The 60,948-nt window shown below is 35.6% G+C and overlaps 1 protein-coding gene and 1 long non-coding RNA gene across 3 annotated transcripts in view; both read left to right on the forward strand.

Moving 5' to 3' along the window:
- The window catches only part of LOC129230004 (uncharacterized), a 5,554-nt gene extending 3,745 nt beyond the window's left edge, over window positions 1-1,809 (forward strand). The window contains exon 3 of one of the 2 annotated variants that reach the window (XR_008581138.1): window positions 858-1,809. This is a non-coding gene — a long non-coding RNA (uncharacterized LOC129230004). The remainder of the gene's footprint in view (window positions 1-857) is intronic. The other variant, XR_008581139.1, reaches the window with a different exon arrangement.
- A 14,783-nt stretch (window positions 1,810-16,592) lies between these two features.
- LOC129230653 (protein singles bar-like) lies at window positions 16,593-39,269 on the forward strand. Its single transcript, XM_054865069.1, has 4 exons — window positions 16,593-16,709; window positions 34,676-34,858; window positions 35,637-35,777; window positions 39,169-39,269. The coding sequence occupies exons 1-4, from the start codon at window positions 16,602-16,604 to the stop codon at window positions 39,244-39,246; spliced, it is 510 nt and encodes a 169-aa protein (XP_054721044.1). The 5' UTR covers window positions 16,593-16,601; the 3' UTR covers window positions 39,247-39,269.
- The last annotated feature ends 21,679 nt before the right edge of the window (window positions 39,270-60,948 follow it).

Raw genomic sequence — 60,948 nt, forward strand, 5'->3', positions numbered from 1 at the left:
AGTATGCACTCATATTTTTTCAATCACAATCACAAGTAAGGGCTTTGATGAGGTAGTAGCATTCACGTAAAAGTTTAAGACAGGAGTTCAATTTTTTTTCCCCGCAATCTTGACTAAAACCATTAAAAAAATTAATTCATAGTTTTCTGAAAAGTACTCAGGACTGCTAAAATAACACTTTCTGGAATAAAATTTGTTCAATATAACTGTACCATGTGATTTCATTATTGGATTTGTAGGACCATAGGAGCTATTTGTTGATCAAAAAATAAAATAAAAATATTAATATTATTCAAATAATTGGAACCCGTACAACATGTCCCTTTGTCCAACGTGCCCCACCTCCCTCTACAATTTTGTTGTGAATATTCCTAAGTGAGGTGCAGAAAAAACAAGCAAGTTTTATCACGGTTCCTAAAAAATTAAGAATCACGAACGTTCATTACTTATTTTAGTCATCATAAACTGATTTCTCTTCTTAAAGGCAAAGATGATGCACAGTAACAAATATGTACATAATTTTATATACATAATTAAATGAAAAACAATCTATGCTAGTCAAAAGAGACTGATGAATTATGTAAAATATTTCCCTATAATATGTGTTTTACTTTTTCAAGTGTTTTTAAAACACACAACATTATTTGAAATTAAATTTTACAACACACTTAATGCAAAGTAGTTGAAATACAGCTCTAGTTCAATTAAAGTGTGTTTATTTATTTTACAGTTATAATTTTATGAACTAGTTTAAAAAAACATTCCTGCCAATTTGTGTTCAGCCGTATTGATGATTTAGCACATTTGAAGAGTTTTACTTCTGCTTTTAAATTTATTTGCCCTTAATGTTTTTTAAGTTTCTTCCAGATATTCTGCAACTTGAAGAAAGCTCAACTACTAGCTGAACTATAGCCCTGATGCAGATGTTCTAGAAAACTCATGATAGTATTGTACTGTTCGCTTAAAGAATTGTATAATAGAATGATCTCCAATATTTAGTTTACAAGGATGTCCAGAAATCATTTTCCAAGTTTTCTTTGCATGACAGCTTTATCAAAACTAATGAAGTTGTTTAAAAAAAATAATGAACTTCCATACATAATATGCCATTCATGTTTGTTATGCTTCTTATTATGCTGATGACTTCAGGAAATTTGTTGCTAAAATGGTCTTTGGACTTTCAGCAATGACATGCAAACCAACAAAAATTCTGTGTTTAAATGCTGAATAGTGTAATTAAATGAAATTTTGATCTTCTTCATACAAACAGTGCTGTATTTCTGATTTGTCACGCTTATTATCATATTTATTATCATTCATTTGTATAATAATATTGAAATGTAAAGAGGTAAAACAAACAATAATTTTGCAACAGAAATTGAGAAATAGCTGGAATTCTGTTTTGAGTCTCTAAATTTAGAGTTTTGAATTTGTTTTGTAAAACAAATGCGTTAAGGTTTATGCTTGTTTGTCATGTAAAAATATTGTTTTCAATTTAGATTTTTAATAAATTTTTCGGTATTCAATGCAAGGCTAAAAAATTCAGGTATACATAAAATTATGAAAGATATATTTAGGTTTGTTTATTTCAGCATTAAATGAACAGTTCATTGATGCTTATTCTCTTTGTGTAGTTATCCAGAAATCCCCCCTCTCAAGAAGAGATTTTTCTCCCCACTTAAACTACAGGACAGGATTTGAATAACTGCAAATAACTCCAATTTTGGAAAGGATAGGTAGCAACTGTTATCTTAGTCCACTTCCGACTGTCAATGCACCTTCTCTGTTTCTGACTAAATTCTGGAAGCATTTTTCAGCATGTTGGAATATAGGTCATATTCATCCGTCCATGATACAGGGTAATGAATGGAATTGCAATCTATGTGAAAAAATCTGAACAAAAATTCAATTTATTTCAATCAAGGTTTTTTTTTTTTTTTTTCACAAACATTCACTTCACAAATAGTATAAAAGAAAATAAATTACAAGCATCAGTATATTTTGCCCTGTCTAATCGAAACTCCCTAATTGAGTAGATGGGAGTAAAACCTATAACAAAATTTCTTTTCTTTATTTTTCTATGCTTATAAACGACTGAAATTTTTGATTAAACTTGTGTTTTGTCCATAGTTATTAGTTTTAGGAAATGATACTTTGGAGTAAAGAATTTTTAAAAATTTGATAATAATAACCACATTTTGAACATGTGAATATTTTAAAGTTACGTTGCATTTCAGAAAACACAAAGATTAATCTTTGCTTATTTTGTTACTTAAGCAGTTATTGACAATAATAGTTTGCCCCAAAATCTATAAAAACTACAAATTCTGTTTTGGTACCCTGAATTTGATTTCAATTGCTTCATTGAGAAAAATGTCTCTGTTTTCTCTTTTTTGTGTGTGTGTGTGTGTGTGTGTGTGTGTGTGTGTGTAAAAATGTTAGAAATTCTATATTTGTAATAAAGTTTACAGATGTAACCACATCAAAAAATAAATTGAACATTAGAGACTTTTGTGTTAATCTTTATGTGGTAATGACCTGAACTGTTAGTATGGAATGAATGAGTTTTCTTCATGCTAAGTTGTATTTAAAATCTCTGTCAAAATTAAATGTCAACATTGCTTTTTCACAAACATTGAAAATAAGTACAAGTCCTCTACTGGTGCTGGGAATGATTTTTTTCTTTGTTTCATTAAGAAACTGTCTACTTTCTTTTCTTTATAATATTGTTTTGATTTGAAAATATTGTTCAAAATGTAAGTAATAGATGCATGATGTGATGCAGAGAAATAAATAAATAACAATAGATACATTTGTTTCTTATTCATATGAGTTGAAAATAAGTCATGTTTCAAATTACACCCCCTCAACTCCTCAATATATTTCTGAATATTTCTATCTACATCAAATTAAAGTAATAATTTTCAACTTTATTCAAATTAATATTTTAACCAAGAGTGCCTACTGAACCACTAAAATATTTAGAGGTTCTTGGTATTCTTTCTTTCTTTTTTTTGGGGGGGGGGAGGGGGAGCTGTTACCTCGTTTTGACCATCTACCTATTTCTAGTATTGAGCTTTCAAATTTTCCTTTGCATATTTTTCTTTCAAATTTTTAATTTAATGTTTAACTTAATCACATTTAAATCAGAAAATTGTACAGCGTAAACTTAAACATGCAATTTTAATTAGCATTTTTTTTAATAGCAAACCATTTTAATTAGTGATATTGCATTTTAGATGGTTACAGGAAATATTTTTAGATTTAAAACTCTTTACAACGTTTGCCTTTCCGAAACAAAAACAAGCAATTTCTAATGTGCATTATCTGTCATTCATTTATTTATTTTCATTTTCTTACCTTTTTTTATCTATTTATTTTGAATCAATTAAATTCTAACACATGGAGGTGAGAATTGACGTGCTGCGAACCAAAAAAAGAAATAAAAATTATTACAAAAAAAAAAAAAAACTGTCGGCAGATTTAAATGGATATATTTTTGCTGAAATTAAAAAATAATAAATTATTCCTTTGTTTTAACTGTAAAAGGCATGTGACAGCAAAGTTGCACTTTTTGAAGATTAGCCCATTAGTGACTGAAGTTTTTAATTCAACTAATGTTTTCTTTTTCGAATGAAAATGCTGAAAATTTTGTGTTAAATAAAGTTTATAGATACAATAACACCAAAAAGTAAATTGAACAACAGAGATCTATGTTGTTTACAACAACAACAAGATTACAACAATAAGATCATGCTATTGATCTGAAAACTTGCATGAAATAAATGAGTTTTCCTCATGCTAAATTGTTTTCAATTTTTAGTTTTTGCTTTGTCATAAAATTCAAAATAAGTACAAGTCCTTTTTTGGTGCTCTGAATTGTTTTAATTTTGTTTCATTAAAAAAATGTCTACTATCTAACTACCTTTCATTCTAGTATTGTTTTGGTATAAAAATATTGTTGAAAATTTTAAATAATAGATAGTGTACTTTCAAGAAATAAATATAGAATAATGGAGACATCTGTTTCTTATGCATATAAGAATGTTGAAAAAATATGTCAAAATACACCCCCCCCCCCTCCTTAACTTCCCAATTTATTTCTGAATATTTCTATCTGCATCTGGTTTCAAATAAAAATGACCACTGATTAATATAATTTCAGTTTTCAACTTTATACAAAATAATCTATTAACTAGGTGTGCCCACTAAACCATTAAAATATTCAGAGGTTCTTAATCTCTTTTTTTTTTTGGAGTGGGTTGGGGCGAGATAGGATCCCCGCAGTGTGGGGTGCCCCACGTCTTAAGGGGTCCAACGGCCTCTGAAATTAAAGAAAAAAATTGAAAAAACCTAGCACTAAGACTTATTTAACGTTACAAATATACACTGATGGCCTCTGGGGAGGGGCTATACAGATTTTGTTGCAGGAAGGCCTAAAATGTATAGATCCTGGCCTGGGTAGGATACCTTGTTTTAAGCTTCTACATATTTCTTTTATTACTCTTTCAAACTTTCCCTTGCATATACATGGGTGCCACACCCTTAACAGCACCCACCGCCCCCCCCCCCGTAGGTAGGCATCCTAGGCATATATTTCCTTTCGGAATTTTTAAGCTAATGATTTCTAAAAATTTCAGAAAAGTGTAAATTTTTCCTTTTATAGAAAAAAAAAAAAAAAAATAAGTAATGCTTTTGATATCAATACAAGAAATATTTCTATGTTCAAAAATCTTTATAAAGCTTAATTTAATGTAGCAAAAACAAGCAATTTTTTATGTTCATTATTTGTTGCTTATTTATTTATTTTAATTTTCTTAATCAGTGTTTATTCTTTCATTCATTTTGAATCAATTAAAATTATAATATAATTTTCGTTGTCTCGGAATCTTTTGATTAATTTAAAATTGATCGTATTAAGAGAATAAGGTTTAAGAAAAAAAATCTGCTCTTAATTTTGCTAACATAGGGCCATTTTGTCTTTTTTTAATGTTTGAATCAAAATCGAGCGTTTCATTTATTGACTGCATGCATTTTCGAATCCGCGTGCTTTTACATCCTTCAGAACTCGCTCCCGCTTGTGACTATTTTTTGTAACGAAACTCGAAAGCGAACAAGGAGCCAATCTTGCAGCTCGGCGGCAACCTATCTTCCCCCCTGTTACCGGTTGCGTTTTCCGAGCGTAGCTGTTGTCGCAACTCTGAAAACTACGTTTTCATATAGGGACTCTAGATGCAACCTGGAGACGGCTTTCGCTATAGGAGCAGCATCGTGAGGAGCCGGTCGACGGTGACAGGGTGCGGAGGGTGGCGGTGGGAAAATAAAAAGATAGGACATCAAAACAGTCAAATGAGAACAATAAGCAATCGTGATTGCTCAAAAAAATATACATGTGTTATGACTTAAAATGTAAACAAATATATTAGATACAATGCAAGAAGCAATGCAAGCAATGTAAGAAGAATTTTCTAAATCATAATTAACAATTTCTAAAAGCACTTTTTAATAATCTTGCAAGATATATGCAGCATTTAAATCTTTTATGTGCAATTATTACATGGATTTCAATTAAAAATTCAATGGAATTATAAAATTAGCATAATAAATTAAACAATACATTTCTCCCTCTAATTAAATAATCACTTCATTTTTAATACATTCTAAGACAGTTATTTTTCCTTTCTCTCTTAGAACCATTTTGTATGAGATAAAAGGAATATTGTTTTAAGTGTAAATTCTACTAGATGTAGGTTTCTAATTGATATCTATTATTTGAGAGTAGATAAGTTAAGAAAAAAAAAGAACTATTTTATCTTAGATGCACAGAAGGAAAGAATGGGATCCTCATATCATAGGATGCAAGAAACAACTTGCTAATTTTGTTCAAGGTTAACTGCTAATGATATTTGTGTGTGTACACCCTCGACTATGATTTCCAAAGACAATGAACACAAAATTAATTTGGTGACCTGTTCTGCTTATGCTAAAATAATAAAATGTTTTGATATTTATGTATTGATGCACCCAAATTAAATTTAGGATTATAGTACCTGTACCTCTGAGCTAGACTATCGTTAGTCCATTTTCGCTACTTTTCAAGAGAGAGAGCGAAAACGTTTGTCTGAGGCATAGAAAGGATGGAACTTGCGCTCTTTAAATGCAGCTAAATATTTGTGAAGGAATATCTTTCATAGAATTAGGATCTCATATGTTGACACAGAATGATATTCTACATTCAATGCAGTAATAAAGTGAGGATTCCAAATTTTTGGACTCATGTTAGTCAGGCTCTGAGGTGTAAAGTTACGATACAAGATATACGACATACAAGGCGACCAAAGAATATGGAAAAGCTTTGAAAAGGGTCAGAAGGGCATATATAACAGCATCACAGTCCAGATATGCGATATGAAAGAGGTAGCGGTGGACATTGTGTAGGACAGTTAAAACACGAAGGCTTTTTGTTGGTGGGGATTCATAGAGCATGCTGTACTAATAGTATAAACATCTCATTACTGTTCAATAGAATGCAATCTGCATCAGCATAAACAACATGTTCTGCATTTCTTTAGCAGTACTATAGTACTATGTGCTTAGTAAAATCTCGATGCAGACAGCTTCTCAGTATATTTCTTCGACTACCCAGCAAAGTACCCTCTACAACTTTCAGCCTGTCTCAGTACACCACAGAAAAATACAAGGGAGAGGTACATCCTCACTGGTAAATTTTTAATATTCAAAAAAGTTCAAGAAAGTCCTTTTTAGGCTATCTTTGATGCTAACAGGTCAAGATATGTAGTAAAGGATACGTAATGAAATCAATCGCCCTCCCTTGAAACATTTGTCCTTGCAATATGCTTTTTATTGTGCAGTGTTCTCAGTGCTCGTTTCAAGCGCCCCCTTTTTTCCCTTCACACTTCATTCAAAACTTCGAGATAAAAAAAATATTCGAGTAATAAGTTTCGAGTTATCGAGACTATATGATATTCTTACAGCCCATTTCTAACCTTGGTGATGATTTTCATTTTATTTACTGTCACTGTGTTTGGTCATTGTCCTATCGAAGTTACTCACAGTCGAGTCTCGATAATTCGCAGAGTTATTACTCGAATACACCAGGGGTGCCTACCTAGGCGGGGGGTGGGGGTAGTCGTGGCGCAGAGTGCGACATTAAAATTTTTAGGGGGTGGGGGCTGTTTTGAGGGGTATTTTTAACTTTTTTTGGGGGGGGGGGGGTCTTCCCGATATTTAGGGGGAGTGCGCCCTTGCTCTTAGGGGATAGGCACCCCTGAATATAACCTACACCTCAAACTTATCACTGGGTCCCAAAATCTTGAGAATACTGTAGGAACCTCTTATAATTTGAGCTACCAATAACTCGAAGCTTTCTACCGGTCCCTTGAGACTTCGATTTATCGAGATTTGACTTTACTTAAAAAATAGTAAAAAAAAAAGAGAAAGCAGTTAAAAATACAACTAAGGGTTTTAATTCAATCATTTGAGGCTGTTGCTGAAATGTATACGATATACATAACCAGTTGAGTACCTTTAAATACTAATGAAGTATGTCTATAAATTAGATTAAGATTTTCTTTTTTTTTTTTTTTGTTGACACCTCAAATATACTTCAATTGCTGAAAATTCTACTTTCAGTTGACACTTTAAACGTTTAAAATCACTACTTTTGATAACCAATCAAGAATTAGAAATTAAATTAATGAAATATCTCCAAATAATTATTTATTGCATACATGCAGTGTAAAACGTGGTTTTGAAGAATTAATTTCTAATGTTAAGCAATTTCCAGTTTAAAAACTGAAACATTCTTGATTTTCATCGCAACGGCAATCAAACCCAGAACTTTCCGATGCAAAGAAGAAATTCCCGGAAGAATATTACAATGTCAATAAAGATATGTCCGCAGGTCAAAAAAAAGCAAATGTTTGTAGCAAAATAACTCATTTTGACACCACATCCATTCAAACGTGGTTTTAAAGAATTTTAATTTCTAATGTTTTGTAATTTTCAGTAGAACAAATTGAAACATTCTTAAGTTTCATCTCAACGACAGTCCAACACAGAACTTTCACATGCAAAGAATAAATTCACAAAAGAATATTTCAGAAATACAATGTCAATAAAGTTTTGTTCGTAGGTTAAAAAACATCAAAGTTTGTAACAAAAAAAAACGATTTTGACATACACCCATACACCCATTCATATCACATAATCAACGAAATACCAGCAACAAAGGTATAAAAACAGACATCACATCATTGCGCACGCGCAAGTACCTCAAAAGCGAAATCGCTTTCTTGGCACATTTACGCGAGGAGTCGAACCGCGCCAAATGAAATTCGCTCGTAGCGCCATCTGTACGACCTGCGTACGCAGTCGTGTTTCTAAATTCGCGCCCCGGAACCTTATTTTTCTTGTCAGGACATCGAAAGTAATTCAATTTCAGAAGTTCAAATTTTGTAAAATTTCCGGGGGAGAGCCTTCGAATCCCCGTTTCTTTAAAATTATCGAAAATCATCTAAAATTGCGTTTGGGAGCTTCAATGTCAAAAAAATTCTTGAAGTCTTATCTTTCACCCCCTTCCCTTTGTATAGCATCCTAAAAACGCATTTATGCACCAGCGGCGTACGCAGACAAATCAGTTCGGGGGGGGGGCTGAGCTCGAAAGTCTTTGAGCTGGGGGGGGGGGGGATACTTATGAACTGTAGATAAGAAAAGTTCATGTCTCGCTTTTCTGATATCAATACGAATGTAAGATTTCAAAAATACATCATAAAAAAAACTTGTTCTTTATTATAATTTTTATAATTAATTTTGAAAATTTCGGGGGGGGGGCTGTAGCCCTATCAGCCCACCCCCTGGGTACGCCACTGTTATGCACCACTTTCAATGCTCTTAGGGCAACAGATGAGGGGGATTCGAACTTTGCTTCGAAATTTTCCTAAATCGAAGATTTAAAAAGGTAACTCAATGATGGCAAACTTAAACACTTCAATTCCAAAAAATTACAAAGAAGGTACCTAAAACTTTCCCTTTTTTAATATTGCTTTTTAGGAATTTTAATTTTGAAAATTCTGGGGCAGGGTCCGCAATTTATTCCTTTCTTCTAACGTTATCAAAGGTGGCCACAATTATATTTTAAGGAGTTCCAGAAAGAAAAATTTCTGGGGCATGGTCCCCCAATTTAATCCCATCTTCTAACGTCTTCAGAAATGACCTACAACTGCATTTTTAGAAGTTCCATCATTAAAAATTCCTTGGGCAGTGTCCCCGACACCGCTTCATTAAATCAACAAAGATTTGTCCAAAATTACATTTTTGGAACCACCCCATTGTAAAATGGGGTTGTTTCCTTCAGTAAAAGTTGTATTTTTTGTCACTGAAATTGATATAATAAGCAAAAAAATAACTGGACCTAGAAAATATTTTCATTTTCCCAACAGTTATTTTTTAATTAATTTTTTTTAATGTCCGCTCTTTCAAACAAAGCGTGGTCTTGATGACGTCACAAATGATGCTATTTGGCGCATCTTTCTTCCGCGTTTCCACGTTATGATAATCAAGAAGCGAATTAAAATTGTGCGCTCTACGCTTCCTATCAACCATACCGTTGCCAATACACGTGAGTGAAGATGCGAATTAAATATTTTACTCCGTGAATGGCAACACTGAATGGCATTTCATCATTTGTGATGTCATCAGACAGAAGCATAAACAATGAAAGCGCACCGACTTAATATTTTTTTTTTAATATTAAACTTAAACAAATTATTTAAAAAATGGTCAGATCCTATGTTTTTAAGCATGCTCTTTCAGAGAAAAATACTTTTAAAATTTTGAAACAACCCCATTACGCGGGTGTTTTTTTTTTTTTTTTTTCTTTTTTTTAATTTTTTCGAACAAGACCAGAAACATTCTCGGCTGTATTCAAAGAATTCCTGTTCGACTAAAGTTTTTGCGGTTGTAAATTTAGACGATATTTTATGTCAGTTCAGTAAGGTTAGGAATAAACTGTTAATAATCAAAGTTCTGGAAAATAAGAGTAATAGTACAGTAAAAATAGGGGTCGGACCCAAACATCAAAAAAAAAGCTAAACCTGGTGCAAATTGTTTATTACCCTCCCAATAAGAACAGGTAAACAGTCCCACCCCATTGTGCGTCGGGTTTTGGAATGGGGGGCATCTAAAAATTGCTGTTTTGGGTATTTTTCCGGAATTTTTAGAGTAAATTTAAAGTGAGAATATTATGTTTTACTGAATATAAAAGCATGACATTAAAGGTGTTTGACCCCCAAGAGGGATGACCTAACTCATCAATGCTACATAGCCCCCCTGTCCCCGTAAAACGAAGCAGTACCCCCGAATCCCCCTCCATACACTTCATATAGAAACATTATTTTATGCTAAGTTAAAGTTAGAAATCGAGTGTGTACATCTTCCAAGATCGATGGTGCACCTCCTCTCAAAGCTACAGCACCCCCCTCCGCCAAATAAAATAAATCCTCACCCCCCCCCCCCTTTATTTCAAGTAGAAGTATTATTTCATGCAAATCAAAAATGCATTAAATCAGGACTGTCCACCCCATAAGAACAGTAGCTCACCTCCCAAAACGAAATTATATACTAAAATATTATCCTTCCCCCCACCCCTCTTATGGTGCACATTTGATTAATTGGCCAGAAAAATTACGCTGAACTGTTTTTTGCTTTCAAATGATTTCTCCTAAGCTTATAACAAAAAGTCTTCGTTATTAAGATGTTTTTTGGAATCTAGATCTTCAGTAAAATCGTTATTCTTGCAGCTATGTCTAACACAGTTTGTGCATATAATTGAGCACTTCAGTCCACTTTCAGACTTTTCAAACATTCATTTTTCCAATAAACCCCTCAGAACAAGCACAAGATATGAGGCGAAGAAAGTCTTCTAGAGCGGAAGGCTTGGCTGTTGTAATAGGACGCAGATTATATTTCTGTGGTGCTTTTTTTGCACCCATCAAAAATGATACTAGTTTTCCCATACTTACAAATTACCTATACACTGCAATGCTGGCATATTTCCTTGAAGCTTACAGATCATTACCAAAAATATGATCAAGCAGGTATCTTCCATCTATTACATATGAGGCAGTGAGAAGCAAAGGGATGCAAGTGGCAATATTAAAAATTTGGAGATAACCAGTACAAATGGTTGGTGAACCTCTCCTCTATCTTGAGGCAAGAGATGGTACTAGTAGACCTGGTAGTTGCTTCTATACAGGATGATTTAGAAAAGAAAATCAATGAAAGCTTAACTAGGATCTTATCTTTAAACGCGTTTTATTCAAAACTTGAAAATGTCCACTTACATCCCTTTGCTTCTCACTGCCTCATATATGACACCAGCTGTTCGTTCTGTGATGGTGGATGAACATTTTGCTTCAGATAATAGTACTTTAACGATACAAGATTTCTTTCCTTCTGAAACCAGATTCATCGAATACTGATGGAAGATCAGCGCATAACTCGTACCTGAAGTTTTTAACAATTTGTTATTCCATCTTTACTATTCATACCATTCAGTGTAAAAGATGGTTTGGACTTACACATCTTTACAGATAGAACTACTCTCGTAACAGAAGCTAAAGACGTAACTGTTTACCTCCTTTACAAAGAAATGCCACAAAATTGTTTGCCTTCAATATCCTTTGATGTTACTACCCGAACGTTAAAGGTCTCATCGCAACTCACCTTATCATCAGCGAGCAATACCACTACCAACATGAGAGGGAAGAAACTTCTGGGGGCTTTAGAAACGGATTGTGATTTCCAAACTGGGAGACAAAAAGGTGTAAATATTTAGCATTCTATTGTTGTATTGCTCATTGCTCTCATCAAGACTTGTTCTATCGTTGAATCCCTACAGGTTCTAGACCACCTGAATTTGTCACTGCGTTAGATCGTTGGATAGCTGATGTTTTATCTGATGTTTGATGTGATCAAATTTTTTTTATCGCATAATGTACTCAAAAGTTTGAGATAGTGTTGCAAGTATATGTCTGCATATTTAGCATAATTCACATTGCGTAAAAGAGAGGTAGCTCGGTGTTTGCAAATGAGAACCCCCACCGACTTAGAGGGTGCAGAATTGCAGCATTGCCCGTCTCACTATTGGCAATTTCGGTTTGTCTCCCCTTACGGTGATGGCAAAATATTGTAGAATAGTTAAAGTTTGTTGATCAAAAAGTAGGGAAACTTTGGTCAATTTGGACTTTTTTTATGCTGCACAGGAATTTTGTTTTCCAGCGCTCTAAACAGTTTAATAACTCCAGTCACAAATAATCTGGTTACTGAGCTCGCTTAGATCTTTTAGAATTATCATTCTGAAATTACCATATCATTGTGTGGCATTTTGTACTTCGGAAAAGTTTAAATCAGGGAAATTTTTTCGTGAACTTCAATGCAATAGTTGATTTTAGAATATAAATTCAGGGACCCCCCCCCAAAAAAAAAAGCGATGGCGCACCCCTTAAGTGTGACGGAGTATCCATCCAGAATAAAAGCCCTCAAAAAAGAAATACGCCTTGAAAAAACTGCCTTAAATTTCCAATGACGCAAAGCTGCTCCATGAACCCTCCCCCCCCCCATTCCCCTCCCCCGCCTGTGCACCCCTGTTAATTAGAATTTTTTTCTGTGAGAGTTTATTATTTTACTATTATAGAGTGGTTTCTGCGTGGTTTGAAATTTTTTTTTAAGTAATAGAAATTATTTTTATTTAAATAGAGGATTATTTCGCCCCCCCCCCCCTTCCCCCCAAAACCCGACGCGCAAAGTGCTGGGACTTTTTACCCCTTCTTGCTGGAAGGGTAAGAAGTAATTTGCAACAGGTTTCACCTTTTTTTTTTGGATGTTTGGGTTTGGCCATTTTTTGGCCTAATTTTACTGTACTATAAATATAAGAGTAAGCATCTGTATCTCAGAGCAGAGGTTCTCCCACCCCCCAAAAACAAAGGCGCACCCACCTTCCAAATAACATAAAGACGCCCCCCCCCCCACACACAGCGAGGACCTTCAAAACAGAAAAATCCCCCTCAAAACAACCCCCCTTAACATTTCGATGGCGCAGTCTGCGCCTTGACCTCCCTAGATGGGCACCCCTGCCTCAGAGTCAGACTAACGCACAGAAGTGTAGAAATTATTAGAATAATTGTGAAATTGTAGTAAAATCTTGTTAGAGAATCGAAATAATACTTTATTTTGAAAATATTGATGCATTTAATAAGGAGAGTGCATCCTCTTGTTTTTTATTTAAGATTCAATACGTCTTGGCATAAGTTTTTGGCAATTAATTTGTATATTTCCCCGTCGTGTTTTTTTTTTTTTTTTTAATTTTCAACGACGGGTACAAAAGACAATACTGACATCCAAATAAAATTAACTTAACAAAGAAATAACATGTAAAAACAAAAGAATGGCAGTGGGAAAAGTCTATCGATCCATATTCGGTCTAATGCCTCCCAGTATCGTTCCTACTGGCTCTTTTGGAGCAGAGCAAGGGGCAGCGCTTCCGATGACAACAATCGCATAGGTTCCCGAAGGTTACAGAGCATGCAGTACGGGTCATTAAAAACATTGATGCAATGTGACTGGCGGTGCAGGTGCAACGTAGGTCCTGCTCCAACTCCTCCTCATAGTGCACCCTGGAAACGCTTAGCGGCTCAGTGATCTCCAGCTTTCTGGCATGCAGTGTCATGGTGACAAACTTAGATGAGTCCTTCTAAGTTCTGTCTGACAATTCTTGTTGTTTGTGCAGTTCTATTTCTTTACAATACTTACTTTTTTCTTTACAATAGTTCAAATATTCACTATTGGGCTCATATTTGAACTATTTCCATGCCGTGAAAGTGTTTTTACATTTTTTTCATTCAAAACTTTGGTTACAAATAAAGTTTCAAGACACAGAGCTCCATCATGCATGAATATGAAGTCTCCATTCGGAAATCAATCTTTTAATTGTGGGACTTTGCTCAAGCACTTTTTCATGCTGATACTGGGTCATTATGCCGTCTACGATGTAAATACAACACCCAGAGTAAAAATTACTCTCCAATCCAATGGGTAGCATGTTTATTTAACCGTTTTGTGCTATACAACTCGGGGAAAATACTTTACGGGAACTTCTCATAACTTGAGAATTACTTTAAGGATAAAATGATTTTGAAACCAACCCGAGGAAAGAAAAGAAAAACTAGCACAGTAAGCAGATAACTTTAAAATTTGTTTTTCATTCGAAAGTAAATCAAATACATTTTTACGCAATGCTAATTATTTCATTATTTTGGATCAAATGTTATTCTCTTTTAAAACTGTCAACATACAACAAAACAATGTCCTCAAGACTCTTTAAAGTAGTTACTCTAAAGGAGTGAAATATTGATTGGAACAACAAAACAAATTACTCTTCAAAAGTTATTGCAAGCATATATAGAATTATTCAAGGAAAACTGAAAAAAGTCAAATATTCTAATGATTTTATCACTTCTGTAAATCCAAAAATAGCGATTTTCCGTTTATTAGTGCATTGTGGGTAGAAGCCGATTCTGCATCGAGCCATGTGAACGTAATTCTGGAGAGAAAAAAATCATTTTCAGTTTTTTATCACGATTAAAAGAGCGCGAGTCCCATCCTTTGTAAGCACCAGACAAACGTCCGTCTGACTCTCAGGCACCGATATAACAGTTACAAAAAACTACTAATCTTTTTATTTTCCATATTTCACAAGATTTTCGCAAAATAATTCGTAAAAAAAATTTCTGCATAGCCACGAAACACGTAACAGAAATTTTTATTGCAATGAGTGCATTTAAAGTTGATTACGAACTTCAATGAATCTTTCAATCCTTGAGAGTATTGATTTTCTCTTCACGAAGTAGCCATAAAGTCACTCAATTGTCAATTCAAGGAATGCTGAAATCTTAACCACAGCGTTTCTCATCCTCTTTTGAATTTCAACAAGGTAAAAATTTGGGAAAACTTTCGCCAAACGATTGAGGTTTCCCTCTAACCACGAGGAGTAGTAACATAAACAATGAGTAACTGATCTTTCTGCTTTCAATATTTCGCGGATTTTCGGTCGGAAATCCTCATCTGGTAAAAAAATCCCCTCCTCCCAGTGGCGTAGCTACAGTTCTGCTGCTAAGGGCGCTTCCTCTATTTGCCACCCTTTCATTCAGACATAGCTTATACATTGAACCATCAAAAGTTATGGAACTTAAAAATGAAGATTTTATTTAAGGGAGAAAGGAAACTAATTTAATCCGTATTCTTCCTGCAAAGAAAAGAAAAAAGAAGAAGAAAAAAGAAAACGGGGGGGGGGCGGTATCAGGCCCCTACCCCGGAGAAATATACTAAATTTACATCAAAATCAAAGTTAAAAGTAACATTTAGGAGGAAGGAGGAAGGGGTGGGTTTTTTCCCGAATTTTCATGGAAATTGAAGTTATCAGTTTTAGCCTTTAGTGGCGATAGGAGAGAATTCGGGGTCTTTTCTACAATATTTTCCAAAATTTAAGTTTTAAAAGTACAATTTAAGTTTATCTTACAGGACATTAAGGGAATGAGAAAGGTTCAGAGACTCACTACCTATATATTTCAACTTTGATCACTGAAACGCGCAGTTGTAGTCATACCAAAACCTGATATTTTGAATGTTTTTTTTTCTTTAACTCCAGTAATAGATTTCTGATATGATTCCCTCACTTCGATTTTTTCGCACCCCCCCCCCCCACGCCGTAGCTACGCCACTGCCCTCCCCCACCCATGCAAATTCTTGAACATCAGAGGACTTGCGGGACAAATTTGGCAATGATCTGACGTAAATTATGGATTTGAAAAATAAAAAACCCCCTATGTGAATTCCTCAGAATCAAAAGACATCTGTGCCAAATCTGGAAAAAAAATCTGCCGTGTGGACTTGTATAACAACAAACACATCACACAAACATCCATCCATATATATATATATATATATATATATATATATATATATATATATATATATATATATAATATCAAGGGTTCCCAAAGCGGGTGTCGTGGTACCCTGGAAATCCGCAAGGAGAGGTGAGGGTAACCACAAAGTGTCTACGGTATCAATATATTCGAATAATAGCGATAGACTGATTCCCTGAGAAAATGATAATTCTTCAAAGGGTGCCACGAAGGAAGAGTTTTAGATCCCCTGAATCATATGAACAAGAGGAAATAAAATTGCACAGGTAAGATTCTCCAAGAACTGGTCTCATTTCTCCGTGGTCCGGTGCCGGTCTGCCGGACCAGCAGTTAAGTGTCTCCTTCTGTCCTTCTTTAGCACACAAACGTTCATTTACCCCGCGGTAAAGAACCAAAGAAAAAGGTCTGACGCAACTCTGCGGTCTTTGCCAAGAATTCTGTTTCGTTCTTCCGTGAATCGTCTCGATCCTCATCCCCCCTTCCTGTAAATCATGATTCGTTTAAACACTGCCTCTAACGCATCTCTTCAGATCCTTAGCCTCCGAGTGTCTCCGAAGCCTTACTTGCAGATGTTGGTGTCCTTGGACTTCGTTCAATATGCCTAATGTTGCTATCACCAGGACAGACATTGCTGCACAACGGAGAGTTTGCTGCTACACCGACTTTTTATCCACTCAACCTGGATTATGTAAACTCGGAGAACTGGTAAGTCGAAATTTGCACAAAAGCAGCAAATAAGTAAACGGGTTCTGATTACCAAATATAGTCGAGGCAAACCTAACCTAATAGAATATCAGAACTGTTTGAACAAAACTTGTCCCTGAGTGGGGAAAAATGAACGTATGCAAATTAAAAAAACTATAACTCGTTATTCATGAATGGGTAAATCAATTTGAACAATTTTTCAGCTAATATTTTAACAATTTATGGATCATTAACAGATTGGAAAAACAGATAGATTTTTTATATGGGTCAAAAAATTAGAATTATGTATTCATTCAATGTGAATTTCAAAAAGTACCGAAAATATTTGCATACCTGTTACTCTATAGTTTGTCACAAGTATGGAGCTTTGCGTCGGATAATTTTACGCTCTAATAAACGCCTTTTATTGCTCAAAATGGGTCGCCAAGGTGATAAATAGGAAAGAAACGAAGTTACGTATTGTATCATTTCTTAAAGTTAGAAAAAAAAATTCAAATGAATGTTTTACAATCTATGGTATGTAAGGTTTAAAAGGAATATATAGAAGGACTGACCAGCTAAAAAGTAACCGAAGTAAACAAGGTAGAAAAATTTTAACACCTGGCAGAGATGAACCCAAATTAAAGTAAATTTTCCAAAATAATCGTTGAAAAATGCTTCTTGCGTCCAAAAGTGTTGGACAGAATGTCTAGTTATCGTATCCACGCCAACTACACTTGGACGGTTGCATAAACTGCAGTTTTAATAGCGGATCTACGAAGTAAGACCAAAGATAAACATGAAGCAGAAACGTGCTCGAATCTCCTGAAGCAAAGAGAAGCTCAAACAGAGGCAACAAGGTTGAAAAGGCATTATATTTAGTGATGAATTTTTTTTTTTTTTTTTTTGAATTATCTGTGAACAAAAAAAGGAGTCCGGGTTTGACGTTTAAAAAGAAAAGCGTATGTGTGAAATCTTGTGTTCTCTCCACTTTGACACACATTTCTTGGTTTGTGGGTCACTTCACACTTCACACTTTAAGGACTAAGAAATGTGGAACGTTCATTTAAATACCTTATTTGCACTTATATTTGGTTAGAATAAACTTGTTTCCGAAAAGTGGAAAATATTCTACTTTTTGAATTTGGGTTGTATTATACAGTAATTAAGCAAGAAAAATTGAATCAACTTTTGAAAAATGCATCGACTTCACAAAAAGAAACTTGATATTATTTCGGTAAGGAAAAGCTGACAGCCTCATTTAATAAAAAAAATCTTTGATTTTCGGCAGAGAGAGCTTTGAAACCCTTTTGTTTTAGCTTAAAGGAAGTGAGTTCTTATTTTTGACGGTCTGTTGTACAGTACAACCTCGTTTCTCCAGACTAATTGGGACCGAAGACCATGCGGATGAACAAAAAGCCGAATACTCCGGAAAATAGGGGCAGTTAGCAGAACTTTCCTTAATAAGCAAATATACCTTTTATGAAAGCAAAAAAAAAAAAAAAAAACTTTGCAACCAAATTACATAGGATTCCTTCACCCAAACACTTTTTTCATGCATACTACAGTGAAATAATAAAGCGCAGTAACTGCACATTTTTCATCTTTTTGTATTTTTGTCATCTGTAGTGTAGGGTGTCTTGAAAAAGACAGAATGTTTTCAAAAATGCATAACAGGAAAACGATTAATGATAAAAATAAATTTTTGCAGAAAATTCATGTGATGGGCCGTAAATTTTTTCCCCTGGAGGAGCAAATGTTAATTAAAACATTTTTCAATAGATGGCGCTGCGGATAGTAAGCCCGTAAGTCGAAAACTAAGAACAAAAATTCACCGATTTTGCGACATGTGACTGCAGCCGACGGTAGACATTTTGAAAATATTTTTATGTAATTTTGTTTTTTAAAAACATTTTTCGAAAAATTATGATGTAATTTTCTATATTTCTTTGATTTACGCGCGTACTATCTGCAATGCCATCTATTGGAAAATTTTTGAACTAACATTTGCAACTTTGGAAGGGAAAAATTTAATGCCCGCTACGTGAATTTTCAGCAAGAATTTGATTTTTTTCATTAACCGCTTTCCTGTTATGCATTTTTGAAAGCAGTCAGTCTTTTTCAGGACACCCTGTACTTTAACTTTATTGAACCAGCTTGCTTATAACACACACACACAATTTTATTGACACAAAAAAACGTCAAATTTTGACATTACCCTAGTGTTAGTATTGAATCCAAAACGCTTTTATCAATTATCTCAAAAATTGATTTCCGCAGATGCCGCGCTTTACCTTCCCTCGGCAGTATAGTTTAGCTACAGTAGCAGTAGTGTTGGACCACTGCCGTCTCGGCGGTGGTTGGACTGACGATGGCGCTACAAGTACTCCATGTTGTTTATTAGACTACTATAATTTGTTGAACAATCTTTTCAGGAGTTGTACAGTCAAACAAAATAAAAAAGAATGTTTGGCGTTGTTCATTACTGCTTTGAAAACATTGTTTATGTGAGTATAAAACTTTTTTAAAACTACAACTTTGATCCGGATAAACCGGTTAAACGGGAGTCGGATAAATGAGGTTTTACTCTCTATCAAATGACGAGTTTGAAAAAATTGTCTTCTCTCTTTCTACGTCTATCGGGCATAAAGAAAAAAGAAGAAGAAATTAAAAAAAAAAATGTTAAAAAAACATTATCTTTGACTTCTTGATTCCTTCGGGAGTAATGAACGCAAAATGTCAGTAGAGAAAAACTTTTTCGAACAGAGCACCCATCGCTATTTCCGGGCATCCATCCAAACGCTGACGTCTTCGGTAGGAGACTCCCGAAGTCGTTGTTTTTCTTTAGAAACCGCTCTCGATTGCCTCTAAATTAAGAAATTGTGGGTTTCCTATTTTTGATGCGAAAGGTATTTTACAACGAAGGAAGGCACCCCGAGAATGCATTAGGCATGGAGTTGAAAGGAATAATTATGGCGGCTGGAGATTATTTTGATGTCAATCAGGGTTATAGATCTTTCGTGATTTGAAATGTGGATGACGCCGGACGTTGACCAAAAGGAAAGGTAATAGGTTTTTACGTTTGATTTTAATAGGAGGACTACGGAGTCGGAGGAAAAAAATACCGACTCCGACTCCGGGACTTTTAGAGCCTTCGACTCTGACTCCTACTCCGCAAGCTCTGACAGAGTTGCAGACTATGAGGGAAAATGACCAACTCTGACTCCTGAAATTTTCAAACCTTCGATCCCGACTCTGATTCCCACTCTTTTACCTCAAAATAAGTCCGACCCTGACTTTTCGACTCCGACTCCCGCAGCCCTGTTTAATAGGTCTATGAGATCCAACCTTTTTTTAATCACATATTTACGATCAGCATCATCTTTTAACTTTTTATACCAATTTTTGTTTAATTTGCCCCACAGCCTTGCTTCACAATTAAATTGAGACAAATTATCTCGTGATGTTAAAAAGAGCTCGATACTTTTGCAAATACTTAATACTGAAACTACCTTGGGTAAGGCAAAGATTTCTTCTTATTATTTTTTTTTTATGTCAAAATTTTGATTGGATTTAATTCAAAGAATGACGTATAAAAGCATCATCCAGGATAAAATTTGTAGTACAGTTAAACTCGGTTAATACGAACCATCAAAAACCCTCGAATGAGTACGTAATAGCAGTTATTCGTAACGTACCAACCAGAGGCGCTCCAAACTTAAACTTTACCGACAAAATTTACCGAATTATGATAATTTTGCCGGATTGTCAGACAAAATTTGCCGAATAAGGAAATTTTTGGAAGCTTATAGTGACTTCCCACAGGTAGCAACCATGAAAGCAGGGCCGTGCACAGAAATTTTAGGACTCGACCGATGGCATTTTTTGGCCGATGAGCCGATGCCGATTGTTCAAAGATGGCCGATGGCCGATTGCCGATTGTTTTCCTCCAAATGGCCGATTACCAATGGCCGATGGCCAAAAAAAAAAAAAAATCTAACAGAAATAAATTGATAAGATTGTCAGGGATTTAAAGGATCATTAATTCATTTCACTTTACTTTCTTTGTACGAATAAGGACTTGTAATAAAAAAAAAATCAAATTTCGACCTAATTTCTATTTTACGATCACCCAATTTAAACTTCACGAGTTTTTTCGGCACATCTGTACACGCATATGTACAGTCATAGAAAAAAAAAAGAAACACTTTTAATTATTCGGCCATTTTTCATGCTAGAAAGGAAAGAAAGATGTCATCCGACTTAGTTTAAAGTCTTCTTCAAAACTACGTAGGTAAAATTTTGATAAGGGACCATATACAAAGCAAAATGAGCACCAACTCTTGATTTTCAAATGGGAACCCCTAATTTTTGCTACATAATTATGTTTAGACCGCAAAATACAGCCAGGATACGAAATTTCACTGCATTCCGTGCAGTAGAACAGGAGTTATTAACGAAAAACGTTTTAGGGACCATCACCACATTGAAAACGCTTCTTTCAAGGTCACGGTTTATCAAGTAACGGAAGGTGAACAATGAAAAGATCGAGATTATCCAGCTCAACTCATGCTTTTTTGAAGTTCTCTTTTCTTCCGTAATCCGATACTTTTTAGCCGATTATGTTGCGGCAAAAAGCGATTTACGGTCGTTTTTTTTTTTTGAAAAAAAAAAGTAAAAATATTTACTGATTTTTGTCTATCTGCATTAACCTAAGAAAGACGGATGAGGTTTGGCTGGTCCATCGTATAGATCGTTCTTTAGTAAACCGAATAATGACAAATTAAAAGTAATGGAACTTTTTGACTTTTTCTAATATAAACCTATTGGATTGCTTATATAATCATTCAAGCCTCAAAGAAATGTAAATATTCAACCTTATACCTAGAAACATGATGTGAATATGTTTGATAAATGTTGCACCTATGTTACAGGTTTATTTTGGAATGAATAAAAAGTCTTTGATTGTAAAATGGAATTGCGCGTTTTTAATTTCGCAGAACATCGGCAGAAGTTTGAGCCATCGCACACAAAAATATAAAAAATATACCGCACAACGTGGGAAGACGCAGCATTAAATAGATTGGAGACTCGAGCGAAGCAAGGTCCATTTATTCCGTGAAAACTTGCTCTAAATACATAAAATGAACGAAGTATCAATCTAAAAAATAAAGCAGAAACAGGAGAATATAAATACCCGTTGATGAGCAAACCCTTTATACTCGAACTTTATTTGGGAAAAATTAGGTTATTTGAATTAACCGAGTGGACAAACACAGTAATTGTTCTAGAGGCTTTTTTTGTAATCAAAGAAAGAGAATTTGTTTCAAATCCTAATTTATGCGAAAGATCATAATGCGTAGTATTATTAAAAAGATAACACAATCGGCGGTTTTAGTTAAACATGTAACATCTCTTAAAACCAATTTAGGAAAGTAATTTCCCAATGCTGTTTCTAGCAACGAGAGTCGAGATGGTTCAACCCGTAATTTAAATGAAAAAAAAAAAGTCATTTTAATTTTTAACCAAGGTGAACGGCAATCTGACTTCTTGTCATTTCTCCGATTTTTTAACATTACAAACAAAACTTAGCTTTATATGATTTTGTTTCGCGCACTATATACTACTTGCACACTAGCATTATCTACAGCATCAGGCTGGCGCACCTATAGCAAATACTATAGGCAGCATACCCGACAGGCGGGTTGAACTACCCAGAAGCTACGATTTCGTCCTCGCTGCATATTTCGCAGACTGGAATCGGAACTAAGCGTGTGGGATGCGGAAGTCATCTTATTGAAGCTGAGAGTGCGAATAAACTGGTAGGCAAAGTAAATTTATCTGCTGTATGTTTTACGGCATCTCACTGGTGAGATAAATTTTCTTCATCCACCAGTTTTTAGGCACTCTCGGCTTCAATGACATGACACCTGCTACATTGTTCGGTTAAATCTAGTTCAGGGCTGTTGTGTTCAATATTAGGACTCACAGCAACCATGGAATGGGAAAACCAATTCGCAGTGAAGACGCGGGCCGCATTCTGCCCGCGACGTTGGTCCATGTGGCCCGTTGTGTGTTCAAAGAATATGAACAGGAAGTAGAATTAGTTCCAGTGTCACAGAGTTGGAGCCGAATATCCAGATATTGGATTCTGAAAAAGATGCATTTAATAAAATAGGCACCCATTAGTTGATAACAATATTTTTTTTCACTTTCTTTCTTTGACGATATTTTTTCCATGTTGTTCAAAAGAGAAGAAAATTTTTTGAAATTTTATCATTGTCTTGCGAGAATTATTTTAATGTGAAATACACGCCAATGACCGAGAAAGTAAATAGAAAAAATAGTATTTAAATTATAATTAAGAATAAACAAAAACTCAACTTAATCTAACACGCAAATTAATGTTTTGTTAAATCTTTGACGAAGTCAAAAAAAAAAAGTTCACAATTAGCCACAACTACTACTTTTGTGCTGAATACAGCTCAAAGCACGCGGCCCACTAATGCGATTGAGATTTCCTCTCCTAGATCCTAACACATTGAAAATTATTCAAACTCTATACAAAAAAAATTAATTCCTAAAAACCAGTAAACTTATCTAAGAGCAATTATTACTTTTTGACCCATTTGGATACTGTTAAAGGAGAAACTTCACACTGTCGGCTATTTTTCGAGTACTTTTTCCCGAATTAGACAAGGCAATAATTTTTTCCTTTTAGCAAATTATCACCGGGAAGAGCCACTAATTCTACACTCTATTACAACATGACTGGCAAGACACTGGGGTTTTGTTGTATGTTTCTGTGAAAAAGTTGTGCATGTTAATTTTTTTGAGCAATCACGATTGCTTATTGCTTTCATTTGACTGTTTTAATGTGATATCATTTTATTTTTCCCACCAGCACCCTCCGCAGCACCATCGTCGGCCGGCCGCCTCACGATGCTGCTCCTCTGGCGAAAACAGTCTCCAGGTCGCGTCAATATCCTACACACACACATACACTCGCTCCTACACACACACATACACGCACTCCTACACACACACACATACACGCACTCCTACACACACATACACACTCATGCCTGCACAGACACAAAACACTCATGCCTACATACACACACACATACGAACGCCTACACGCACATGGGCGTACACACACACACACGAACGCCTACACGCACGCACATGCATACATACACACACACGCACAAACACGCATGCGCTTACACAAACACACACACACACGAAAGCCTACAATTACGCGCGTACACACACATACGAACGCCTACACGCACACGCGTGTACACACACATACACGAACAATCTACACGCACCCGCGCGTACACACACATACACGAGCGCCTACACGCACACGCGCGCACACACACAGCACTGCATACACAACACGCACACACATGCGCTTACACAAACACATACACGGCTCGTGATTGCGAAAAAACATTATTTGAATTCAAGATGCCAAAAATTCAAATTAATATATATATATATATATATATAATATATATATATATATATATATATATATATATATATATATATATATATATATATATATATATATATATATATATATTATTTGAGTTATTGTTTTACAAAAGGCAATGGCTAAACTCAGAAAAAAATAAAAAATAAAAATAAATAAATAAAAAAAAAATAAAAATAAAAAAAAAAAAAAAAAACAGAAGTATTTAAAGTATAGCTTTTGATTTAAAAAGTTCTATAAAATATTCTTTTATTAGACAATGAAGTAGTGTTTCGCATTATTTACATTGACGTCTGAACGATATCTACAAAAAACTGACGGTTGCAATATTGTGTTGTTCTTCTGCAGAGGACAGCGAATAAATTTATGCATTTAAAAAATTCATAGGCGTAACTCTAATGTAGAAAAACCACGTTATAATTGGTTTGCTTAGTTTGTTGAACAATTTTTTTCTTTTTTTTACGAAGAAACCAACTTTCATAATTTCTGTTTTAAAAAAGTATACGGTCCCCTAAAGTAGGAAAAAAGGAATTTTTAAGCATAGCGCAAAAACTACTGAATATTTTGAGCTCAAATTTTGGATTCCCTCATAAAAGCTCTTCTAGATTGTTTTTCTCTTAAAATTTAATATGGTTTCAGATCATATTTTTTTCAAAAAATATTAAAATAATTCATAAAAAAAACTAAAATTACATTTTGGGCGTTATAAATGATGTTTTTATTATTGGGTCGATTCACATTTTGATATAAAAAAACAATCTTTGCCGTGCTTGATCTAGTTTTTGTTGTTATGAGTAAAAATATCAAAATACGTTTTAACATTACGAGAGGAATTTTTCAAAACTCGATTCTGAAGTAACGGCTGGATCGAATTAAACAAAACTTTGTATACAAAGTTAAAAAAAGATGCTGATTACAAATATGTGATAAAAAAGGGGGGTTCTCATTGAAAAATTTGAAGTTGATGCTCGTTTTAATATGAAGACGACCCCCTTAACAACAATTTTTTTACCATAATTATGTAGAACTTTTTATTCCTGAAACAATGACACCTTACACGTGTCTTTAGTATCAATAGTCTTTGAATACGATCGAGTGTTTCGTTTTTTTTTTTCTATGACTGTACCAAAGAACATATAGATGACCAAAATATCCATTTTGAACACCTCCTCAGTTAATTATCGCAAGTTCTCTTGTAATGTCTTCATACGCGTAAACTTGCTTCACTCAGAAACGTTATGAAATAGTAAGTTGAAAACTCACACGTATACGTAGTATGATCTAAAAGTTCGAAGGACAAGTAGTATAAAAACCTTTACCCTGAATAGTTCACATTACTGAGGCACATCTATCTAAAAAATAATCACCTTGAACGACTATGCACTGCCAACGTTTGTATAGCTTTTAGAAGCCACTCCTGGCAGCCATTTTTTCGCAACGCCTCTTGCGCTGCTGCTTTAACTTCATCGTGGGAAAAGAAGGCGACTTTCATGTTGAGGATGCACGGTTTGATTGATCAATGCTCTAATATGACAAACAAATAGCATAACGTTTCGTCGGACTTAGCTCCGTGTGACTCTTACCTGTTCCCAGCAAAAAAAAAAAAAAAAAAAAAATTCCATGGACGCCGCTTTTCTTTCGTCAGGAGAAGATAAAGCTGCATCATAGTAGGCTGCGAAAAAGGCTTCCAGGAGTGTTTCCAAAAAGTTATACGAACACTGGCAGAAGTACATAGTCCCTCAAGGTGACCCTTTTGAAGATGGATGTGCAGTAATTAAAGTGGAAGGATTGCACGTAGACATTTTTTAGTCATGAAATTAAACGAAAAAGGTAACAGATAAATTACAATATTAAATCATAATAGGAATATTTTTATACTTATTTAAAATTAATGAATAGAAAAAATTTGCATTTTTCATAAAAGCTATAACAGTGACATAAATTTTTTTTGAAAAAAGAAATAGCCATGAAAAGAGTGAGGTTCTTAAAACGCAGCTACAATAAACAAACTCGATATTTACTCCAAGTTAATAATAACTGAATACATATACTACTTGATCTGATGTTTGCACACATAATATTGAACAATTTGATTGTTTAAAATCTTTTATGAAGCACTACAAACAAGTTCAAATTATTTTTTTCCATTTACCAATAATTTGCTGAAATTTAAAAAAATGCTTAGTAGCTTAATCCTTGAAACTTTTCTATAACATATTATTAAAAATATGATGAAAACGAAAGTAACTCGTTCATTGATTTTATAAAAATACATTAAAATAGTTACTTACAATAAAAAAAATCAATCGGTATAAATGATGCAAAAGATATGGCGCATTACGAAATAAAGATGAAAACAAGAATAAAAAATACGCAAAATGACATTTCTTGAGCAGAATAAATAATCGTTAAGAGCCATTATTTTGAAATTCAGACAAAAAAAACGGAAATTTTGGCAGTGACCATTTTTGATTTTCCTAATTTTTTTATGTCTCAAAGTAGGTCATAAGAAGTAAACATTCTGAAATTTTTAGCTTTCCAAAAAATTTTTTTCGCTCGTTAAAAATTCCCAAAGTTTGACGTTTTGCAGCGCTTTTTAGAAAAATTCTAAAAGTCGCATTTCAGTGCGCTTTAGCTCTTTATAGAAACACCACCCCACGGTTATGATTATATTTATTGGTTGTACTGTATCTAGTGATGACGACTTCATAGTTATTTTGGTTGGGGGATGTTGATTTCTTCAGATAAGGGGTCGCAAAGTATGGATTTTATCCGTTTTCCGCGCAAGTTGAACCTTGCGTTATTTCCCCCAAAAAGCCACCCCCCGAAAAAAATGTAACATATACTGAAAGTTTATACTATGAAGAGAGTAAGTGACACAAAATTTGTTTGAGGTTTAATTTTTTTTAGGAGAAAAAATGCCCTGATATTTTTCAAATTATCAAAAATTGTGCTTTTTTGATCACAATTAACTCAAAACAGCATCACTAGGAAAAAAAAACCTTTTATATATTATGGTACCTGGCTATGTGTAAAAACATCATGAAAAAGAAAGCAGCATGGGATCTCTTCTTGTTTTCCAGAAAATAATTTTTTTTTGTAGCTCATTTTATGCGTTTTCTCGTACGTAAAACTTGTGTCCCAGTATGCAGGATTAGATCTTTTAAAACTTTAAGGATGTAGTAAGAATGTATATATGTGTGTATAGAGAAAGAAAAAGACTAGTAATACTTTATTTTTCTGATTTTTACAAATTGGTGTTATTTTAATTGCAGGTAATTCAGAAAACGATAAATCGATATCATATATATATATATATATATATAGTACATGTATATATTTATATATGCATATATATAGTATATATATATATATATATATATATATATATATATATATATATATATATATATATATATATATATATTATATATATATATATATATATATATATATATATAGTACATGTATATATTTATATATGCATATATATATATATATATATATATATATATATATATATATATATATATATATATATATATATATATATATATATATATATATATATATATATATAGATTTATCGTATCAATCCCAAAATAATTCTTTCTTATTTATGTCCGTAGCAATGGAAGAACTATCATGAACAATATCTGTTTCACTTTCCTCTAAATGCCTTTTTTCTATGTCATCTTCAAATACCTCTAAAAGGCTGTCGGTTCTTGATAAATCAGTATTATCCGCTTTTTTTTTCCTTTGTACATCGGTTAAAAAAGCAGCTTCAATTTGACTTTTTGTCAGATATTCGTTCGGTTGGAATATTTTCATGTCTTCAATCATCTCTATTCACATTGCATGTTCTGCAACAAAAGAGAAAACAAAGAAGAAAACATTTTGGAAATCTCATGTGAGGGGGTGGGCTCTCCCAACTCGGTAAAAGTACACAATTTTCATTGAAACAAATAGAATTTCTTTATGAAAAGTTTCCTTTATGGTAAAAAACCGGCAGAAAACAGACGTCCGACCATGCAATGAGAACAGAGATGATTGAAGACATAAAAATATCCCAACCGAACGAATATCTGACAAAAAGTCAAATTCAAACTGTTTTTAGCTGATATCCCAAGCAAGAAAAAGCGAATAATACTGATTTATCAAGAACTGACAGCCTTTTAGAGGTATTTGAAGATGACATAGAAAATAGACATTTAGAGGAAAGTGAAGCAGATATTGTTCATGATAAATAAATAAATAAATAAATAAATAAATAAATAAATAAATAAATAAATATATATATATATATATATATATATATATATATATATATATATATATATATATATATATATGATATGGATTTATCGTTTTCTGAATTACCTGCAATCAAAATACCATCAATTTGTAAAAATCAGAAAAATAAAGTATTACTAGTCTTTTTCTTTCTTTATACACACATATATACATTCTTACTACATTCTTAAAGTTTTAGAAGATCTAATCTGCATACTGGACACATGTTTTACGTACAAGAAAACGCATAAAATAAGCTACAAAAAAAATTATTTTCTGGAAAACAAGAAGAGATCCCATGCTGCTTTCTTTTTCATGATGTTTTACACATAGCCAGGTACCATAATATATAAAAGGTTTTTTTTTCCTAGTGATGCTGTTTTGAGTTAATTGCGATCAAAAAAGCACAATTTTTGATAATTTGAAAAATATCAGGGTATTTTTCTCCTAAAAAAATTAAACCTCAAACAAATTTTGGGCCATTTACTCTCTTCATAATATAAACTTTCAGTATATGTTACATTTTTTTCGGGGGGTGGCTTTTTGGGGGAAATAACGCAGGTTCAACTTGCGCGAAAACGGATAAAATCCATACTTTGCGACCCCTTATCTGAAGAAATCAACATCCCCCAACCAAAATAACTATGAAGTCGTCATCACTAGATACAGTACAACCAATAAATATAAACATAACCGTGGGGGTGGTGTTTCTGTAAAGAGCTAAAGCGCACTGAAATGCGACTTTTGGAATTTTTTCTAAAAAGCGCTGCAAAACGTCAAACTTTGGGAACTTTTAACGAGCGAAAAAAATTTTTTGGAAGGCTAAAAATTTCAGAATATTCACTTCTCATGACCTACTTTGACATATAAAAAAATTATAAAAATGAAAAATGGTCACTGCCACACCTTGTCTGAACTTCAAATAATGGCTCTTAAATATTTAAGAAATGCTTAAAACGACCGAGGGAGGGGGGGGGGGGGCGGGGTCACCTGCTGATTTTGGAGTAACTCACAACATTAAACTTCGTTCCCAACTTCGGCCTCATTTGTTTAGTACAGAACCGCTACCACCAACGCCTCGCAACAGTTTCTGAGTCGACTTCAGCACTTCCGAAGAAAAAATTCAAAAGTCCCTTTGATTTCCGAATTATATCACCATTCAAAACGTCTTTAATCAATTTCTTACATTTATGCTCTAAATTTTTCCTAAACAATAGATTAAGTTTGAAAAAAAAAAAAATCTCTCTCTAATTTTATGAACGGTGTTAGTTTAAAAAAACTCGGAAGTGCAACTAGAGTTTAATTCCAGAAATAAGGGGGGGGGGGAGGGTACGCAAGTGTTTTAAAAATTACCGTCGGTTCAACTGGAATCTATCAAAATGGCACAAAAACCGGTTTCGCCATCTCATATTTGTTTCCATGGTCTCCAATTCTGCAATATAAACTCTATAACAAAAAAAATCGACGCATCAAGAAGCAATCATCCGATTGCTTTGAAATTTTGCATGCATGATTGTTTTGACCAGATGTGCAAATGAATAAAATTTGATATCCAATGAATGAATAGTTTGATCTCCAGCGCATCGAAACTGTCCATCCAGCAGATGTATATAAAGAGCAGTTCTTCAAGAGTTGTTAAAACATTCGGTTTGATTGCGATTCAGATTACCTTTTTAACAACTTAAAAATGCCTCGCCGCATGGTTCGTGCTCATTACGAGCAACTGTCATAGTTTTAACGAGGTCATATCATTAGATTAAAAGAGGCCGGTTGGTCAAATCGGAGAATCGCTCGTCATTTGAGTTGCGGCGAATCGAAGATGCAGGCAAGGATGGGTAGAAAATGGTTCAGCGTCAGGATGTTAGCGGTCGACTTAGGGTCACAACAGATCGTGATGACAGAGTGATTGTCCGATCAGCTGTCACAGCGCTTTTCTTCATCTGTATGAACCATCAGACGTTCAACCCAAACACCATTGTCCATCATGACCATTTACAGACGTTCGGGACAACGAAATCTACGCTCGCGCCGACCGTTACGCCACCTGCCACTGACGCCTACACACTGCCGAGTCAGATTACAGTGGTGCATGGCTCGATCAGGTTGGAATGGTGCCGACTGGGGATATATAGTCTTTAGCGACGAATCCCGCTTCCAACTGTGTCATGACGATCATCGAAGACGTGTTTGGGGACACCCAAGACAGAGGAGGGATCCCGGTTTCACTTTTGCATCCACACTGGCCCTCAACAAGGACCTTGTACCCTTGATAACTGGACCCCTTTCGTCTTAATTAGAGGTACACTTACTGCACAGTGGTACGTCGACGACACCCTTAGACCTGTTTTGTTGCCGTTCCTTTTGCAGTACCCTCGGCTGGTTTTCAGCAGGACAATGCCAGATAACATACGGCATGTGTTGCTATGAACTGTCTGCAAGCTTGTCAAAACTCTTCCGTGGTCTGCCAGATCGTCAGGTCTCTCTCCCATCGAGCATGTCTGGGATATGATGGGATGGCGATTGCATCTGGCAAGGAATGTTGATAACCTCGTCCGACAATTGGAGCGAATTTGGCCGAAATACCGCAGGACAACTTCCGGGAGCTACATCAGTGTTTCCCACGTCGTGCTTCAGCTTGTATCTAGGCTAGAGGCGGGTCAATACCTTATTGAACTTGTTACTGTAACTCTGACCTAAATTATTCAATTGTTCTAAGAATTTAATCATTTACTATTCTGCGCATTGTCTTCCTATCCACAAATTTTCGTCTCAATCGAATCACTCCTTCTTGGTGCGTAGATTTTTTGTTATAGAGTGTATCACCAAATGATCGTCAGTTTGAGACGCTATATTAGTTTTGTATTGAAATAAGTAATTAATAGCCACAAAAAAAAAAGAGTAAATAGGCTTTTTAGAACACCCGATCGAAAACAAAAAGGGAAGTGCACAACTGGAACGTACGCACACCCCACATGCGAAATTTTAACCTTCTACAGTTTACCATTTTTGAGTTATGACTTATGAGAGATACATACGTACATCCAGCCGCAAGAAACAACGCAATAATTAACTTGTTTGATACCTGAATGCAGTATTAAAAAACTGTCTCATGGGTGACTAAAATAGAAATTCATACTGAAGTTTAAGTAAACAATTTAATATGAAAACGAGAACTCCCTGTACTTAAGTACATTAAAAAGTAAAACAGCAAAGGTCTTTTCTTTTTTTCGAAAACATCGGCCAATTCCATCGGTTTTTCGATGTTTTTAAGGCCGATGGGCCGATGTTTCCTGCAAGTTAGCATCGGCTGCCGATGCCGATGGCTAAATTTTTGAACCATCGCGCCGATGCATCGGCCAGGCCCGATGTATCGGTCAAGTCCTAAGAAATTTTGTAGCCCGTCACAAATGATTTTTACCTTCATATTGTTTTCCTCTACGTCCCTACATATATTTCACCCCTGACTTTAAAAATTTTGGGCCCCATTAGGCTCGGGCCAACAGGTATCCCTTCTTCCCTTTGTGCACGTCCCCTGTGAAAGAGTGACTGTGAATAAATAAAGAAATGCTTCCCTATATTTAACTTTTTGTTAACTTTACTAATGTACACATTGTAATACAATAATTAGTACATTCAAAAAAAAAAGAAAAAAAAATCTTAAAATTGGATGTTTGTGAAAAAAATTGGAAAAGGAAAACGATAATCAGCTATTGTGAGACAGGTTGCAATTGGACAACTTTTGTCAGACAGCTATGGTGAGCAGGGCCGTATCCAGAGGGGGGGGGCCTGACGGGCCCGGCCCCCCCCCCCCCCGAAACCCAAAATGTTTTGCACCGTAAAACAGGTTTTTTTTTTTTTTTAAAATTCCTAATGTCAGAAAAGGAAAGTAACAATGTTTATTTTTAATTCTTAATTTTGCTACTATTTAAAAATTTATAATATTTTGTAAGAAATACAGAAAAAGCAGTTCTAGTTCTCATTAGCTGCAAAGCACACTTGAAATTTAGACCTTTAATTAGGACTTCCTGCTCTCTTTCACAATTCAAAATCAGGGCAGTCCAGGGTTAAGTTAGGCCCTTTGTCAGTTCGGTAGATTTTTCAAGTCTATCAAACTGACTTCTATGACTTCCTCCTCCAGGGGCATGCACAGAAATTTTGGGGCTGTCACAAATGCTTCTTTTGGGCCCCCCCTCCATATTGCTTACCTATATTTTCAACCCTAGGTTTAAAAATATTGGGCCCCATTTAAGCTCGAGCCCGGGCCAACAGGTGTCCCTTCTCCCCTATGTGCACGACCCTGCCACTCCTCTCCCTAAAACTCATTATAAAACTTACACTGTACTGATTTCGAGCCGGGGACTCCCCCAAAGGCTGGGCCCCTAGTTTCCGATTAGGCGAGTATCTTGTTACCAAGATGTGACAAATTCAGCTCCTTAATACATCCTGAGTAAAAAATGCAAAGATCACGATTCTCGCGTTTTTGTAGCAAAACTTTCAAGATCATTTTTGTGACTGATATGTTTCTTGTCTTGCATTTATTTAATGCCGAATTCAGTATCATGGAAGTTCTTTTGTTATTGCTTGTTTTTTTTCTTACTTCTACTGCATACTGTTAATATCTTTAGTATGAGAGAAAAAAAAAATAACACTTACTCTACTCTCTTTCTTTTTCTGCACTACTTGTGATTGAAAAAAAAAAGTTTGTTTCGAGAAATATTTCGTTGCAATTATTTTTAACTTAAAACGGGTGTGTCTTACAAAGTTATAATCATTTTGTAAGACTGCAATCAACTTCTGAAAAGTGTAAATAAAGAGCTTCAAATAATTTCAACTGTTCGAGAGTCTGAAAATTATTTAAGTTTTTGAAATTCCTTGAAAAGTTCTTCAATTTTGTATCTTATCAAGAAAATAAAGTATGAATTGTCTAAATGGCTAGAATATTACTCTTCCGTTCTTATTTTCTGAATGTCTACACCATTTCTTTTAAACTATTTTGTACAATTTTCATACTGTAGGGCATTTAATGAAAAAAAAAGGGGGGGGGGGAGGGGGAGTGATCAAAAAAAAACTTCACTAAAAGCCGATATGAGCAGATGACGAAGTGCTTCTCTTTTCTCCTCTCTCGTTTTTCCCCTCTGTCCATTAAGTTCCATGATTTGTCGAGCAAGCAGTTTTTATTTTGTTTGATTTTGATTTGCAAAAGAATGTATAACCTTTAAAAAACTTTGTTTGCCTTTTTTTTCATATTTTTGTTGTCACAATTACCTAATATAAGGCCTCAAAATACAGCTTTTTTTTCCGAAAATTTCTCGGGGGAAAACCCCCGACCCCCTGAAATTATGGATGTTCTACATCCGACTTAAAGGGACACTCTCCTGTTATCCTTACCACTACAAGGTGAGTAAGAAAAATAATAAGAAATTAAAATAACAACAGTTCAAACAGTGGAATCATTAAAAATCGAGACAAAAAGTCTTCTATGTTAACATTTTTATGCGTTTGGTGTGTCTATATATACTATATGTGTGTGTGTGTTAGGGAAGGGCAATGTGCTAATCCGGGCCCCTCCCGAAAAAAATTTCTGGATACGGCCTTGATGGTGAGAGATCCCCACCGCAAGATGAACAGTTTGGTCAACGTCGCCAATCCTAGTATGGTAAGGTACATATGGTAATGTACATACACATGTGACCATTATAAAACCCCTCACCCCAAATGAAAATTTTGGCTCGTTATGATCGAATCCTCGGTCCCTCGTTCTGGCTGCGCTAGTCCTCATAACAAAAAAACGTTGCGACCAACAACGTTGCTGAATCCATGCTAGTTATCAAACATGGATGAATTTTTGAACCTGAGTATTGCACTCGCTCCCTAAAGACAATAATATTTGTTCTATGGTCTCTACGAAATCATTTTAAGGAACTCACTCATTTAACTAGCAGAATTCGAACGAATCGAATACGATCAATTGTATTTATCAATTCCTTTGCCCCACTCAGGTTATCCCTAGCCAGGAGTATCCTTTGCTCCATCCAAAAGGAAATTTCTCGCTACGCAACTGATAGATAGAAATCGATCGAATCGAGCAAAATCGAATTAAATGAGCCTCTTAATAAGAAAATCTTATGCTAGATCCATTTTTCCAACTGCTACTGACTGACATAGTAGTTGTATTCTTCTTTCGCAGGTGTTTGGAGGTATCTGCGTTGGTTTGATGATCACCTATGGTACTCCGGTTTGGTTGACACTGGGCCTGGCGTATCCACTTTTCTTGGTGAACTCTTCAGCAGCTTTACTCTTCACCTCGATCAGCCTCTTTTGTTATATCATTTCTGAGCACTCATACAGAGTCATCAGGACAACTATTCTTGTAAGTATGAAATCCAAAAAACTGCGCTGTTTTCAGCAATAAGTTACCGCCCTCAAACCAGGGATAAGACAGAACTACATGAACTTTTGCTGCTTAACTTACTACTTAATACCCAAGCTTTGTTATCTCATTTCTGAACAAACATACACGGGGGTCGATCAGGCTAAGGTGATGCCTAGGTCCTGGAAAAATTTTTTGCTTCTTTCATACAAACATTCTTATATTTTGAAAGAAATAGTTCTGGAAAAATTTTAAAAAGAGTAAAATGTACCCAATTTTGGTGCTTATAAAATTGCGGTGCTTTAGTCCACGGACCTACAAAACTGTGCGTAAATCAGGCAATGCAGAGTCATCAAGACAACTACTCTAACTTGTAAGTATGAAATCCAAACATCGAACTGCTTTCAACAGTAAGTCACCGCAGTTAAGCCAGGGCTTAAGACTACATGCGCTTATTGCTTAAACCCCCCAACCTTGGTTGACTCATTTCTGAACACACATACAGAGTTAATTTTCTTTCCCCCATTTGCTTTAGGTTCTAATTTGTTAAAAATAATCGTCAACTATTATTGAGTGTTGCAGCTTAATGTGTAGCCTATATTTTCATACACTTGCCCAAATGGTTTTCAGTCCAAAATAGTGAATTTAGACACATTTTCAGCACCCCAAAAGCTTTAAAATATAATGTTGTTTATCTAGCAGAAATAAATTTTATTTATGTTTCATGCATAATTTTTGTCATTTTGGAGTTCTTCTCACGGAATCCTTCCTCTTACAGGAACTAGTCCAGAATGGCGTGGCGGCCATTTTATATGCTGTTGCTTCTGCGTTTCTCATCATGCATACTTCCTTCTTTTTGTGGCCAATGTACATTATCATTCCATATTTCCAGGCTTATCCAGCCCTAATGACGGCAGGGGTAAGTGGAATGATTTGAATTTTTTTGAGAAAAATGGCTTGTTAAGAACGACTTCGAGCGAAGAAAGAGATGGGTTTCAGAGGCTCTTCCACCCATTGTCCATAGGTCACATTGTTCGAAAAATAAAAAGTTTACTTAAACATATTACGAAATTTTTTTCGGCTTCATTTAATTAACTATTTTTTTATTTTGACAACTAAGCGTTGGGTAAAAAATTCAAAACCTACAAATAACTATATTACGAAATTCATTTCGGCTTCGTTTAATTAATTGTATTTTTTAATAAAGCCTTTTCATTTTTACAACTAAGCATTGTGTAAAAAATTGAAAAACCTACAACATTATTATTATTATTGTTATTATTATTTTAATAACATTTTTAGTTCATTGGAAAATTCAACAGGATAGGTAATGAAACCTATATAAGAACCAAACACTGTTGTGTTTTTTTCTACTACATTATTTTTCTAAGTAAACCGACGAAAAAAAAATCATCTAGCTAGAAAGCCATACGATAGTGTAATAATAAAAGAAACTAAAAAGTAGCAATTGACAGAATAATATTAAAACATGTTTGTGGACGAATAAATTGTTTGTCCTCGTCTCCCTGTTATCAAAATATAAGTTCTTATTGTGAGGCCGAAATTTAAAGAAAAGGCGCCAAATTTAGCGAGTTTCGGTGAGAAATGGAAGACTTCTTTCATACGCTTTGCAGCCGTTTGTACCATCTATTTTTCGCTAAGTCTTTAAACTTGCCGACTTTTTTTTAAATTTCAGAGACAAGGGCTAATAATTTATGCGTTAAAAAAAAAAAAATCATTATTGCACAATTTTTGTGTCTCCCTGGTAAGATCTCCTAACACAAGCAATAAATGTTCTAGATAACACTGCCAGATGGATTCAACCGTTCTTTCGTCATTGGATTTCTTAAATTTAATCTTATTTAGCTGAGGAAGAGGGATTCATATACCGCCAAAACATACACAGTAAGCTTGATACAAAATTACAATCTTTTTTAAATGTTTATTTATTTTCTTATTTATTTTTACAGTGGAAGAGATTTGAGTCCTATTAAACCCCACCCCATGAGCGTTGTCTTGACTCGAATCTTTATGAAATTCTTCCGAATAAACTCGAAATTATTTGCCGTTCGTTTTCAAGGTTGTCCATATTTTCGAGAAAAAACTGTTTCCACAACGAGCATTTCATTCCATGCTCTGAGGGCTAGCTCCATCAAAAGTAGCGGTTTTTGCTATTTTAATTTTATCTCCAAAAAATTTCCAGACTGACCGAGAAAAGTTTTGTTTATACTACTTTTCCTATTTATATGCATTTTTTAAGTGCCTACAGACTTATTGCCCTCATTTTAATAAGATAAAAAAAAGACGGGGAGGGGGGGAATCCTGAGCTGCTTGAAAAATCTTTTTTTTTTTTTTTTTTTTTTTTTTTTTGATTAAAATTAAAGTTACAGTAAAAAATTACTATACAGAATAACTTGATATTTCCACAAAACGACCGTGAAGTCATCACATCTTGTTCGTGAAGGAAAAACATTCGTTCTAAAATGTGCCGATAAATGGTGATGTCAGTGTTCACATTGCTGGTGTGAAAAGATATGCTAATAATATGAGCACCAGATTCATAGAAATAGGGCAAATACCCACCATTCTGGAGTGCACTGTACATACCGCAAAAGCAGGCTCGTCCTTTTAATTTTATCGGAAAACAAGATTATTTATCGGAAAACAAGAAAGAATACCCCAACTTTTGAGTAAAATTATCAACTTGGCATTGGGCCTATTGAGAGGAGATAGAGCAATTTACCCCTCTGACCCCCTAAATGACCGGCCAAGCTATGAGCTTGAGCTTCCAGTTAGAAGCAGAAATAGGAGGAGAGCACATCGAGCAGGAATGCTTCTTATTTTTCCATTTTCTTTATCACTGCTTTCTCTGCAAACAAGCAATCTTGTTATTTCCACAATAAATATTTTGAAAAACCCTAGAACTTGTCGCATCTTTTTGGCTAGCAACATTTCCATTCCATTTTGGCATTAATCTGACAATGTCATCTATCGGCACATTTTGCAACCATTTTCTTTGTCATCGATTGCGCCACGAATGTTTCGGTAAAATATCAAATCATTCTGATCAGGAAGAGAAGTTTTAAAATTAGAGCCTTTAAAAGAATAATATTAATATTATAAGGTTCATGAGGTAGTCTTTAGTATCATCCACTGTTGCCAGATGGTCAAATCCAGATTTTCCCAATTCCCTTCCAACTTTTCCCCATAAAGCGATGTTTTTTATCAAAATTCCCCAAATTCAAAAATTATTTTTCCACAAACATTTTCATAAAATGAATAGACTTCCTCTGATATTTTTGTCTCTTGAAAAAAAATTTTTTTCCCCCAAATAGCTAAATTTTCTTATAAAATTCCCCAACTTTTTTTTTCTTCCCATTTTCGCTTTTTTTTTTTTTGTCTTTATCTTTATTTTTTTTTTATCTTTACTAATAATAAAGCTGAAAGTCTCTCTCTCCGGATCTCTCTCTCTGTCAGGATCTCTGTGACGTGCATAGCACCTAGACCGTTCCACTGATTTTCATGAAATTTGGCAAAAAATCAGTTTGTAGCATGGAAGTGTGCATCTTTAAGTGATTTTTTGAAAATTCGATTTTGTTCTTTTTCTATTCCAATTTTAAGATCATTTTCCCGAGCAAAATTATCATAAGATGGACGACTAAATTACCAAGTTATCATAATGTGAAACTGTAACGTGGGCAAGTTAATTTGCGAGAAATTCATGATGCATTATTTGTAAATATACAGAGGAACCAAAATACCTTTTAAGTTTCTACTTCGGGCAAAGTCGTGCGGGTGCCACCAGTCATAAATACGAGCGCCTGACCGAGAGATAAGAAATAACCAAATATTTTTTTTCTACTCGCGTTTACTACTCTGGTTCTGTATGTGCATTTAAACTATGATTTTTGTATATATTTATCCAAGAACATTCTTCATCACACTTATTTTTGCCTGTTTCACGTATCAACTATAGTAACTCACGCAAAACTATTAATGCAAATTCCGTAGCATAAAATTCCACATAATACGAAATGTGAATTCCATAAAGCTGTTTGATACAAACAATGTAACTACTAGATGTCAAGACGCAAATTTAATTACAAATTTTTTCCCCCGAGGTTTTTGGTTTCCCCAGGTTTTCCCCAAGAAAAAAAATTTTTCCCCAAAGAATTCCCCTCAAAACCCATTTCCCCAAAATTTCCCCAGAGAGCACCAGATTTCCATAAAATGGGGAAATTTCCCCCAATCTGGCAACCACTGGTATCCTGTATTTTATAGACGCATTGTCTTCCTTCTATTTTTTTTAGGTTTTCGGATGTTTGAGTGCTGGCATTCATGCAATCGATTGCTACTTTGCTTACCGAACATTCAAAAGTTTTCGTTGAAGAGGACTCCATGAGAAAAGTAGAAACTGACGCGAAATATTACTACACGAGGAACCAGCATTCCCTTTGTAATTCGTAAAAGAAGAAATAATTATAAGAAGAATTATAAGAAATAAAATCATCGGCATGCTTTTCTGTACAATTTTACATTGAAATATAAATGTGCCGATTGACTCTTTGTATTGTCTTTGTTCTGTTTTATTGCACACTTCTAACATTGCTTACTTTCAGAGATTCATTCATGGCCACGAGAAAAAAGAATGTGTATTGTTTAACAGAAATTTTTAAAACTGGTCAACTTCACAAAATAATTGACTCAATTGGATTGAATCAACGAAATGAATTTTGTTCGACTCTGCACAGGGGTACACCCTCCTCCCCCCAAAGACCAAGGGCGCACCCTTCTTAACACTAGAAAGACGGAGGGGCCTGTGTGGCCCCTCGCTTAGTTTGTTGTTTAATAACTCGGATAATATCTAACGGAACTTAATGGAATTTTCTGACTTTTCATTATATGACACTATTTGAATGCTTGTTTAATCATTTAATCATTCGCCTCATAGTACTGTTAATATTGATCCTTATACCTAGAAAGACGGGAGGGGCACAGTGGCCCCTAAGCATTTTGACAATTAAAAAATTTATTTTTTTCCTTTCTCCTAATTGTTGTAGCATAAAAAAAAAGTGCCATTCACTCTAGTTTAACCTGTAACTTCCTCTTTATGCAGCCGATTGGATATCCAAATGCTATAAACAGTACCGACTGCTTACCATCCTAACGGTGGCCATTGCTCTTCGAAAGGAAAACTAATTCAACCTTTTGCCCAGTATAGAGAGAAAAACTAAAAATAATTAAGTACTAAGTTTTTATTTAGTCATGAAAGAAGGTGTATCAGGCATGTGGACTCCCTCAGGAAGAATTTTTAAAAGAATTCACTTCAAAAAGGGGTAGGGGCCACACTGGCCCCTTCAGTCTTTCTAGGTATACATAAAATGTCAGTCGTTCTAGTGTTAATATCGTAAAGATTCCCCTGAAAGCAAGAGCGCCCTCCCAAAAAAGGAAAAAGCACTCCCCAAAACATCCCCCCCACCCTAAAAATTTCAATCTGCGCCGAGACCCCTTCCCCCCAGGAAGGCATCTCTGACTCTGCAAGGTAAAACACATTAATATTGTTTCTGATGTTTTCTATTAAGGGATAATTTTTTGTTTGAATTTCCTGATACAGGCAAAGGAAGGAAGAGAGTGGTGTTTTAAGATTTGTTCTTGTGCGCACTGTTGATTTTGCGTTTGGGTGATCGAACGGGAATTTGATGCTTAACACGTATGTCCCCAGTGGCGGAGTGGAAATCTTCCTGATTGTTCCATTCTTTCGTCTCACCTATCATTCGCACCTACGGGGTTCACCCAAGATTTTGATGGATGAGTTACATCCTTCAGGTAGAATTCGTGTCAATCAAAACGAAGGGAGGTTTTTTGATTTTCAATATAAAGGAGATTTTTTTTAATCCTTACAACGACATGTGTTGAACTCAGGGAGTTATGAACTAGAAGCGTTATTTCGAATTTTTCCTAGGTTGACAAACGGTATATGTTCAATGTAATTTATATAAATAAAGCAACAAAAACGCGTCAAAACGTTCAACCGCTTCTAATTTCTGAAATCCCAGGGGGAGGGAAAGGCAATTGTGCAATTGTGAAAGGCAATGCCCCTGATCCGCTTAAATAACGGGCCTGCTAAGAACTGCTGCCATCTTTGTTTGCCGACAACTATCGGTATTGTATTGCTGAGAGCCACTAGCGCAGCCAGGAATACCTTTTGGAGGGTTTTTTTTTAATTTAAAATACCTTCTGAGGGGGGAGGGGTGATCAAAAATACCTTCTGGAGGTTTTTTTTTCTTTGTTTAAATACCTTCTGAGGGAGGGGGGAGTGAACAAAAATACGTTCTGGAGAGGTTTTTTGATGAAAAATACCTTCTGGAAGGAGTTTTTTTTTTTTTTTTTTTTTGATAAAAATAACTTTCTGAAGGAGATTATTTGATCAAAAATAACTTGTGAAGGTTTTTTTTTTTTTTTTTGATTAAAACAACCCTTTCATAAGCCTAAACTACTGTATTAGAATTTTCATTTATGTTAAAACCAGGCTTGGAGTAATCCCCGATTACGTAATCGTAATCTGAGTAATCGATTACGTTTTCCTGTAATCATAATCATAATCTGTTGATGAGAAACTCCCGTAATCGTAATCAAAATTATAATCACGATTTTCATGCGTAATCGTAACTGTAATCTAAGTAAAATAATCCGTAATTTCCCTCTTGTAATCCTGTAATCTTGACTTTCTAAAAGTGAAAAAATTTAAGCTGCCCTTTTACTAATGTATGAAAAGATAACATAGTTCAATAGTAACATAGAAAATGACTTCTTTCTTTAAACGGTGACTATTCAGTGCTTGTCTCCACTCGTCCCTGTTTGCAAACAAGATTCATAAATCGAGCCCTATCTTAAGTGTTTAGTACAATTAGTACCCTGAGGGCGCCTTTGACAGGAAGTTTCTTGGGAACGTTTTCACAAATCTTTGCAATTGGTCATTCATCAGTTTCCCTTTCATCTGCCAATGTTAGGCAATCAAACAAAGCACATTGCCGCCTCAAAATCTTATTTTAGCAGAAAAAGTACAATGATATCAAAGTTTCGCGCAACAAAAAGATTTTGGGTTTTTCATACTTTCATGAGAAAGTAGTGAATGACTGAAAAAAGATTTTGTCAAAAGAAAACCGAATTCGCATTTGTGTTTCAGTGATTCTTTAAACACTCTTGCCTTTACACGTATTGCATTTATTTTTTGCTACATGACATCTAATCTAAAGAAACCCTGGTGAGTAAGATTTTTTTTTTTTGTATGTTTTTAAAATAATTTCTCGCATAGCTTCATCTTAAATGTATGATTATATGGTTGCAACTGATATTATTCCTAATTAATGAGTATGTATGAAAGTAGAAAGTTCGCATGGATAGATTTTATAATATTTGCTTATGTTTAATTGTATCAAGGAATTAATACAAATTTTGAAATTCAATTATCTTTTTATGCCACATTTTTAAAGTGAGAAAAACTGCACTTCACTGCTGCATTAAAACTGTGATGTATAAATATTATCATAAAATACTCATTTATGCAAAAACAAACTGTATGACTAAAAAGTGGAAATCATAGCAAAACATGTTATGCCCAATCTTATTTTTTATGAATGTTAAGTTGAAACCTTTCAGCACTTGTGAAAGTGCAATTTCATTAGTAAGTGATAGATTCAAGAATGAAATCAAAGCATATGCAAATAGCTTATCATATATAGCTTAAATGATCATAAAATTGATCCTGTAGAGTGGTTGGGGTCTAATACTCAGATATATCCTTCTGCTAAAAATAATATACTACCCAAGTATTTTTTTAAATTTCTGCGTCATCTGCTCCAGTTCAACGATTGTTTAGCACTGCTGGAATTTTTTTCACTTCTCAAAGTATTAATTACACTCAAATGCATTTGATTCCTTTTTCCTTTTTAAATTTTCAATTGTTTAGTTCCGTATCTTTTATTTACACGTTCTGCGTATTTTATTACATTGCAGTTTTTCTGCATAAAGAACCATAAGAGGTTCTTTTTTTTTTTAATTAGCTGCGTATTAAATTAACTGATAATGTATTAAATAATTGAGAACACCACACAAATGTGAAATATGCCACACAATTTTCAGAAATTATAAGCTCTAAAATGTTGAGCAGTTCAGCAGTAAGTTATCGCCCTTAACCCAGGGCTAATGCAGAACTACTGCAACGGCAAAATAATGATGAACAGCTGAGCTGAGTCAAAAACAATATGCACTGTGTATACATTTGAATAAGAATGTGCCTATACCTGTACAATCATTATAACATTGTGTAATGTACGCAGTTTGAATTTTCTAGATGTTTTTTTATCTTTCATATATTGTTCTTTTCCTGCAACAGCGCAATAATACAAAATAAAGTCTTTAAGTTAATACTACAGTTAATATTAAATCAAAAATCATAATTTTCATCAATTACGTTGTTGATGCAAATGCGTAATATATATACATTATAAAATAAGTCTGTAATCGTAATCAAAATCATAATCGGCATATTATAATCGTAATCGATTACATTTTATACATAATCGGACAGTTGCTGTAATCGTAATTACGTTTTGCCAGAGGATTATAATCGTAATCGTAATTGCAATCCCCCTTTTTTTGTGCCCGTAATCATAATCGTAATCGATTACATTCCCTTGTAATTGACTCCAAGCCTGGTTAAAACCAATGGCTTTGGGTCCCCCCCCCCCCTTTCCCCGTTCGCTGCGCCACTGTTGTGAGCTGATTTAAATGTTTGTTAAAGCAAAGCAACCTCGGTTTTTAACAAAGCAGAATTTCTAACTAGCCCATTTGGCTAATAAATGTGTCGTTTCACCATCCACCCCATGTTTTTTTCACCCAAATTGACCGCAATTACTATGCAAAAGCTTTCTCTTTTTTCTTTTGTGTAGTGCTATATTATTTTCGAGTTTTATATTAAAAAAATATGTTTCTAAAATTGAGGGTCACAATGAATTATTATCATAACTCAAAAACCATAAATGTTACAAAAAGAATCAACAGCAAAATAGACGTCACAGTCGAACTTACTCGGCTTATTGGCACCTAAAAGTACGTATATCACATGTGTGATTCTAAAATACTTACCGTTCCATCAAGATCTGCTATTTGCCCAAAATCATGATTTTTAAGTTAATTCACCGTACCCATTTTTTTTCCTAAACAAAAAATTTTGATTCCTAAAACAAATAAAAAATTTGCAAATAAATAGAAAACACTGGAGTTAGGGTGGCAAAAGACTATCAACTTGGTCGATACTGCCATCTATCGATAAAGTGAGAAAATAAAAAAAATTGTTTAAGAAAGAACAACTTCTTGAGATCCTACCGTTTTCAGCTACTTTTCATCCATTGGACATATAAAGAAAAGTTTCAACAATAGATGTAATGCTTGGGAGCCGAGGAGAACATAAACATACATTCATCTTTGAATTCTGTCTTTTAAAGAATAATTTACAAATACAATACAATACAAAAGTGACGACCAGCAACAGGCTCTGGGCCCAGCTAGACTGATCCTAGTCAATTTACAATCCCCAGTGAAGATCAATGGCCCTCTTAAAACTGTCTACTCCTTTGCTCATTACCACCTCTTCCGGTAAGCTGTTCCAAGGTTCCACTACCCTGCTAAAATAATAATTTTTCCTAATATCCATGTTAGCCTGAGATTTAAATAGCTTAAAACAATGACCCCTTGTCCTGTTTTCAGTGCTAAACTTTAGCCCCGTAACATCTTTCGTTTTAATAAATTTAAACAGCTGAATCATGTCCCCTCGGTCTCTTCTTCGCTCAAGACTGTACATTTTTCGCCTTCTAAGCCTGGAATCATAATCTAAGTGGGAAAGTCCACTTATTAGCCTTGTAGCCCGCCTTTGAACCCTTTCCAATACATTAATGTCTTTCTTAAGATAAGGAGACCAAAACTGAACAGCATACTCCAAATGGGGTCTTACCAAACTTCTATATAAGGGCAGAAGAACTTCTTTAGATTTATTTGAAATAGATCTGTTGATAAACCCAAGCATCTTATTGGCTTTGTTGCTAGCAATGCTGCACTGTTGGCTAAACTTTAAATCGTGACTTATTAGGACCCCCAGATCAGTAACTTTGTCTGCCTGACTAATGACTGAACCTTGCAAATAATAACTTGTACACTTATTTCCATGCCCTAAATGTAGCACTTGACATTTCCCAACATTAACAGCCATACCCCATTTATCAGCCCACTCCGTAATATGATCTAGATCCTCTTGCAGCTGATTTGCTTGTTCTTCATTTTCTACAGTCCCCATAACTTTGACATCATCAGCAAAACAATTCATGTTCCCAGAAATATTTTTGTGAATATCGTTCATAAAGACAATGAACAAAACAGGCCCTAACACTGATCCTTGAGGAACCCCGCTTAAGACCTCACTCCAATTAGAATAATTTCCCCTTACAACTACTCTTTGTTTCCTTCCGGTCAGCCAATTTTTTACCCAAATGAAAGTTTTCCCTCCTATTCCTATATCAGCTAATTTGCTAAGTAGAGCAACATGCGGTACCTTATTGAAAGCTTTTTGAAAATCAATATAAACAACATCTACAGGCTTCTTATTGTCCAAAGCCATGGTAACTTTGTCATAGAAATGTAATAAATTAGTTGCACAAGATTTACCTTTCCTAAAACCGTACTGAAAAGTAGTCAATAGATTATTAGTCTCTAGAAAATTTACTATCTTAATTTTCATCAATGTTTCAAAAATTTTGCAAACCACCGAAGTTAGACTCACAGGTCTATAATTTCCCGCACTCCCTTTAGACCCTTTCTAGTACAGTAAAAATAGGGGTCGGACCCAAACATCCAAAAAAAAAAAAGCTAAACCTGGTGCAAATCATTTATTACCCTCCCAATAAGAACAGGTAAAAAGTCCCACCCTATTGTGCGTCGGGTTTTGGAATGTGGGGCATCTAAAAATTGCTGTTTTGGGTATTTTTCCAGAATTTTTAGAGTAAATTTAAAGTGAGAATATTATGTTATACTAAATTGAAAAGCATGAAATTAAAGGTGTTTGACCCCCAAGAGGGATGACATAACCCACCAATGCTACAGAGCCCCCCTATCCCCGTAAAACGAAGCAGTACCCCCGAACCCCCCCTCCATACATTTCATATGGAAACATTATTTTATGCTAAGTTAAAATTAGAAATCGAGTGTGTCCATCCTCCAAGATCGATGGTGCACCTCCTCTCAAAGCTACAGCACCCCCCCCCCTCCGCCAAATGAAATAAATCCTCACCTCCCCCCTTTTATTTCAAGTAGAAGTATTATTTCATGCAAATCTAAAATGCATTAAATCAGGACTGTCCACCCCATAAGAACAGTAGCTCACCTCCGAAAACGAAATTATGTACTAAAGTATTATCCTTCCCCCCCCCCCTCTGATGGTGCACATTTGATTAAGTGGCCAGAAAAATTACGCTGAACTGTTTTTTGCTTTTAAATGATTTCTCCTAAGCTTGTAGCAAAAAGTCTTCGTTATCAAGATGTTTTTTTGGAATCTAGAACCTCAGCAAAATCGCTATTGTTGCAGCTATGTCTAACACAGTTTGAGCATATAATTGAGCACTTCAGTCCATTTTCAGACTTTTCAAACATTCACTATATCCAATGAACCCCTCAGAGAAAGCACAAGATTTGAGACGCAGAAAATCTTCTAGAGCAGAAGGCTTGGCTGTTGTAATAGGACGCAGATTATATTTCTGTGGTACTTTCTTTGCATCCATCAAAAATGACACTAGCTTTTCCATACTTACAAGTTACCTATACACTGCATTGCTGGCATATTTCCTTGAAGCTTACAGATCATTACGAAAAATATGATCAAGTATGTATCTTCCATCTATTACATATGAGACAGTGAGAAGCAAAGGGATGTAAGTGGCAAAATTAAAAATTTGGAGATAACCAGTACAAATGGTTGGTAAACCTCTCCTCTATCTTGAGGCAAGAGATGACACTAGTAGACCTTCTACTACTAGTCTGGTACTAGTAGTAGTTGCTTCTATACAGCATGATTCAGAAAAGAAAATCAGTGAAACCTACCTAGGATCTTATCTTTAAACGCGTTTTATTCAAAACTTGAAAATGTCCACTTACATCCCTTTGCTTCTCACTGCCTCATATATGACACCAGCTGTTCGTTTTGTGATGATGGATGAACCTTTTGCTTCAAATAATAACACTTTAACAATCCAAGATTTCTTTCCTTCTGAAACCAGATTCATCGAATACTGATGGAGGATCAGCGCATAACTCGTACCAGAAGTTTTTAACAACTTGTTATTCCATCTTTACTGTTCATACCATTCGGTGTAAAAGATGGTTTGGGCCAGGATCGTGTCCAGGATTTCACAAAGGGAGGGGTTTCAAAGATCTTTTGAAAATCATTTCTTGCAGTGGCATGAAAACACCTCTTGTACCAAATAATTCATTCCTGTTTTATGGTTGTAATCAAGCTTTAGGGGCCAGAGCCATTGATTTTAAAGCGCATTACTATTCCTAGGAAGAGATAACAAGTATAATATTATATACATGTAGGGACGTTTGTGACCCCTCCCCTATTTCCCCAAATTCCGGCTTCGCTAGTGGATAGAATGTTGTTTTACAGCTTCTTCAGAAACAAACCTTTTTATCTGTTAACACCATTGCATATTGCAAAAAGTATTAAAAATTTCGCACAAATATTTTTTTTTTTATTTTTTTTACATGCTATATACCAAAAAGTATTCCCATTGGATGTTTTGTATTGTCAGTCTATTCAGTGGTTCTTTTGCAACTGGTTTTCTAAAATATAATTTCAGTTGGTGAAGAGTGGGCACTCGTAAATTAGCAGAAAAAAATCAAAGAAAATGACTTAAAAAAAGAGCACTGACATAAACATTAACACTATAACTAAGTTAAATATCATTTTCTTCATATTGCTTTTATCATTATTTTCCTCCAATGGGAGGGGTTTAACCCCTAAAACCCTCCCCTTGGACACGGCCCTGGTTTGGGCTTACACATCTTTACAGATAGTAACTACTCTCGTAACAGAAGCTAAAGACATAACTGTTTACCTCCTTTTGCAAAGAAATGCCACAATATTGCCTTCAATATCCTTTGATGTTACTACCCGAACGTTAAAGGTCTCATCGCAACTCATCTTATCATCAGCGAGCAATACCACTACCAACTTGAGAGGGAAGAAACTTCTGGGGGCTTTAGAAACGGATTGTGATTTCCAAAGTGGGAGACAAAAAGGTGTAAATATTTAGCATTCTATTGTTGTATTGCTCATTGCTCTCATCAAGACTTGTTCTATCGTTGAATCACTACAGGTTCTGGACCACCTGAATTTGTCACTGCGTTAGATCGTTGGATAGCAGATGCTTTAGCTGATGTTTGATGTGATAAAAATTTTTTTTATCGCATAATGTACTCAAAAGTTTGAGATAGTGTTGCAAGTATATGTCCGCATTCACATAACCAGCTGTGTAAAAGAGAGGTAGCTCAATGTTTGCCAATGAGAACACCCCACCGACTTAGAGGGTGCAGAATTGCAGCATTGCCCGTCTCACTATTGGCAATTTCGGTTTGTCCCCCTTACGGTGATGGCAAAAGATTGTAGAAAAGTTGAAGTAAGTTAATCAAGAAGAAGTAGGGAAACTTTGGTCAATTCGGACTTTTTTTTATGCCGCACAGGAATTTTGTTTTCCAGCGCTCTAAGCAGTATAATAACTCCAATTACAAATAATTTGGTTACTGAGCTCGCTTAGATCTTTTAGAATTATCATTCTGACATCACCATATCATTGTGTGGCAGTTTGTACTTCGGAAAAGTTTAAATCAGGGAAATTTTTTCGTGAACTTCACTGCAATAGTTGATTTTAGAATGTAAATTCAGGGTCCCCCCCCTTAAGTGTGACGGAGTATCCATCCAGAATAAAAGCTCTCAAAAAAGAAAGAAATACCCCTTGAAAAAACTGCCTTAAAAATTTCAATGACGCAAAGCTGCTCCATGAACCCCCCCCCCCATTCCCCCCCCTGCCTGTGCACCCTTGTTAATTATAATTTTTTTTCTGTGAGAGTTTATTATTTTACTATTATAGAGTGGTTTCTGCGAGGTTTGAGAATTTTTTTTAAGTAATAGAAATTATTTTTATTTAAATAGAGGATTATTTCGTCGTCCCCCCCTTCCCCCCAAAACCCGACGCGCAAAGTGCTGGGACTTTTTACCCCTTCTTGCTAGAAGGGTAAGAAGTAATTTGCACAAGGTTTCACCTTTTTTTTTTGGATGTTTGGGTTTGGCCATTTTTTGGCCTAATTTTACTGTACTATTCTTGAAGAGCGGTGTAATGTTAGCCAGCTTCCAGTCCTCTGGCACTGTCCCCGAATTATAAGAAGCATTGAAAATGTTTGCGATTACATCTGCTAATTCCTCTGCACATTCAACTAAAATTTTCGGATAAATATTATCTGGTCCCAGAGCCTTAGTCTAGAGAGAGATAAAAAAAAAGAAAAGTCGGTGGTGGTGCAGAGTTTGCTGTGTAGAGTACAAATCGCGTTATTTATGTTATTAAAAGTTTTTAACATTAGAGATTTGTCCTACCTCTAGACGCGTCTCTTGCCCTTCACCAACGACAGCTACCCCGAAATGCGAGAATTGGCCTAAACTCGGTCTCGCACATCTGCAACTCCCCAAGAAACCCAGCTCATGCCTCACCATCCAGCCGCTGGCCCCGCTCATTTGCGTCGACTCTTTCGGCTCTCCCCTTTCTCTTTCCTTTCCTCTGCTTTCTCTTGTATCTTTCAGGTCACATCGTCCATCATATGTCAGCTCTTTCATGACGACTCCACTAATACAGCGTAAAAGGACTTTGTCTTGGCGCGACGAAATTCTCACAATCTGGATCTGGATCTCAGTCACTTCCTACGCCGGGCTGATGAGTGCTAATAAGCACAAAACTGCAGTCCTCGGCTGGAATGACTGAGCTGGCGGTGCGTTTCATGTGTATCTGCATTAGCCCTGGCTATAGGGCGAAAACTTACTGAAAATATGAAGGTGTGTTCAAAGAACGTAATACAGTTGATTAAGGTCGATTTCGATAAATTAACCAAAACTAAAAGCTGAAAAAGAAATTTTAAGCACCAAATGGCTGCGTTTTTCTGGGACTTCATCCGCAAAATTATTATTCATCCGCAAAATAATTCTAACATCCTCTGCACCAAGTCAATGAACACTCACCATTTCTATTCGTCTTTGAGACATTTTTTTTTTAAATTTGCATCATCAAATTGCAATTTTATGGTTAACTTTGATACATGTATAACAAATACATAATCACCAGCTTTAGCAGGTTTTGTAGCTGAACTATCAATTCCTACTAGGTCATCATAGTTGTCTTGTATTTTACTAATACAAATATTTAATCAGAGTTGTTTTTGATTTTGAAACCCCCATTATTATAGGGGGAACCACTTACCCCATAGTGAGGGGACCCACTTACCACTTATAGCAAAATTACGAGGTAAGTGGGGCCCCTCCACTAAAAGTTATTAATAATATTTTATACAAAAATTCTTGTTGCTGTATGAACTTTAAGTTAAACTATACGTGAAAAATTATTTGTGATAAAAAAAAATAATAAAAACTAACCTAGAAATATGTTTTTGAAAAAATGTTACTTGAACTCGCAAAAAAAAAATTTTTTTCCCGCACAACTTTTTTTTTTTTTGACTAAATGCTAGGACCTAGAAAATAATTCCACGAAACCCAAATTTCTGCAAAACCAATCACAGTGATGAAATTTAACATGATCAGCGCAAAAAAGTTTGAAAACTTTATACTTATTTCAGTTTTAGGGGGGGGGAGACCCACTTACCCCAGTGACCCACTTCTCCCAACCAACCCTACTTTAAAAATCCTTTAAACCTAAATTTCGGCCGAATTTAGTAAAGTGTTTCCATCTGTCATCGGCCACTTGAAACAAAAAATAATCGGCCATCGGCCGTCTTTGAACCATCGGCATCAAACCATCGGTCAAAAATAGCCATCGTTCGAGCCCTAATAAATATACTGTGTCACATTTCCCTCTTTCTTCGTTTTAAAATCAGAGTGATATCAATACGAATAATTAATTTTTTTTAAGCGAATGTTATAAATGAATAATTACAAATCCATAGAAACTCGTTGATTAAATCTATTGAATATTTTCGCATTATTAATGAATGCGTAAGAGCGCAACAATTTTCGATTCTGAAAACAGCTCCCAGAAAATTTTTATGGTTGTACAATTGGTTGAGAAACCCCGGTCTATACTTATCAGAAAATCAAAATGTGTATCACTAAAAAGACAAACACATTTTTTTTTAAAAATTGCAAGTTATCAGAGATAATTTTAAATTACACTGTTACTTAAATTTAAGTGTAATCTTAATTTCATCAGTTCGATCAGCCTTATTTACTGGAGCAGACAAATTCGGAAAGACGCAATTTTTTGCTTCGAATAAATTGTATTTCAAGTATACTTAGGGGCACATTCGTGAGCTGTAAGATTGCAGTTCTTCTCGCTAAGTGCTTTTATGACAAAATTTTATTTATTCAGCATTGAGATTATTTTTGTCAAATAAAAATTTTTTAAATAATGTTCTCACCTTTACCATCTCAGACTTTTTAGAAACTTTCCGAAATCACACTATTTGACACCTGAAATATATGCATCTGTTTTTTTAATTAATTATTTATTTATTTATTTAACTTTAAATTATTAATGATTTATTTATTTATTTTTGAAATTTGCAAATCAGCACCTTGACAGTGAATGCGCCGTGTCTAAATCATCGTGGTTGGTCGAATTATAAGGGACATCACTTGTTGTAGTTGTTGTCTTGTGCCAGCTAGACTGGCAATTTGGGGGGTGCGCTGCTTCTCTTTCCCAACCGTACCGTAATTTGGTGTGAAGTTCGACTTTCACAGTACACACATGCCATAAGGATCCATTTATAGGGTAGGTAACCATTCACAGCCTAACAACACATTCACACAAAGAAATGCTAACAACAGGAGAGAAAAAGTACATCCATGTCCGAGCCGGGAATTCGAACCTGGGACCTCCCCGTCGCAGAGACCACTAGACAGGGCGGGCGACTTGACATCGGGCCGGTGACGTCAGAGCGGGCGGGGGGCATCACTTAAATATCTATAATGTAACACATGCGAGTTACATTTCAAACGTGTTTGTGATGTAAAAACAAAATTATATTATTTATCATAAATTATAATGCTGTTCTATGAGGTTGCATTGAGCTCTTTTCTTTTTAAAGATCGACCAAGAAATATTATTTAATTTTTGATAAAAATGGGATTTATTTTCATTCTTTAAAAAAAGAAAAAATCTCTCATTTGGAAGAAGAAGGCCACGGTACGACAAAATGAAATTTTACAGGAGAGAGGCGTTTGAAGTTGAACTCTTCAGGCAATTAGCATTATGAAAGGTAAGTTCGCTGTGCTCTCCAATGGTTAATATTAGAACAAAAAAATCTGTCATTATTTTCCAAGGAAGATAACGTCATTTGAAGGCCTTTAAGCGAAAAAAAAAAGGAAATTAAAAATTTCGTAATGCGGCACTCTTTTTGCAAACGAACGAATTACAGACATTTGAGTAGAAAAGCTACTTGGGGGTTTCTAGCAAATATGCCACTTCGTGCGAAATGGGACGAACAGCGGTTCGATGGAATTCAGCAACCCCGTCTTACACAAAACAACTACAGTTCCAAACACCATCCCTTCACCTAACGTCATCAAATAACGCGTATTAAGTGATGTAGTACAGTGAAACCTGTGTAAGTTTACAGAGGTTGAATTACATGATATAGATCTAATTCTGTGCCTGAAAATAGCGGTCAAATTAGGCAGGTGGTCAACTTTACAGGTTTTACTGTATTGAATTATTTGGGGGTCCGAAAGTAATTTCTTCAAACAATTTTTTTCCCCTGCGGACAAGTTTCTTTTTTTTCCTTTTATTTTCAAAGAAATGTTTCCATATTGCATATGGGAAAAAATAAAAAGGGCATACTGCGCCGGGCAGTGCCGCATGTAGGAAGCGTTAGTATTCAGCTACAGCTAGCCCCTCCCCCCTACCAAGTAAGAATTTAGGAGAAAGAGCCGAATATACCCAACGCCGACGAGCTAGCGAACCAGCAGGTCGGCGTGTGTGAAACTGAGCTCTCGACCGTACTTTAGGAGCACAGGAAGGCTCGATAGAAACAGTGAGAATCGACACTGTTCTAATCAGATCGGCCAAAGAAAGCGATCATGACTAGATGTGCCTGAAACTTCGCTTCCAGGAATCGAAGAGGTACGATAGGTATATAAAGGTTGCTCATTGAAATACAAAAATAAACTGGTAGTTTGTCTTCTTGATAGGCGTCCGTCAATTTAGGAGGTCAGGGCGTTGTGCATCTCACAAATTGATATTCTGCTTTGAAAGTGCTCTAGTATTCCCTTTTGTGTAGAATGTATTTTGAGTGAAGATCGTAGATGTATAAGTTGCTTTCCTCTGCCTACATGGAAAGTGCGACCTACGCTAGTTACGGGAAGTGTTTTTCCCCCCCCTATTGTTTGTTACGTTTTTCGTTTGGTTTAATTCCGTATTTGTATGTTGCAAGAAAACTATTCAAACTGAAATGCTTAACACGTATGTAGAAAAATCCGTAGCATCAAAGAAATACTTTAGAAACAATTCTATTGTCCGTCTTCAAAATTCTTCAAGTTATTTACATTTAAAGTCACCTCGGTTTTTATCAATTTATTTATGCCTTCGTTTGGTACTTAATCAATAAAAAGACACCACATAAATTAGAATAATTGTTTAGGTGAAAACAGAGGTAAAAAAAAAACTATTAAACGGGCACAGAGAAAACTGCAGGAAACTGTCTTGGACTTGCGGCAAGAACAGGTCTTTGCCACTTATTTGCTGGGATTCGTACAACGCATGCGCATTGTGTCTAATGTTGTTTCAGTAACTACAGTCTTGCAAATCCCAAATGTTATAACTAACTTCTGAGAGAACGAGACATGCTATGTGCGATAATGGAAAAGCAGAACTCAAGGCTGCAGTGTTTAGTGAGAAAATGAGATTTATAATGAAAACCAGTTTCATTTCAGTATTTTGATCAACTAATCCAGTTTTGGACAACAAATTTTCTTTGACAATTCAGCAATACGTGATCTTAGCCACTCATTCGCTGAGTTCCGTACAGCGCATGCGCATTATGTCTAATGTTGTTTCAGTAACTACAGTTTTGCGGATCTCAACACTTCATAGACTAATAATAAGAGTAGACGGATACGGATACGGATCATGATTTTTCTTCGGTGGAGAGCGTGAGCTCTTTTGCCGGGTGTGAGGGTATAGGGTCATGGCATGGAACAGATCATTGAAGGTATGAGGGGGAGGAATGTGTAAAAAAAAAAGGAATCTTTTCAGGGCCACTTGTGTATATACAATATTTACAAGCACATGTGAAATAATAGACAAGTATGAAGAACGAAGGATAAATATAAGTGGATAAATAAGGACTAATTACAATATGTACATCGAAAATCCAATGGAAGATCAGTGCGGGTAAGGCCTGTCCTACCCGCAAGGAGGGTTCGGGAGCCGAACCATCTGCCGGAATGGCAGAGAAGAGATTTAGCCGTCTGATACGGCAGGGGGAATGCGCCTGGGGCGCTTTTTCCCCTTGAGTTGGTAAGTAATGAACATTGTGTCCGAAGGGAAACCTGTATTTCCCTCATTATATGTGTAATGTATTTGGTCATGTATCAGTGGGTTGGGGTGGTAGGTGAGTCGAGTGAAGAAATTTGTTGCGATGTCAATAATGAAATCTGTTAGATACACAATGTGGGAATCATTATGGATCGTATCATTGGAGACAAACCAAGGTGCATTAAAGACTTTTCTCAGTATTTTGTTTTGGATGACTTGGAGCCCCATCATGTTGGTTTTAGCAGCATGTCCCCAAACCGGGATGCTGTAAACCATTGCTGGGCGGATGATGGTAGTATATATGGCGAGTTTGTTCTTGGTGCTTAATGAGTTGGTCTTGCTTAATAGACCGTACATGTAGCCGATTTTTGTTTTTGCTTTTTTAATGGTTTCACGAATGTGATATTTGAAAGTGAGTTTTCTGTCAAGGCTCACGCCCAAGTACTTTACATATTTAGAGTACTTGATGTTTTCGTTGTTGACAGAGAGGGGTTTGGGAGCATTATTGAGGTCATTTTTGGAGAAATAAATGGCCTGTGTTTTACTAGGATTGATAGCAATTCTCCATTTGTTGAGATAGGACGTGACAATATTTACGTATTTTTGTAATCTTAACTGGGCAAAGTTCCTATTCCAGTCACTAGCCATGAGACTGGTGTCATCAGCAAATAAGCAAGTTAAGTGTGGATCAATATTGGGGAAATCACTAATATAAATGTTATACAATGTTGGGCCAATAGCAGAGCCCTGGGGCACTCCGGCCAAGATGTTGTGTTTGCTGGAGAGATAATCACCAATGCGCACTTGAAACGTGCGTTTGTGGAGATAGTGGTGAATAATTTGGATTATGTAACTGGGGAAATTTAGTTTAATGAGTTTGTAGATAAGACCTTCGTGCCATACGCGATCGAATGCCTTACTGATATCAAAGAAAATGCCGATGGTGATTTTTCCTTCCTGCATATTTTATGTGATGTAGTTAACCATCCTAAGTAATTGGTGGGTAGTGGCATGAGCTTCCTTAAACCCAAATTGAAATTTAGGAATCAGTTGGTGCTGAGTAATGTGGTTTTTTATCTGGTTTAGGATGATCCGCTCAGTGAGCTTAGAAAGGGAGCTGAGGAGGCTGATAGGCCTGTAGTTGATGGGCTGTGAGAGGTCAGCATTTGGTTTGGGGATAGGGATTACGATCGCATTTTTCCAGAGAGTGGGAAAGTAGCCGTAAGCCATAATCTTATTAATAATTTTAGTGATTGTAAGGATGGAGCTGAGTGGGAGATGTTTTAAATGAATGTTCTTGATGTTGTCCTCACCACCCGCTTTTCTTTCTTTTAATTTTTTGATCTCAATCATTATCTCAAGTGAGGAGACAGCAGGAGGGGGGGTGGAGGGTGAGGGGTGAGTGAAGAAGTCACTGACCTCCTTGTTAACAATAGAGATAGTTTGGTCATCATAGGCGTCAGCATTTAGCTGGAAGTTATCTTCGAGAGCTCCAGCAAGTACACTGGTCTTATCATTGACTGAGTAGACCAAGTCCCCTTGTTTGTTGCGGAGAGAGGGAATAGGCTGAGTCTTTTTGGAAAATTTGCGAACCAGTGTGTAGAAAGCTTTAGAATTGTTTTCAAGAGACTCTAGGTAATTGTTGAATGTCTTGGTCTTGTGGTCCGAAATGAGTTTTTTGATGTTATTAGTCATACTATTTAGTGTATTTTTCAAGTTAGGGTCTCTGGTGAGGTGCCAAAGTTTTTTGATTTTGTTCTTTTCCTTGATTTGGTTGGTAATTGTTTTGGGAAGACGGACATAATCGTCAGGAAGAATTCTGGTGCATTTTGCCCTCTGAAGAGCAAAATTTATGTCGTCGGTTATTTTAGTGATGCAGGTATCAATGTCCTTGGGATTATTGATAACAGGATTGTCCTTTGATCTGTCATGTAGCACTTGGGTGAAATAATTCCAGTTAATGGTAATAGTGGTGTTGAATTTTTTGGGAAGTGCAGTCTTGAGACCAATGTCTAGTACGATAGGGCAGTGATCCGAGCTTAAAGCAGTGATAGCTTCGATTCGACAGTTGTTGGTGAGGTTATTCAGGAGAGCCAAGTCAAGGGTGGTATTTGCGAACTTGGTGTAGTGGGTTGGGGAGTCAGGGGCAACTAGTGCAATATCATTATCAATGATGTAGTTGGTGAGAATTTTGCCATTTTTGTTAGGGAGACCATTGCTCCAAATTTCATGCTTACAGTTAAAGTCACCAATAACAAGGGACTGTCTATTTATGGAGAATAAAGAATTGAGGTCATTGATTATTAACTTGGAGCTCGGAGGCAGGTAGATTGAAGATATAGTATACGGAGAACCATTAATTACACAGACAATGGTAGTGTTTTCAATATTTTGAGTTTGAACGGGGCGTTCGAAATGGGGAATGCAATATTTGACAAGTATGGCCGTGCCACCGCCTCTGGTGTGCGTTCGGTCATTGCGATAGATTTTATAGTTTGAGAAAAACAGTTTATGGGAGCCAGATAAGTGTGTTTCTTGAAGGCAAAAAATATCTGGGTCATGCTCCCTGAGGAAGTGCTCAAATTCCCCTTTTTTGTGGAAGATGCCATTTGCATTCCAAGAGCAAACTCTAAGTAAGGGCGTGTCAATCATGACGGAAAGCAGAGCTGAGAGAAGATAGATCCTTCATTAAGGCCTGCATGCCATGAAGGATTTTGGTAATTAGTTGTGGGATTTTGCCAAAGTTTTTTAGGAGCTGAGTGAGGTCAGCAATTTCATTGGAGGGGGTAGGGGTAGCATCAGTGTCATTAACGGTGACAATGTTATCAGATTGTATTGCTTCAGCATAAGTGGGAAAGTCAGTGACATTACTGACCACATTTTGTTGTTCATGAGTAGGATTTACTCTCACTTCCCTGTCGGGGGGTCTCTTAGGGCAGCCTCTGAAGTTTGCCGTGTGCTCACCATTGCAGTTAGCACATTTTGCTGCAGTGTCTTTTGGTTTTTTACATTCTTTAGTTGGATGGTCTAAAGCGCATTTGAGGCATTTAAATGCCTTGTTGCAGTGGGTACTTGAATGACCGAAGCCTTGGCACCGATAGCATTGGGTAGGAGATGATTTTATTCTGAGGGATTCGACTTTAATGTCAAAGTATCCCAGGAAATCTTCTTGATAGATTTTGTTATTGGCTGGGATGCGAGGCAAGTTAAGTAAGAATAGGGGGAGAGGTTTCCTATTTTTGCCGTGCATTTGCACAATTTTAGTGGGATGGTATCCAAGATCGGCAAGATGAGTTTTGATGAAGTCAATACTCGTGTCCTTAGGAAGTCCTCTCAATACTATTTTTAGGCATTTTTCTTCCTTAAGCGAGTAAGTGTGGTGAGGTATGTCCTGATCCTTAAGATAGGCAACAATTATTCTATAGGCCTCTTCATGAGGAGGCTTAATGATGTTCTTGGCACCAGCATATTTGATGTTAATTGCTGAGTCAGTGAGATTGTTAAGCATTTCGACGAGGGCAACAGTGTCCTCCACTTCGTCAATCACAATAGGGGGAGGTTTGGCATAGCGTCTGACTCTCTGTGATTGGAAGTCACCAAGTTCAGGCGGGTCGTCCGTCTGCGAGTCATCGTCGTGTACGCTATGAGTATCCCTATTCGAGGATTGGTCATTTTCAATGTTTTGGGAGTCATTAGGGATTTCAGCAGTCAAGTCCCGGTCATTTATGGTGCTATTAACTGCAACCTCATTAATGGTTTGTTCATAATGAACAAATTTGGAGTTATCAATGTCCCCGGAGGGAGAGGGAACGAGTGGTTTTTTCACTGGGGGTTTTTTTGCTATTTTTCGCTTTCTTGCGAGTAGCGCTCCCTTTTTCCAGTTTCTACGTTAGGAAGACTTCAGATATGCAAAGTAGGCCTTGGCACCTATGGACTATCGTGCCACTGGGTTTTGGTTAAAGGCAGCGATAGAAAGACATTAAAAATTTGGTTCCTGAAAATGTGTCTCAAAATGTAGCAATAGTGATATTCTACTTAACTTTTTAAAAAATAACCGAATTTCAGTCAAAAACATTTTAAATTGTGATCAATTAGATGTTTTTATTTCAAAAGCAGAGTTTAAACATTACGAGGACATATCTCAGTAGGTCTCATTATTTTCACAAGTACATTTGTCCGAAGTGAAAGGGAGAACAGCTTCTCCACATATGCATCGAGAGTATTGACGACACTTGGTCTTGCGATTTTTTCCTGACAAACTTCAGAAGCGGAATAGAAATCTATTCAAACCTGAAAATTTAATTTTGGTTGTATTATTACAGTAAAATGTTAAAGTTAATATAAAGTTAAACGAAAGGAAAAAACATTATAAGTATATCCTCCATGTCGTCGGCCATTCGCTCGATTTTGTTCAACCATATTCTTAAGGGTAAGAAAGACTGCAGTTACTTGTAAACGCTTCTTCAATATATGCCCTGCTTGAAGTGACGTTCGAAGAGCATTAATATTAGTGCGTCCTGAGTTGTGGGAAGGTTTTCAATTTTCCTTTGAGAAGAATACATTGTTTTCCGTGGGAAATTGATGTTATCCTCTTCACTGCATCTATCATATAGTTTTATGACGTACTTTTCCAGCCTAAGTACAATATACAGTACCTCTTCTGGAGTAAGGGGTAGCGAAAGAGAATTAAAAACGTCGTTGACTGCAGATAAGGCTTGCCATGCTGTCCAAGCTGATCGTTTTCCTTTGTTTCTGAAAGACGAGGTTGTGTCACAACATGCAAAGGCGTAAAAAGACAAAAGTTCGGCGCACTTTTACGGACCAAGTGCAAGTCGTTGCTTTATGGTGCAGATATCTAAACTTCGGTACGATTTTCCAGTGTTCAACCCAATCCACAGCAGCTGATCACACCCCTCGAGGTTTTGAAGAAGCGCAGTGGCCAAAACGACAACGTCGTTGTCTACTGTCCTGATGAAAACTTGGTTGTAAACATGAGTTGCACCGTGTGCGCATGGAACAGCATTCTACCATTGGCTTCATCATAGGAGCAAGGCATCAACCCTGTCAAATCAAAACCGCCATTGCAAAGGACACTCCTGTGAAGAGTGAAAATAACGGCTTCTGTTGTGAAAATTTATTGTGCTGAAAGGTCCTCAAAGCATTCAAATAGTTCCTGCTTATTTGAGTAGTTCATAGGCGGATTTACGGGGGTGCCAGGGGGTGCACAGCACCCCCAAAATTTTTGGTTGGGAAAAGAAACGCAGTTGGGGGGGGGGGGAATTCATAACTGCTATACCAGCACATTTACTTGAATCCAGTGTATCACCACACGTCGCTAGAGCAAGAAAAACAAAACAGTGCTCATATTAAGAATTAAAGTAATTTTATCTATTTGGAAAAAAAAAAAACCAAATAAATAATTTTATGCAAATAAAGAAACTTCTCAAACAATTTGTTGTTCAGTGCTGTGTTGTTGTATAGAATAATTGCATGTTCTGTAATTGGGTATTTATTCGTATATCAATACCAATTCTTCTATTTTGAAACAACAATGGCTAATAAAGTCAAAAAAAAAAAAAAAAAAACATGGCTAGTGCAAGAAACTTTATCAATAAAAGCTACACCGAAATCAATCGAAAACCAACATTTTTAAGGTAAATTTTCAAAAATTTTTGAATAGGACTCCCGGACATTTTGCTGCAGTGGTGCATCCAGGGGGGAGGGGGCACAAGACTGGTGACCCTCTGTGCTGAGTAGATGTTTTAAAAAATATATTCTTTATTATTGAAGAGAAGAAAAGATCTCATTTTGGGAAAAAGCAGTTATTTTACGAAAAAAAAAAAAAGAATGTTTGGAAAAAAAATCTTGATATCTCTTTCAAAAAGAAAATATTGACATGTAAATTTTTCAACAGCTTCAGATAATTGGTGGCGAATTGTGTGCCTCCTCCCTCCTCTTCGCACAATCCTCTTTCTTTCATATCTCCCCCCCCCCCCCCTCCCTTTTTTTTTTTTTTTCATTTTTTTTCTATTTCGTTTTCATTTTTTCTATTAGTCCTCAAAATTTTTCCTTTCCAAAACCCTATCTCCAGCCAATGTTATTACAGAGTAACTCAAATTTCGTTTCTTGGGCTTCACTTTCGCAAAATTTCCAAGGAAGATCTTCTAATCACCTAAATACATCGAGAATCGTTTAAAATTGCGTTTTTGGATCTCCAGTTTTGAAAAACTGCAG

Source organism: Uloborus diversus, chromosome 9, assembly GCF_026930045.1.
Source record: "Uloborus diversus isolate 005 chromosome 9, Udiv.v.3.1, whole genome shotgun sequence".
Lineage (NCBI taxonomy): Eukaryota > Metazoa > Arthropoda > Arachnida > Araneae > Uloboridae > Uloborus > Uloborus diversus.

Coding starts and splice junctions, on each gene's coding strand:
- LOC129230653 (XM_054865069.1), top strand. CDS start 16,602: ATGCCTAATGTTGCTATCACCAGGACAGACATTGCTGCACAACGGAGA. Junction 16,710..34,675: donor TATGTAAACTCGGAGAACTG/GTAAGTCGAAAT, acceptor CTTCTTTCGCAG/GTGTTTGGAGGTATCTGCGT. Junction 34,859..35,636: donor TCATCAGGACAACTATTCTT/GTAAGTATGAAA, acceptor TTCCTCTTACAG/GAACTAGTCCAGAATGGCGT.